Below are 72,089 nucleotides of genomic sequence, written 5' to 3' on the forward strand. Positions count from 1 at the left end.
TAGCAGCCCTGAGCATGTTCATTTCCCGGTCGTCAAAAAAATGTCATAGCTTCTTCACATTACTCAAAAAGAAGAATAATTTTGAACGGACACCAGAGTGCCAGCGGGCTCTGAGGAAACCAAAAGAAGGCGAAACATTGCTAGTCCATCTTGCAGTTTTAGAAGTTGCAGTAAGTGCAATTTTGGTCCGCGAGGATGAAGGTACGCAATTTCCCATTTATTACGTTGGTAAAATTTTAACGGGAGCAGAAACTCGCTGCCCACATTTGGAAAAATTGGCCTTATCTCACGTAGTCGTCGCTCGGAAGCTGACACCCTATTTTCAATGCCACCCAATTGCTGTGGTGACTACTTTCTCTTTGCGGAACATCCTTCATAAACCCGAGCTCTCGGGCAGATTGGACAAATGGGCCGTCAAAATTAGTGGATTCGACATAGAATATAAACCGAGTACTGCAATTTGTCACAAGTCTTGGCTGACTTTATGGTCGATTTTAGTCCGGGACTACTACCTATGGCAACCAAGGAGGCAGTAATGGTGTCGGAATCGACATCAGGGGTTTGGACCTTATTTACGGACGGAGCCTCGAACGTAAAAGGTTTCGGGCTCAAAATAGTTTTAATCATGCCTTCGGGGGAAACCTTAAGTCAAGCCATTAGAACGATACCTTTAACTAAAAATGAAGCAGAGTATGAAGCTTTGATTGCAGGGCTCGAATTGGCCCGGGGACTTTATTCCGAAGTTATTACAATCAAATGTTACTCATAACTGGTGGTAAATCAGGTCTACGGGATCTTTGATACCAAAGACGAACGTATGCAACAATACGTGGTAAAGGTCGGGGCCCTTCTAGCACAATTTCGGGAGTGATCAATCACTCATATCCCGAGAGAGGATAATGCAAAAGTGGATGCAATAGCAAACTTAGGTTCATTGACCGAAATAAAGGGATCGGAGTCTGAAACGGTGGTATAATTGATGAGCTCAATCCTTGATACGGATGGTTATTATGTGGTAAATTCGGCTAGTCTAGTCTGGGACTGGAGAAAAGAAATAATCAACTACCTCGAGCCGAGAAAGTTGCCCGACGATCCCAAAGCATCACGGGCATTACGCACCAAAGTTGCACGTTATAGCTTTAAGAAAGGCCAATTGTATAGAAAATCTTTCCAAAGCCCGTTGGCCCCGTGCTTAGGAGCATCAGAAGCTAATTATGTCATGAGAGAAATCCACGAAGGGATATGCGACAATCACTCAGGCACATATTGTTTGGTGCTGAAGTTGGTATGAGCAGGATATTACTGGCCTCGCATGGAGAAAGACACCAAAGATTTCCTATGAAAATGTGATAAGTGCCAACGCTACACATCACTAGTACATCAACCGGTAGAACCCTTACATACTAGTTTGTCCCTATGGCCGTTCATAAAATGGGGGATGGACATAGTCGGACCACTCCCACCGGCTCCCGAAAAGGTAAGGTTTCTTTTAATTTTAACTGATTATTTTTCTAAATGGGTGGAAGCAGGTTCCTATCAAAAGATCGGAGAATGCGAAGTGGTCAACTTCCTGTGGGAAAATATAATTTGCAAGTTTGGAATACCAAAAGAGATAGCATGCGACAATGGGCCACAGTTTATCGGTGCAAAAGTTACAAAGTTCCTCGAAGATTTGAAAATAAAGAGAATCACATCTTCGCCTTATCATCTGAGCGCAAATGGTCAAGTGGAGTCAACAAACAAAGTGATCATTCAAAACTTCAAGAAAAGGTTGGAAACGGCAAAAGGCAAATGGCCCGAAGAGTTGCCTTTCCATGGGCCTACTGAACAACTGCCAAATCAAGTATATGAGAAACTCCTTTTTTCCTCATGTACGGTGCTGAAGCCCTAATCCCGGTTGAAGTGGGCGAACCCAGTTTGAGATATTCTCATACAAATGAAGAATCAAATAACAAAGCAATGTTAATCAATCTGGAACTGCACGAAGGACGCAGGGACTTGGCGCATGTAAGAATGGCAGCTCAAAAATAGAGGATGGAGCGATATTACAATCGAAGAGCCAACTTTCATTTTTTCAAAGCAGGAGACTTGGTTCTAAGGAACATAACCCAAAATACATGGGAGCTCAACGCGGGTAAGCTAGGTCCAATATGGGAAGGTCCCTACCGGATTTCGGCTGTCACTGGTAAAGGTTCATACGAATTGGAGAACCAGAATGGAGACAAGTTTCCCAATAACTGGAACGTGGCACACCTCAAAAGATATTATTGCTGATGAACAACGCTCAAACGGAAAGTACGTGTTGCACTCTTTTTCCCTTCGTTCAGTTTTTGTCCCAATTGGGTTTTTCGGGCAAGGTTTTTAACGAGGCGGCAACAGAAAGCATACTACGAAGACAACAGCAATAAGACCTTTGATAGCAAGGCGAACGGACAAGCTTCCACTCGGGGACGCTTAGATAATCTTTGGTTCGATAGAAAATTCCCACTGGGAAGTTAAGTTTGCTACCGAACAGGGGTTACCCGACCGTTCACGAGCACAAACCACTAGAGGACTGTTAGGTATTCTTTCACTCGATAGCATAGATTCCTAAGGGGAAGTAAGGTATGTTGCTGAGTGAAGGATTACTTAGCAATTCATTGGTGGAACCTCTGAAGATACAAGACTTCCAGTGTTCTAATTCGCATTCTTCGCATTCGAACACTAGGGGGAACAATATGATGAAGGCAACAATGATTGCCATGTCAACCAGGAACGAAATCCGGAAACAAAATGCATCATCAGGACAAGGAATTGCGCAGCCAGCCCCGTAGAAACAAGTTGTACAAGATAGCCACAAGTAACAACAATTTCTTTTCTATATGTCAAGATGCTTATGTACTTTTTGAAATAGAAGGAATAAAATGAAATCCTTTTGCTTTTATCTTGTTTCTTGTCTAAACGATGAGCTAAATTTTTCATTTGAAAGTTAAACAAGTACTTCAAATGTTAGTGCCGTAATGAACAGGAGACGTCCTCTTCAAGAGCACCGTAAAAATAAGAGGGCCCTCTCTTATTAAAACTCTCACTTAAAGGATGGTTTCGGAAGAATCAATGCCCAGAATCTAAAACGCCATCAGGGAAACATACACCCGAAACCGCATATGAAAAGGACGCAAAAAGCAAACTTGCGCAATGAAACCCTCACATAAAAGGGATAATACTCGGAACCAAAATGCTTCAAAGGAAAAGCATCCGAGACTACACATAGTAAAACACGAGCAGAACAACATGTGTAGAATGCTCAAGTAAATGCAAAATTTAAAGACTTGCATAAATATTTAAATAAAAGTGAGACTCAAACGATACTTGAGCAAAAAAATATGTCTTTATTTACAAGGACGTGCCAAAATGACAAAAGTACACAATGGGAAAAGAAAGGAAAAGCTAAACTGCAGCGCCTCCGGTACCAGGAGGAAGAGAAGTATCCGCATCCCCGGGAGAAGTAGGTGGTTCCACTGATGGCTCAATGTTTTCCCCAATTTGGTCTTCGGCCTCATCGCCTTCTAATCCTTCTTCAGTTTTCGAAAACTCGAAACCGGAATCAGAAGAACTTGGAGCATCAGACTGCGTCGGGAGTCCATTTTTTGCAGCCAACTCAAGCTCTCGGGCCTTAGCAATTTCGGCATCAACGTCAATGATACCAGCTTTGGCCTCTTCCAAGGTTTTTCTCCTCATGATATACATGGAATAAGTTTTTTCAACAACGAGGGAAGCCGCTCGACGCTTAAGTTCTTCTTTGAGTTGGGAAACCACGGCAGAAAGGCTTTTCCGGGCAGATCTAGCGGACTTGAAGCAGACGTCAAGGTCGTGAACAGTTGAACTAAAGAGCTTGTTATGCTTGATAGTTATCCTGTACTTCTCTTCTAGTTGGGTGTGTTTCTCCCCCACATCAACATGCTCTTCAATTTTGGAGTTCAAGGCTGCTTCTAAGTTGGTTACTTTTTCGGTAGCAGCAGCCTCGCGCTCGGTTGCAGCAAGAACGGCGTCCTGGACTTCAGCCCATTTGGCCTTGGCTTCATCAAATCTAACCCTCAGCGGCCCAACTTCTTGGCTAAGGGATACAACTTCTTGCTCGCTTTGCTGCAAACAAGCCTCCAAAACAACGGCCTCAGTAGCTTTGGTTTCCAGTTCTGAGAGGCGGAGAACAGTTTGTTGTCGTCCACCAAAAGATGACTCTATTCAAAAGTAAGTTCTTCCTTTTCACGAATCAACCTTTGAAAGCCCTCAGAAGCAAGAAGTTGGCCTACAAGACAAGAAGAATTAAAACTTAGAATACATCCATACAAAAGTAGAAGAAGTAATGAAGGGAGAAAAGAATGTACCGTTGCGGCGTTGTGCATGGCATTGTTCAAAGAACTCTCCCGAGAGTGCCTGAATCTTTTCCCAGTCCTTTTCTGAAGCCAAAGGTGTCAGATAGTTAGCAAGCTCCACCGGCAGGGATAGCAAGTTGCATTCGGTAGAGACCGAAAGAGTAACGTTCCTCCTCCTTTGCAGATCTTCAGAAGGGGTAGCATAATTTTGCCCTAAATTCCCATGAACTGGGGACTGTGGAAGAGGAACGCCTTCTTCATGGTTAGGTGCGGCCGATGGAGGTGATGTAGCAACTGCCGGTGGAAGAGTGGACGAAGATGGAAGTGATGTAGCAGTTGCTGGTGTTGGTGAAGGTGGAGATGAAGCTGATGGAGTTGAAGAATGAGAGCCAGCTGCATCAAATGCAGTGCCGGTTGTTTGATGCTCACCAACCAAAGACGGCAAGGACCCTGTACTCAACCTCGCAGCACCAATTACAACAATTGGGGCCCGGAAGCGGGAGTTGGCATATTCTACTAAATCGGATTCTCCCCAAAGTGCTGAGACGTCGTCTTCAGTTGGTACAACTATCTCAATAGGTTGAGCATCCTGTTAAGATGATGAGGATCGTTGCCTTCTATGTAAAGAAGCTCCCACATCACTAGCTTCTATATCATCATCAATCATCACAGTGTCTATGACCGGCCCGGAAGGAGGACCACTCATCATCGCCACCGGAGATGATTCGGGGGCATCAATATTTGCCCTTTTGTTCTTTTCCCTAGCCGCGGAGGAACGTCTTCTCTTTGTCTGTTTATCCTCCGGCTGGGGACTCCGTAAAGAAGTATTTGCACCTGAAACAAGCCCGGAGATACCTGTTAGAGTAAGCGTTTCCTGAAGTAGCCTCGCTGTATCAGCAGGATCAGCCAGGACGTCCTCTTCGGGGACAGCAACAGAGCCTATAGATAGACCTAATTCCGTGAACAAGTCAGAAAGGTTCAACCAAGTTCTTCATATACAAAAATGGAAGCAAGGTAAATTAAAGTTACCATGATTTTTGGCCTTCCACCCATATTTAAGGGCCAGTTCTTTCCACGAACGAGTTTCGGGCTTTGTGACGTTCAAGATCTTCTAAACCCACCGGTTCAAACCTTCCACCACTGGTGGGATCCATCGAGTTGCTAAAATATGTGAAGGGTGAAGATACGGCCATAGAAGAATATATAGTAAAAGGAATACTATGCAAGGAACTTACGAGTGCGGTTCTAAGCAACCGGAAAGGATAAAGCCGTTGTCAGAATGATATCGTTGGTGGCAACTGCAACAAACCATTCCATCCACCCACGGTCGTTGTCATCATCCATGCTAGACAACAAAGCATGGTGGCCATGCTTGCAAAGGTTTATCATTCCCCCGCGAAAGATTTTGGGGGAATAGAGATTCATCATATGAGCTAGGGTTAGCTCCCCTCCAGTTTCTTCGCACAAACGTTGGAGGCAGGCGATTGTCCTCCACACTGAAGGACTTACATGTGCCAAACACACCTGGTAGTGAAGGCAAAATTCTGCAATCACGGAATCAAGCTCTCCGCTCAAAGAAAACGCACCCAAAGTAAAGGGATACATGAAAAAGTATGTAAAACCTTCCTTGGGAAGGGTCACTCGCTCCGCTAGATCAGGAGCAATAATTTCCAACTCATTGCAGCGGCAGTCCTCCTTCACAGCAAGAATATTGGAAGGATGAATGGAAGAAGAGTACCTGCTAACAACCCATGTACGAGGGTTAGCAGTAGGAAATTTCTCTTCAAAATACTTCAAAGTACTAAGCCTTCTTGGGATGATGGAACCCACTGTTAGAGGAACGGAATCCACGATTTTGTTCTTGATTTTCATAGAACCAGCACGTTTAGAGGAAGAAGCCATTGGAAAAGAAGAAGGAAAAGATTCTGTGTTTGAAGAAAATTAGAAAAAGGGTGGAAAGCAAGGATGCAAATCAGAAGCTCAAGCAATTGTGAAACGCAAAGGAAAAGAAAATTGTGTATAAGTAAAATTTTGGCGGCTAAATTGATGGCCATGATTACCTCGATAATCGGCAAAAGTCATGTTGAATCATGGGATGACAAGTGGTTGGGGCATTAAATACGGAGAGACGTGCGTCTAATCAACCGTCAGAGACCTTCAGAGGGAAATATAGTAATTCCCGCTAAAAAGGTGTTTCTACCAACTTTCCGGTAACACAAAGTTATGCTACCAGAAAGCAGGGGGACTATCTGTATAGGATAAAATATGATATGACACGTGACTGACTAAAATAAGGACACGTGGAATCCAAGATGGGATGGTTGAGGACCGAACACAGCCACTCTACTAAGGAATATTCTTCAGCATTAAGAGCGACGGTCCTTTACAGAGAATTTGGCATTTATGTTCACCATTACATCTTCATCAATGACCCTCATAATTGACATTAAAGGAGGGCACGATCCTAGGACTTTTTCCCCTAGACATAGCTATAAATAGTGAGCTGAGTTACCATTGTTTGCACACGAATTTTCTGGCTAAACTTACACTCTATTCTATACAAAATTTTATACAATTTTACTTATTGCTTTTTAATCTCATCATCGTTGTGTCCGGAAATCATGTTCACGGAATCACCATCTTTGCTATTTCACCTATCACTACTAGAAATTCGCTAAAAACCGACCAAAAATACCGACAATTACCGACCAAAACGCGACCTTTACGGTGTGGACGGTATTTTGATGGTCGGAACGGCTTACCGACCAAAGTTGGTCGGAAATTACCGACCAGCTTTGGTCGGTATATTAAAACGACCATCTGACAAGTTTAATTACTTACCGACCAACTTTGGTCGGAAACATATTTTATTAATTTAATTTTACCGACCACGGTTTAACTAAATTATATTTTTTTATTAATTATTAAAATTAAAAAAAACCGACCAACTTTGGTCGGTAATTGAAAATATATATTTTTTAAAACTAATTAAAATTAAACATTACCGACCAACTATGGTCGGTAATCTCAACAATGCAAGCAAAATACCGACCAAAGTTGGACGGTAGTCTTGAATTCTGGGAATTCAACGTTCATTAACCGACCTACTTTGGTCGGTATTTTGGAATAATTTTTTTTTTATTAAAAACCGACCAACGTTGGTCGGTTTTTCTGGGATTAATTTTGGCATAAAATGCCTGTTTTGGCAGCTAAACCACCTGACAGCATACCAATACAACAACACAACAACAACAACAAAAACACAACAACAACAACAACACAACAACAACAACAACAACAACACAACAACAATAACAACAACAACAACAAAAACAAAAACACAACAACAACAACAACAACAACAACAACAACAACAACACAACAACAACAACCAAAACATTCAATAAATACTTTAAAACTAACAAATTAAAGTTCAATTGAACATAAAAATCCAAAACCAAGTTAAAACTAATTACAACTAGTTCAAAACTGGTTCTATTTGTCTAGTTCAAAGTATATAAAAGTCAAGGGGTGTTTTGTAGAACATCATCAACACCGTCTGATGAACTTTCATCTACAAGACGATATAGAGAACGGTCTTGTGGAAGACGGGAAGCACGATCACGGGGAGGACGGGAGGAACGATCACGAGCAGGGCAGAAGGAACGATCACGTGGAGGTCGACCCTCTGGAGATGACTCACGAGATCGGGGCAACGGAAAAGCTCCACTAGATAGGAGAGTTCTGATCTGAGCTTGCATGCCAAGGAATTGAGCATCTCTAAGCCTTTCTCTTTCCTTGGCCGCTTCTAGCTCTGATGTGAGCTTTGTCACTGTCTCCCGCATAGCGGAGAGGCTCTCCCTATTAAGTTGCTCGCCATGCGAGGAAGTCCCTATTCCTCGCATTCCACACTTATAGCGATGGAAGTTTTTAGTAGGAAGCCCGTATACATTCCCCCATTTTGGACCGCCAACAGACTCCAACCATATTCTTTCAGCATCCTCGTCCGAAGGTTGGGTTGGCTCACCCAATTCACCAGCTGGATGACTACGGATGAATTCCTCCACGTTACTGTGGTAGCGACCCTATATTATTTTAAATTAAATCAGTATTTCAGGTTGTTTATAAAAGTAAATTATAATACTTAAATAAAATTGAAAGCTTACATATGCAGTCGAGGCCCGGTCCTCGACCCACCTATCTTGATCCCCCTCTTTCTTCTTCTTCTTCACAACATGTGTCTCCTTGAATAGCTCATCATGACTCATTGGACGTCCATACTTCTTTTCCTGAAAACAAATTAATTTAGTTAATAAACATAATAGATATACTTAGAAAAGTAAAATAATTTAAGCAATTACGTACCAATCTTCTTTTTATTGTCCCTAGGCTGATCGCACCTCCAGTGTGCAAGGAGCCTCCATTCTCGGATGCACGAGCTTTCTTTCCTTTTTCGCTCCTCTCTAAGAACTCTGCGGTAAGCCATTGCCTTTGCAAATCATTCCACAAATTCTCAAGTAACCAGCCAGGCCTCTTGTTCTTCTTTCTAGCATCCGAGAAAGCATCCGCCAATCTCTTGCGAGCTTTATGATGAAAATTTGTAGCCACTTCCGCGCTATAGCGGTCTTCCCGTACACACTTGCTCTGTATTTCAAAAGTTAAATATTAGATGGAAACATCATAAGTATAAATTATTAAACTGTTTAAAAGAACATTTATACCTTAAATTGATTGAAAATTTGCTCCTTCAGTGAGAATGGGCAATCAGTCCAAGTCGCATAAGGGCCATCACAAAGCTTTCTGATGGCATTGGTGATTATCCTCGTAGTTTTATTACCCGGCCTGAACCTGCAATTTAACAACAAAAACACATTAATATCTTAGTAAAAATGTTACAAATCAATAGACGCAAAAATAATGAATAACACTTACCCATCACCCTCAGGGACTATGATGATCCTGCCATATCGATCATAATGCACTACCTCGTCATCACCATCCGAAGCATGTGAAGACGGTGTAGGCGGGTCAGAGCTAATGCCTCCCAGGCAAAGGCCTGCAATAGATGGAGTCGATGATGAAGATGGTTGCGATCCCTGTGACTGCGACATAGCTGGATGCGACCCAAGTGGATGTGATACCGATGGCTGTGACCCGAGTGGCTGTGACCTGAGTGGCTGTGACCCGAGTGGCTGTGACATGGGTGGATGCGATCCATGTGGCTGTGATATGTAGGGATGTGATCCATGTGGATGTGATGCAGATGGCTGTGAGGCAGCTGGACTGTATGTCGGACGTATAGTCCTGTGACCCTGTGATGGAAGACTGGGTGTCTGAATGAAGGTGTACGGCTCGTGATGCTGTGGCAGCTCAGTATAGCCGTGTGGTGGAGGATAAGACATAGGCATCTCTGAAAAAGGTGGACAAGAGGGAGTATTATTTTCTACCCTCCTCTTTCCCTTCCTACCCTTTTCTCGACCCCGAGAACTAGTAGGGTCATTGTTACCTTGACCCTTGCCTGCCATCTGCATAATATAATACACATTTAGATTGAAACATATAAGAAACTAGCTATAAAATGAGAGTGCTTTAAAAAACCAACTTTTTAATCCTCATCGACGTATTGTTCCTCGTCCGAGAATTCTTCGTCCTCACTTGTTTGAGCTTCATCAGTTGATTCTTCGTCCTCATTTTCTATAATTGTTACTTCATTTATATCAACTTCTTCCAATATGCGTTCAGGATGTTCCAAATCATTTTCTAACTAATCGTCCACTATTTGGTGAATATTGGAGATATCATTTTGATATGCAACATCTAACACATTCTCGACTTCCACCCTACCTACAGGCTTAGTTTTTATTACAACCCACCAATCGGACTTATTCCGCCGCAATGGATAATGAGCATAATACACTTGCCTAACGTTATGTGCAATTATGAAAGGATCATAGCGATCATACTCCCTCGTATGATTAACCTCAATTATGTTGTATTGGTTGTGTACTCTTGTACCTCTTGTTGGATTTGGGTCAAACCACTTGCATCTAAAGAGTATCAATTTCTTATATGGCCAACCTGTATATTCTAGTTGTAATATTTCTTTGACCACACCATAATAATCAATATCTCCAACTTGATTGCCATCACCACCTAGAACCCACACCCCGCTGTTGTTGCTATTTTTATTTTTAGAGCAATCCTCTGTATGAAACTTATAACCATTCACTACGTACTTAGACATTGTTGTGACCTGAAGCCCAGGTCCCCAAGATATATCTTTCAAAAATTGATTTACACCATTATTTGGATTATTTACCTACATAGAGTTAAAAAAAGTCATAAGTTAGCACAACTTATGAATCAATTTTTATACATTCACTACATATGTATATATATATACACTTACAAACTGTTTGAACCACGTATCAAATCTCGTATATACAGCATCATAGATATATATATATATATATATATAAGTTAGCACAACTTATGAATCAATTTTTATACATTCATACATTCACTACATATGTATATATATATACACACTTACAAACTATTTGAACCACGTATCAAATCTCGTATATACAGCATCATAGCCAAATTGACCCACGAAGTGACTGTGACATATCAAATATTTTTAGTAGTTGCATCAATATGTAGTCACAGTAAATTTTACATTTTGATAACTAATAAATCAATACTTACTTGAGAAATGGTACAACTTCGGGACAATTTAGCAACACATGAAGTGTAGCTGACTTGTACTCCATATCACTCAAACTTATCTTTCTAACATCCTTAGAACATCGGCCTGGTTGATTGAATATGGACATTGGTGAATATAATGGATCATTCACACATTCGACCGTGTGCCTATTGGGCCTATTCCTAGAACATGGTACGTTACTCTCAAAATAATAAGAACAAAAATGTGCAGTTTCCTTTGCAAGATAGGCTTCGCATATAGATCCTTCAATCTTATTCCTCTGCTTAACAAATTGTTTGCATTTGCCAATTGTCCTACATAATCTCATGTTAGCCAATAACATTCAAATAAAATAGAATAGTACATCAAACTTATAATATTACCTCTCAAAGGGATACATCCATCTGCATTGAACAGGCCCTCCAAGTCGTACCTCGTGTACAAGGTGTATTGGAAGGTGTTCCATCACATCAAAGAAACCACATGGGAATATTTTTTCCATCTTACTAGAAATTACAGGGATGTTCTGGTCCATCCGAAGTAGGTTTTCTTCCCTTAATGTGGTAGAACACAAGTCTTTGAAAAACAAACTAATCTCTGTGATGGGTTTCCAGATTCTTTCAGGCAAACCACAAAATGCAATAGGCACTAAGGTCTCCATGAAAACATGGCAGTCATGACTTTTCAAATGGCTCAACTTCCCTACCTCCATATCTACTTTTTTCCAAGATTCGACGCATAACCCTCAGGCATCTTCAATTTCGTAACCCAATCACAAATTTGTCGTCTTTCCTCCAAAGTGAATGTGTAACTTGCTTTGGGATTGAACACCTTACCATTGTTTGCTGTCTGCAAGTATAATTCAGGTCGCCTGCAATATTCTTGTAAGTCCATTCTAGCCTTCGGGTTATCTTTTATCTTACCTTTAACATCCATCACTGTGTTGAACAAATTATCAAAATAATTCTTCTCAATATGCATGACATCAAGGTTGTGTCAAAGAAGATTATCCTTCCAATAAGGCAACTCCAAAAATATACTCTGTTTCGTCCAATTATGATTAACACCATATCCGGGGAATCTATGAAGTGGAGCCTCAGTAACTTTACTGAAGTTCTGGACCCTCTCCCAAATTTGCTCACCTGAAAGTATCGGAGGTGGAGAATCATATTCCACTTTATTCTTTTTGAATGCATTTTTCATCCTTCTAAACTCATGATCATCAGGCAAGAATTGACGGTGACAATCAAACCATGATTGCTTTCGGCCATGTTTCAAAGTGAACGCTTTACTATTTTCCATGCAGTAAGGACAAGCTAGCTTCCCAACAGTCATCCACCCAGACAACATTCCATACGCAGGAAAATCATTAATAGTCCACATTAAATTAGCACGCATATTAAAATTCTGCTTGGTTGATATGTCATATGTTTCAACACCATCATACCACAATTGTTTTAGCTCATCAATCAAAGGTTGCAAATATACATCAATCAAACTTTTCGGATTACTTGGACCGGGGATAATACAATTTAAGAATATATATGGACTAGTCATACACAACTCAGGTGGTAGATTATAAGGTGTAAGAAAGACAGGCCAACATGAATATGGTGTCACAGATATAGAAAAAGGCGTAAATCCATCGGCACACAGACCTAACCGAATGTTCCTTGGTTCACTAGCAAAATCTGGATATGTCCTATCAAAGTGCTTCCAAGCTTCTCCATCTGAAGGATGACACATAACACCAGGTGGTCTTCTATTTTTCAAAATGCCATCTCATATGAGGAGCAGAACTCATCGACGCATATAACCTCTTTAACCTAGGTATAAGAGGTAAATAATGCATTGCCTTGACAACGACCATATTCCCGCTGGAAAGCCTCTTGAAACGAGGCTTTTCGCAAAATTTACAACTGTCTAAAGTTGCATCATCTTTATAATATAACATGCAACCATCTTCACAACAATCAATTCTCATTGACGAAAGTCCTAACTTAGAAACCAATCTCTTCGCCTTATAGAAATCACCAGGTAAGTTGATATTAGGGTCAACTAGTTCACTCATAAGGTCAATGAAACAGTCCATGGCTGCTTGAGAAATATTCCAATTAGATTTGATACTTAGTAATCTAACTGCAACAGACAGCTCAGAGTGCGGACTTCCTTCACGTAGTGGACGACTAGCTTCCTCTAACTGTTCATAAAAACGTTTTGCGTCATCATTAGGAGTTTGTTCAACATTTTCATTGGGCTCACCCCCAAAAGCATCTGCAACCATATCCTGAATTCTAGAATCAAGATTTGTATTCTCCACCGACCTACTACTTTCACCAACAACCATGTTATGAAATATCCCACGGCTACCATCGATCTCTCCATGATTAGTCCACACAAAGTAATTCTCTATAAACCCCTTCCTATAAAGATGAAGCTTAACTTCCTCCGATTTTTTAAACTTCATACAATCACACCTGACACAAGGGCACCTAATTACTCCTTCACTTTGGTATGGTGGAAGTGACATTGCATGTCTAATAAAGTCATCAACCCCTTCTACAAAATCCTCCCGCAATCCCCGCCGATTAGGATAATTTCTATTGTACATCCAAGTACGATGTTCCATCTATACAAATAAAACAAGAATAAATTAATTTATTCTATAATTATAAATTAATTATATCCTTTTTAGTTAATTCAAGATAATTATGTTTTTCTAATTACATCAATTTATATCCTAAAAGTTCAATTCATATCCAAAAGGTCCAATTCATATCTTAAAAGTTCAATTCATATCCTAAAAGTTTAATTCACAAGAACAAATCCTAAAAAACTAAAATTTCAATTCATATCCTATGAGTTTAAACATAAACTAACTAAACTAAAGAAATTCAACCCATACCCTAAAAGTTCGATTCACAACAACAAATTAATTTATTCTACAATTATAAATTAATTAACAAAACTAATTAGTTAATAAAACTAATTAAAACAAGACCTAAACCCTAATCCTCAATAAAATGCAATGTTCAAATAATTGAAACACTAATCAATTGAAACTAATTCATAACTAATTAACAAAACCTAGAAATAATAAATAAATGGGTTGTAATTCAAACCTAGAATTTTTAGGAGATGGAGAAGGAGAGGGGTGGCAGTGGCAGTGGCAGCGGTGACGGCGACGGCGACGGCGCGGCGACGACGAGGGGGAGGGCTGGACGCGAGGGGGAGGGCTGGGAGAAGGAGAGAGGGGAAGAGGGAAGAGGAAGAGGGAAGAGGAAACCTTTCAGAGAAATGGGGGTTTCCCCCGTTTTTGAGTTCTCTAATTTTAGAATTACCGACCAAAGTTGGTCGGTAATTTTGGTCGGTACATTAAGTGCTGACCGTTTGACCAAAAACCGACCAACTTTGGTCGGTTTTTTTATTAAAAAAAAATAAATTCTTTTTTTTTGTGTTTTTTTCGTAAAATATTATAAATTATAAAAAAAATATTAAAAACTACAAGCATTTATTTTATTTAACTATGCAATTATTATAAATAATTATAAACTATAAGCATAATCTTTATAAATAATTATATTAACTATTTAATTTTAATAAATTATAATAGCATCTATCTAAGTAAATTTTCTAAGTTATAATTAAGTATGTGAGTAATTTCTCACACACACACATACACTATATTGCAATTGATGCTAATAACTTCTTTTTTCATTCGTTCATCACTAATAATGCATGACATAGATTAATCGATATATAGGTCGAGACGTTTTGATGAATCATCGATTAATATTCATCAATACATCTAAGTAAGTTATAAGTCGATGAATCAATTTACAAATAGATATATTTGATGATAAAGTATATATACTAATTAGTATCTTCCCAAGTCTATCCCTAAAAGAACCCGACCCTGTGGTCCTAGCGCTTCATGTTCTTATATATATATATATATATATATATGTTCTTATATATATATATATACACATACAAACACACTTCACTGTAATACTTTAACTATATATATAGCTTGTTATAGTATATGTTAGTGTATATATATATAGCTTGTTAAAATTTGACCATGTTTGACCTATTAATTTAACTCGTTTACTTAATACTAATATCTTCTTTCGTTTATTTAATTTGTGATCCATATATATATATATATATATGTGTGTGTGTGTGTGTGTCACAGATGTTTAGTATTAATTCTTTTATTTTTCATTCATTCATCACTAATAATACATAGCATAGCTAGATTAATCGATATAAGTCGAGACGTTTTGTTTTTACTATTAGTCGATATAGGTCAAACGTTTTATTTTTAATATTCATCGATGCATCTAATTAAGTAAGTTATAAGTCGATGAATCAATTTACAAATAGCATGTTATATATAGTATATGTTAGTGTATTAATTATTTGTATTACAAAAGTGTTAGCGAATTACATTTATATTATTTAGATAGTAAATATAAAAGTAATTCGAAAGTTTGATCAATATTGTTGACGTAATAACCGACCAACTTTGGTCGGTTATTTTGCAGAAAATAAAAATTACCGACCAAAGTTGGTCGGTAAATGCTTCCCCTACATTAACCGACCAACGTTGGTCGGTAATTTTAAATATAAATTCTTAAATATTATAAAATATTTTAAATAATAAAATAATTATTAAAATTTAAAAAATTGGATCCAGATTACCGACCAACGTTGGTCGGTAATCCAAAATTTTCTTGTCTGACCAGCTTGGTCAATTCATTGACCAATTTACCGACCAACGTTGGTCGGTATTTAGTTTTAAAAAATGTAAATATTTTTTTTCCCCAGTTTTCGTCCAACCCGGACGGTTTTTGGTCGCATTTTTTGACCGACCAACGTTGGTCGGAAATTGTTGGTCGGTTTTTAGCAGATTTTTAGTAGTGTATATTCTAAGGCTAAGTATTGAATATTTCTTCGATTATTGTATTATTTCAGGATCAAATTAGTTCACTTGTCTAGAAACCATGTATAAATTTAACTGTACCGTTTTACGGGTAAATAATATATATATATACATACATACATACATACATACATACATACTAGGTTAAATCATTCTTATGTCGTTCTCATTCACGTTCAATATGTGTGCAGAGGCGGATTCCATATTTGAAGCTTATGAGTTTCCATATTGGCTCCAAGTAAATTTATAATAATAATTGAGTTCACGGTCAAATATTTATATATATTTAGTGAATTTTTTAATAAATAAAGTCTGAGCAAAAGTTAATGGGTTCTCGTGAACCGTATGTCAAACTCTAGATATGTGTGAACCTTTGATTAATGTTATTACTTACCATCAACAACAGTAAATCTTGTTAAAACCTCAATCAATATGTGCGGTACAATCTTCTATATAAAAAGAGAAGAGAATATGAATCTGATAATTTCTTTCTTTAAACCGAAGATGTCAATCTGATAATTTCTTTTTAAATGTCAGTTCAATTGTCTATGTATGCGAATGAGAAGACTTGTATTTTAACTCACTTTCAACATATCCCAAATTTGACAAAACCGTTTGATTTTTGGACATGACCAAAGTTTCCAATGAGAACTAAACGGTAGCAAGATTGATTTGTCATTACAGGTACCGATTAAGAAAAGGATAAGAAAGTCTTTGCGATACCCATCAGCATCTAAATCAACACTAAGATGTGTGCGTATTATAGCCTCGTCTCTTGAACCATTGAGTTTCTTTGTTGAGTCAATTCAACAACTTAATTTGTACTTGATGTTGATGTATTTTCAACTAGACACAAAGTCATTTTGGTCTGATAATCTTAATTGAAAAATAATGTGGTAGAGTTTGCCTGTCGTTCTCGTTTATTATCCGCAGACTACTACAAGAGAATCTTCTTTAAAATTGACTTGAAGCCCCTTTCCCTTTTGACCGTTCACAGTTCTCCAAGTACAAAACCCCTCAAATGGAAAGGAAAACGTAGGAGAGTACATTAAATGTCAAATTTTCCCCATATTGTGTTTGTATTTTCTTTAATGAAATAGGAGTCAATTTTGACCTGTTGTAGACAATAAAATATTATATAAATGTGTATACATCCGCCGGGGGCGAGTCCGGTACCAAAGTGTGGTCTTTTTGGACTCAAACGACAAAAATAGATGAAAATAATTGAGTATCATTTTACATAACGCGGTTATTCACCGTGCGGTGAATATATCCGCTATATTTGAACGTTCCTGCCCCACCAATAATTTATCTGAACTTTACTGACCCACCAATAATTGAGGGTCCTTCAGGTCTTCCGAAATATTTGTTCGTTAATAACTTATTTTGCATTTAGTCATATTGTCCGAAGAGCGAAAAATTAGGGTTTCATTATATTGGGGGGTGAGGTTGTGAATAACTCAGTACGCTATAGTTGTTCTCCACAGTGTCATGTTAAGTTGCCACTTACAATGCAGTACGATAGATTGGTATCGTTATTATGTAAAAAAAAATGTGTGTGAGGAAACCTTCGGTTAATATTAAAGTAACCGAAAGATATACGTATTTTGTTACTCCGCAAGGGGTTGCTTGTTATGCTGAGTTTAGCATCGAAGACGATGAAACTCTAACAGATTTTTTGAGGACTCCGGATGAACACCGGGAACTTCTTGTGATAAAAATGTTGAAAATATACGTCAAGGCTGAAGACGTTCGCAATATTAAGATTCCACAAAATAGGGATATCCTTCAATCATCGGGTATTTTTTTGGAGCAGTTTTATCAGAACAGGTTCCGGGTAAAAACCTTTGGCCATATCTAAACTTATCTCCACATGCGAATGAGGAGCGAGGACATAATTTCTCCCCAAGTTTACATAATCCACAAGCCGAGTGGTAAACTTCAATTTTTCTTTGTGTTACGATATTTATTTTTATGTATTGTATTTGTATTACCACTCATATATTTCACAGGGGGTACCAGCCATATATGAATTTTACAAGTTATGAACCAACGGACAGTTGAAATATGCCTAATTTTGGTGTGTTGGATCATGGTGGTCCATCCGGGAGTCATCAGCAACAGGATAATGTGCATCATGGGATATCAACAGATTATGATTTGTAAGTTAAGTAATAAAGTTTATATGTAATGTGTGGATGAATTTGAGAAACTCGTTATTTTATTGGTTGTGCAGTAAAAACGAGCAACTTGAAGGTCATGTACTTACTCAATTGCCCGAAGACGACATATTTAATCGGGATCTGGCAGATACGTAGAGTCAGGAAGATGACAGTGATTATGAAAACAATGTTGATGAGTCTAGAGATGGCACACCCTTCCCTAACGAGGGTGATGAGGAGGAGGACGAGAATGATGAACCTGATTTGACGAGGGAGCATGCTTCACCTCCCGTTAGACCGAGAGTGTACGAGTTCCATGTGCCGCTTCATTCAAGGGAGATTCCCTACCTTGATCAGTTGCCAAGTATGACGGATGTGGATACCCTCACAAGGGATCTTGACGAAATTCGGACAGCAATATGGGATGAATCAAGAGCAACAGTGCTGTCAAAGAATATGCTTTTTGTTGATAAAGCGCGCCTAAGCAGGGTGGTGCGAATATACAGCATAAAAGAGTGTCGTGAGATCGTAGTTCATGAGTCATCTCCAGAAGTATACAAGGTTATTTGTCGTAGATGATTTCAAGGTTGTACATGGATGCTGCGTGCGAGAAAGTTGAAAACAAATATGTGGATTGTGGGAAAATACATTAGCACCCACACTTAAGAAATGGACACATTCAGTGGAAATCATTTTAACTTGAATGTTGACTTGATTTTTCTTGTCTTGATTCCACACATCGAAGCATCCATAAGGTACAAAATTATAGAGTGTATAATATTTGTCCACTAGTATAACATCGCAGTTGCAGTAGATGCTATGGAAGTATATTTTCCCTATCATTTGCTATTTGTACCAATGAAAGCCAAGATACGTGGACATTATTTTTGAACCACTTGAAGGAGCACATTATCAGACAGCATTCAGGTATTTGTCTAATATCTTATTGGCATAGCGGTATTTTAAGTTCTGTATAGAATTTGCATGCATGGCAGGAACCGTATGCCTACCACCGTTACCGTGTTAAGCACTTGAAGGCCAACTTTCAGAGAGCTTATCCGAACAAGGACTTACATGATTTAATGTGGATGGCTGCAACAGATCACCAAGAGTGTAAATTCAGGAGGCGAATGAAATTGATTAGGCAGGAAGACCCAAAAGCCTATTGTTGATTGAGGCGACATGAGCTTGACAAGTGGACTTTGCATAAGGATGGTGGTAGAAGATGGGAAATTTTGACTACCAATGTGTCTGAGTCTTTCAACGGGTTATTGAATTCTGCACATGGATTACCTGTCACTGCCATGGTGCGGATGTCATTCAAGCAGATGGCGGAGAGGTTTGTTGAAATATGCAGAGGTGCATCGTCATTGATGGGAAAAGGGTGTTGAATTTATGCCACAACCAATGAAACGATTTGAGAAATATAGGAAGTTATCCAATACTTGCTCATGACTTGTAGAACCCATGAGCTTCTAAGAATAGCGTTTACGAAGCTGAAATGAAGTAAATACATCATCTGTTTAAAAAATACATTAATAGAGTTTTATAGATCTAAGGCTACCATGAACAAGAGGCAGCTACAATCGGGACGCAGGTACATCTTCAATGCCAGCTCCCGTCGATCACAGCAACGTCAGCAGTCAATATCGGCACACAAGGTATATAAGTGTAGTATGAGTACAACCGACCCCATGTACTCAATAAGTAACAAATCTAACCTTAGGTTGAAAGTAGTGACGAGCTGGGACAAGGGTCAGAGTCCAACTCGAATAACCAGTAACAGACATAGCAATAATAATAAAATGGTACATGAAAATAACTCAGAAGTAAGATGCTCAGCTCGTTCACAGTTACGGAAAGATAGGCATGATTTTTAAGTATTACAATAAATCTCAAATCTTCCACCGAAAGCACCAAAAGCATATGAATAAGTTTGAAAACTGTGATTTTTCCCAAAACCTTTTCAACAATAAATAAGATGCTTCATTTTCAGATAGCATGAAAAAAATACATTTCTATGCCTACATCTCAATATACAGGTGAAATCATGAATGTCACCAAAGCCGGGTAGCAGAAGGGAATGCATCTCTATGCATTTATCTCAAGTACGCATGTCAAATGCAGTGCATCTCAATGATGAACTCATGTACTCACCCTCTCAGAGTACTCCATCTCACTGTCTTGTATTCTCACTCATCATGCTCAATACTCAGCACACTCAGTCACTCAGTACTGTACAGGGCATATCCAGCCCACATGCAAATAAAATAAACCAAGGTAGATCCAGCCCAAAGATGCAAATAAACCAGGGCAGCTCCAGCCCTATGAAAATGATTGCTAGCAATTGCGCTCACTGTAGGTGTGCAGACTGCGGAGGGGCCGATCCAGCCCACCGCTATAATAAGCCAAATCCTGGCATGAATCAATAAAGCTTGCTGCGGCGTGCAGTCCGATCCCATAAATATCACTCACAACATGCCATCGGCCTCACTCAGTCATCAATCTCTCCAGTCTCTCGGGCTCACAACACTCATGCTAAGCATTCTAAATCAATGATATGAGATATGGCAATATACAATAACAGAGACTGAGATATGATATGTAATGATGAATACGATTGAGTACATAACTGCAATTAAGCAAATAACTTATCAGCAAAGAACGACCATTGTGGGTCCCAATAGTACCAACATATAGCCTAAACATGATTTCTAGCATGAATTACAGCTCAAGTGCTCTAACACATAGAGTACAGTAAAAATATTTAGATAAAATAGCCACACAATTTCATGGAATCGACTAAATCATAATTTACACAGTGCACACCCACACGCCCATCACTGGCATGCACGTCACCTCAACATCAATCACATAATACTTAATTCGGGGTTTCATACCCTCAGCACCAAGTTTAGAAGTGTTATTTACTTCGATCAAGCCAAATCCAATACCGAGCAAGCCAAGCGATGCTCCAAAAATGCCATCTCGCATGTACCGACCTCTGAACGGCTCGAAACTAGCCAAAAGCAACTCAAATACATCAATTAACGCCAAAGGAAACAAACTCAATCGATAAAGATCGAATCTTTAATCAAAAGCCCAAAATCAACCCAAAAGTCTAACCCGGGCCCGCACCTCAGAACTCAACGAAACTTATAAAATCCGACAACCCATTAAATTACGAGTCCAGCCATCTCTTTACAATTCATAATCCAATTGCCAAAAACGAAGATAGCATCACGAAATATAATCAAAACCAAGTACAAAACACTTACCCCAATCTTTGTGATAAAATCGCCTAAAAAATCGCTTCATTCCGAGCCTCAAATCTCAAAATATGATAAAAGAACCAAAAATCTCAATTTTATAGCTTCTGCGCAGAAATTCCGCATATGCGGTCACACTATCGCATCTGCGACCCCCGTTTCCGCGGTAAAATTCTTCGCTTCTGCGAAATTAGCTAGACCCAGCTCACCTCGCACCTGCGGTAGAAAAATTCCGCTTCTGCACCTGCGCTCCAAATCGTCACTTCTGCGCACACGCAGGTGCGCCTCTTCCTCCGCATCTGCGATGATCTCCAGCCAAGCCTGTTTGCGCTCCTGCGACCAATTGTCCGCATTTGCGGACTCGCATCTACGTCAATTCTTCCGCAGATGCGGAAGCACCAGAACCAGCATACCTTCAGCAATGCAACATGAAACGAAAATGGTATGAATCTCGTCCGAAACTCACCCGGGCCACTCGGACCTACTCGTGGCCTCAAATCACACATAACAACATCGAAACGACGAATCGCACCTCAAATCAAACTTAAATGGACTTTCAACTTCCAAAACTCGCGCCGAAACATATCAAATCAACTCGGAATGAACTCAAATTTTGCACACAAGTCCCAAATGACATAACGAAACTATTCCAATTTCCGAAACCACAATCTGAACCCGATTTCATCAAAGTCAACTCCCGATCAAACTTATGAATTTTGCAAACCTTCAAATTTTTAACTTTCGTCAATTAGTGTCGAATCCTTCTAGAACTATCCAAATGCAAATCTGGGCATACGCCCAAGTCCAGAATCATCATCCGGACCTAACGGAGCCCTCAAAACTTCGTTCCGGGGTCAAATTCACAAAACTCAAACTTGGTCAATTCTTCCAACTTAAAGCTTCAACGATGAAATTCATTCTTCCAAATCAAACTCTAAATCACATGAAAACCAAAACCGACGATACACACCAGTCATAATACATCATACGGAGCTACTCATGCCCCCAAACTACCGAGCGAAGTGCAAATGCTCAAAACGACCGGTCAGGGTCATTACAAATATAGCTTATATATATTATTAGCAGACGCTAATAACATTGTGAAGATTAAAAATGCAAAAATCACTGAAAAGATAAATAACTAATTCGGTACACGAAACTGTCATTGTATAGAGAGAAATCGTAGCCAAAGCATCGTGAAGTAAAGCTTTATTTTAGTTTAGGATAGAGGGAGGGAGTTAGGGAGAGAGGAGGAGAAAGAGTATGAAGAGTATCCTTCCTCTTTTTTTCTTTTTAACTTTTTCACATAGTTTCCACATGTTTCTGGTGGATAAATGACCCCAAACAATTTTCAGAGAGAGGATGAGAGTCCATAACTTACTATAAGTATATAAGGTTGCTTCATCCGTTCATTCATTTAGTGGGTGATATGTATTAAATAGCCATGGCAGGACATTAGTTAACAAATGACCCAATGTGTTTCCGGAGGATGAGAGTCATTCTTTCTTCTTCACGCAATATACAAGTAAATTGCATCGCTTTTCTTCACGTAAAAATGCACATTTCATACACGAACTAAAAATAACAGCTTTGCTTAAACCTAGTCGATTAAGCTCGAAAGTTCAGTTAAAGAATTTTAATGATAATCAGTTAGCAAAAAGCGATGAAGACTGCTAAAAAGAAGGGACGACCAAAATGGGTCCCTTTTGCACATGCAATCTATATGCAAATGTTGATTCTTCCATCTAATATACATACAGAATAAAACATTGTATCTTTTCAAAGACATTTATATCAAATGCATCAATGCCAATATACCATGAACTTTCTCTCATACAAATGTAGCATTAGAACACAAAAACATGCTCACTTTCCACAATTGAACCCATGACAAACTGAGAGAACTATGATGAGGATCAAAGCAATCAGAATACCCAATACTATGAGTTTGACCTTCATGTTTTGCAGCCACATTTTTCTTCTGATTTGTGTCCCCGTATTCCGGAAATCCTGTGCCTGTTTCCAAACCAATCAAGTTCCTAAATTAGTAACTGTGGTGACTATACAGATAACCCAACCTTAGTTTTAAGGGAAAAGACTTGATGAAGAAACAGTCATGCTCCACTCCTGTGCCTCTGGCTCAGAAACTAGAAGTCAGATATTGGTACTAGTTGTAGCCACTTGCAACCAAATCAGAGTAGCTTTAGCTAAGAAATAACCTCAACTACAAAACAACTAACAGCATTTAACAAAGTTTCAAGTTGGTTCCATGACAAGGAAACTGTTTCATTTGACTATTTGAATCTAATTTTTCGTAGTGCTGCCTGAAAACTTTGCAAAAGTACACTGGCATATCCAAAAATTGTAATGTTAAACCCAAGTCAGATCCCAAAGAAGAAAAAGAAAATGATAACATAGAAACAAATGCCAATACATCAATAGCAAAGAACAAAAAGATAAAACATTAAAATAATGAGATTGGGAAACCTGATGGTGAAGGTTCTCTGTCTTATCGACAAGCAGCTCTATCTTTTCTCCACGATCAAGAACCTATATTTTTTTCAATTATTACGTAGAGAATCAGCTGTTGTGAACATCCTTGAATAGTGAGAAAATCGTACCACATAGAAGGAACATTGAGAACAGAGGGAATAGACTCATGAATAAACTTGAACAGAGAGAATGAAATACATAAAAAAGAAGATCAAGATTGAGAAGAGAAAGAATAGTAGTTGAGATCGGTCATTCTTAACATGGTATTATTTATTGTATCGTGAATTATATTCTTCCACCTGCAGAGTTCCTCTTATCCGTTTGACCTATCCTACGTAGAGTAATATCATTATGTGACGGCAAATATATATTCCAATAGAACAGTTTTATCAAAAAATTGATTTTCCAGTAGAACAGTTTTATCAAAAGTTGATTTTCCAATAGACATAAATAACTTAACTTCCCACTACTTTGAAATCTTCCATTTGTTTTTCGGTAGGCAAGTACATTGGACATATCTCTAACTCAAATATAATGAACCTCTCAAACTCATGCTTTCTGACATCCTGGTCATCAATTAGAATAATGTATCTGATTTCCAGGGAGTAAAAACTATTCCTCCATCCCACTTAACTTGATCCAATCTTGCTATATAAAAAATGATTGTCGGTTATTAAATCGGGTTGGAAAGAGATATACGGAAGATAATGGAGATGTGTGAAGAAATAGTAACCAGTTGAAAACATCAAGGAAAGATAGTAGAATAAAAGTTTAATTGTCGTAAATATGCAACTTTAGAAATGATATAGATTGCATGTGGGTATAATTTTTCTGGGAGGGACAAAAAAGGGAGCAAAATAAATATTTATCTGAGGGGAGGGGGAGGGGATTAACTAGACTACATCTTATGAACATTAACCATCAACCATCAACTTGTTGGGCTAAACTGCTCCAAAGACACTCTTAACACGGATTGATGCTATCCGATTTGATCCAAGTTCACCAAGTTTTTCACAATAGGCCTCACATCATTAAGAGTATCCCAATACATTCAACGTAACTTCTTTTTTTTCCTTATCGACTTCTAATGTGAAATTTTATTGGTACACCTAACAATTCACCCTGGAACCAAGTACTATATGGTCCATCACCAACATTCATGGGATTACCTAAACATTCATTGCATGCTACACACAGCATCGCAGTATATTTATCGTTACCAAGGCCAACATGCTTCTCCTTGTGTGTCTCCAGACTATGGATAATGGCAACTAGTCCATAGACGGACACAACAAGTAACTGGCTCTTTCTACGCAATCACTTTGTTGGACTTGTTTCTTTACTCTTCAAGGGCAACAGCATAGGAGAATTCTACCCTTTGTCATCTCCATGTCCAACCGAATCTTCGGCTTTGATACTTGTCTACTAAGAAGAGAAAACACTAAAACAATACTAAGAAAAGGGCACAACAGAATAAACACTCAGTCAAAGTCTTCCCAATCTATTTGAACCAAGAGGAACAAGCAAAACTATATGTCACGGGTTTGAGCAGTGAAAGCAGCCACTAATGCTTGTATTAGGGTAAGTTTGTCTACATCACACCCATTAGGGTGCGGCCCTTTCCTGCGTGAGATGCTTTGTGCACCAGGGTGCCCTTAGGAACAAGCAAAACTCAAACATGTGAACAGCAAGTATAATGAACAACAAAATGAATATGGAAAAGGTACAACAACCTATCGCACGAGAACCAATCGCACGGGACACCAAAAAATATGTGATAAAACTTATAACATCGAAAAGTACAAACCAACAAATCTCCTGTCCATGAAAAGTTCCACTATATCAATAAAGACTTACAAAATACTCCAAGATGGTCGACATCATACTCCAAGATGGTCAACATCAGTGCCAAACAAAAAGAAATAATAGCAATAACAAAACGGACCTCCAAACACAATCGACTGCTCAAAATTAGCAAATACGCTCAAGTGAAGAATGGGAAAAAATCAACAACTGGATCTAAGATACTCCCATCGAATATGTCAGCTTGATCCAACAGTGAATGAATCGAGAAACGCAATTACAAGCAAGTTGATTGCATGGAAATTCTGCAGCAAGAGAAGAAACTATTTTTCTACACTCTTTACTTGATCCAACGGTGAATGAATCGAGAAACGCAATTACAACCAAGCAGGGTTGTGAAAAGCGGTCGCTTCCTCGCTTAAAGCGAGAAGCGAAGTGAGGCGACCCTATGACCGCTTCTGCTATATGAAGCGACTCAGGTAGGTAAAAGCGTGCGTTTCCCACTAAAAAGCGAGAAACGCTGCAGCGAAGCGAGGCGACCGAAGCAAGCGCTCCTCTGTTTTAAACATACGACCAGCAGCAACAGGTATGTGATATCTTCTTCTTCTTCTTCTTTTTCTTTCACTGTTTCAGCATCCAAATAGCATTGAAATGCTGGCGAATTTTTTTTTCTCCTTCGGTTCTTTCTCAGTCTTCTCCTCTTCGTTGAAATGCTGCCCAGTTCTTCTTTCACTATTTTTATGCTGCCTAGTTTTTAACATAATGGTATATTTTAATATTCAAATGGTATATTTATTTATTTTTTATTTTTTTTAAAATTCCGCTTCACTTAAAAAAAGCGAGCGTTTCGCTTCTCGCTTTAAGCGAAATGGGAATTGTCGCTTTTCCTCGCTTCACGCTCTTCACAACACTGCAACCAAGTTGATTGCATGAAAATTCTGCCGCAAGAGAAGAAACTATTTGACTGTGCTCCTCTCAAAACGGCTGATCTTTTCAAATATCTCTCAAGAACAGACCTAAAGTTAGGCCTACGATTTAAAACACTAATGGTCCATAGATCCAAAACAATCTTTTAGACACATAGGAAGGGTAAAACTCAACAATTTTTCCCTCTCGAATATGTGGACGAACCGCCATTTTAATGATCGAATCACATGCTTCAAGCTTAACTTTTGGCAGAGGCATAGTCAACATGTCAAAACCATTGTCATCTGTGTGAATCTTCTAATATTCAAGCAATTTTAAATCCACGACATCTGTAATCCAATGGTATCTCACATTAATATGTTTAGGCCTACAATGAAGTGTAAAGTTCTTGTCAAAATTAATTGCACCTTGAATAAATTTACTTCGACTATCACAATAGAGCATACATCTTCCCCTTAGGCAAATCTTAGCTCCCCAAAAAAATCTCTTCATCAATAGTAATTCTTTGCAAGCCTCAACAACAGCAATAAGCTCTGTTTTTATAACATATATATGGCAATACATTTCTACAACCTTCTTCTAATACCAATTTGCTCGGCCAAATCAACCCAAAGATACTCTTGACATAATGAATTTTGAACTTTTTCTTTCCATGTTAATAAAAATATTGTTTTGGACAAAGACATCTTCTTTATGACCTACGTATGTTTTAAATCACTTTTAAAAGACCTAATTTTAGGTTTGATCTTAAGAGAGATATTTGAAAAGAAGAGCAATCGTTCTTTAGGTAAAAGAGTGGAGAAAGATAGTTTTCTCTTTGCTGCAAAATATTTGCACGACCAGTTCGAAACTGATTTCCAGCTTCATTTTACCATTGAATCGAGCTGAAATTTTTACTAACAACATGTACTTTGATTTGAATGGTGGAGATGGCGTTTTCGATGCCTGTAGTTGCAGATTTTGAGTTGCCAAACAATAGCTCAATTGTAGGTATTTTTTCTCGTTCCTGACTTGTTTTGCTATTGCTTCTCAGTGTTTGACACTGATGACTTATATTCTCCTGCCCTATCTAGTAAGAGCCTCTAAAGCTATGTTTGGCGTAATCAATATAATAGTTGGGCTCGGCTTTACTGAAGAAGAAGGGTGGTATTGTATGACCATTTTGGAGGACTTATATAACTCCTTTCTAATGTGGTAGAGTTTTTAATGGGCTAGAAGTCCTGTTGGTTTTTATTCTTCGCTTGAAGAGGTTTCCACATAAAAAAAATTCTCCTATTGATTGGTTATTTTGCCTTTTCCAAATTAATTGGTTGGTTATTTTGCCTTTCCAAATTTATTGATTGGTTATTTTGCCTATTCAAAATTTATTTCGTAGTTAATTATATTTGCTGCTCGTATCAGTTTTGAATTTGATTCATCCTCTTGAATCTTGATTCAAATAGATTAATAAAATTTTGACTGTGTTTATTCGCGGCAACCTTGTCCTGCATTGTTTTGGTGTTCTCTAACAGTTGTCTCCTGAATTCCAAAAAGAGTACTTGGGTTCTGCCAATAACTAAGAAGTGAAGCATTCCCGCCAAATTGGTATCAAAACTGATGGTTCGACGAGACAAGAATAGAGATGGAAGATAGTAGCTCTCATGTTACTTCCTGTTTAGAGCTAAGAAAAAGCCTACTTGAGTCACTGCATGGAACTGGTCGATTTGCTGCTCTTGCCCATCTGTGGGCCAGATTACTATCTTCGTCGATAGTTTTGAAAAATACAAGGAGAAGCATGTAAAATTTGATGGCCATAATTATACCTGGTTGGTAATTAGACAGGAGTACTTAGTTAAAAAGTGAGATTTTTGGTGTATGACCAAAGTCCTACGTTAGAAATTGATCATTTCTCGGCTAAGCAATAAACACATCTCTTTAGTTTTCACTCCTAAAAGCAAGTTCTTCTTAGCCAGACATCCCTTCTCGCTCATGTAACTTAACCTTCTATGTCATAATTCTGTCATGGGCTGCTTTCCATCATCGACCCATGACCCCTTGGACGCGCCCCGTGGCGTCCCGGCAAGCCTCCCAACGCCTAGCGCCACGGTCGGCCCCGTGGTCTCGGCAGCGCCAAGTGACAAGCGAGCAAGCGCCTCTGTCGCCCCACCGATAATCAATGCCAGCGCCCAGCGGCTGGCCAATGCCATCAGTGCCGCGCGCACCGACAATGCCGCGCGCACCAATCATCATGTTGCCATCAGCGCCGCACACCCAGACTGTGCCCCGCGCGCAGACCCAATGCCAAGCACCAGCGCCCCGCCGCTGGCAGATCCAAATAGTGCCGCGCGCGCGCCCACAGCAATGCGCGCGCAGACCCTGCTGCTCCAGACAAAGTTGCTGCCATCGGACTTGCTTCCATAGAAGACTAAGTCCTTTTCATTGTAATTATAGAGTAGTTTTACTTCATTCATTTTCAGTGTGCTTCTACAGCTTTCTTAGGTCAACTCATGTAACTTTGATTTATTTTTTTAAGCATTATTAAGGGGGACCAAAGCATTCAAACATTCAAGCATTCAAACAATTCTCTGTATTGGTGTCTCTCCCCCCCGACACCGCATAGCATCTTGTAATAGCTTTCATCATCATCATCAATACAATCATCAGCTTTCATCATCAGTTGCTCATTTTCCGCTGCTCAATTGAACACGACATTGGTTTTCCCGTACGGCACTGACAATCTAGTCTAGCGTACGGCGAGGACCTCAGTTGGCGCATAGCAACCGCACTGACATCGGTTGCTTAGCCTTACGTCGCCCTTCCAAAGAACATCAGGAAGGCGCCGCGTAACAGTTGGTATCAGAGCCTAGGCTCGACATCGGACGAGGGAACTCATTGGCATCATCATCACCATTTCTGACCATGGTGAATCATGGGGATCGGCTCACGACCCTAGAAGAGACGGTTGACGCATTACGGCCCATCGTGGATACGTTGCCTGATCTAAAAACCAGCCTAGTGCAAAGGTTGGACGACCTGGACCGCAGAATGCGGCAGGCCGAAAATGACATTGCAAACATCAGTCAAGACTCTGAGGAAGACCGACAAACGGCTGCCGTCGAGGCAACCAACATTCATGGCAAATTCGAGGACCTCCAACAGGAGCGTGCCGAGGATTTAGCCCATCGGGAACTAGAGGCAGACAGACTGACAGTCATGCAGCAAACCATAGACAACTTGACAGGCCAGCTCAATGTTGTCAATGCTGCACTACAAAGCCTGCTCAAAGGGGGCGAAAATCACATCAGGGGTGCCATGAACATTGGCCCCATTCCATAAAAGCTCAAAATTCCGGAGCCCAAGCCATACAACGGAGCCCGGGACGCTAAAGAAGTGGAAAACTTCATCTTCGACATCGAACAATACTTCGATGCCGTTAGACATTTGGAAGAATCCAAAAAGCTAGCAACTGCTGCCATGTATCTTCAAGGCGATGCAAAACTCTGGTGGCGAGTCAAATACGAAGCCATCAGGGCCGGTGAAGATACTCTCCAGACATGGGCAGAACTGAAGGCCGCCATACGCCTGCAGTTCTTCCCCGAAAATGTGGAATACAATGCACGAAGAAAGTTGCGTGAACTCCGCCACACCAGGTCGGTGCGGGACTACGTGCGTGAATTTTCCGCACTCATGCTAAACATACGGGATATGGGGGACAAAGACAAACTGTTCGCATTCATAGAAGGTTTGAAACCTCATGCTCGTATGGAACTGCAAAGACAGCGGGTAGATACCCTACCCAAGGCCATTCAAGCTGCTGAGTGCCTTGGGGATTATCAGTTGGAAACTCAGAAGGATAGGCCCCAGCTGCCTGTCCGAGGGGGATACAACGGGAGCCAACCTAGCAACGGTGGCCCCAACAGAAACGGGGGAGATCGAGGTGCATCCAAATCCAAGACTCCTACCTCAAGCAGTAACACTATTGCATCAGTCAACAACCATCAGGGGAGAAATCCCCCATCAGAATGCCGTCATTGCGGCGGGGAACATTGGAACAATCAATGCCCCAACATACAAGTCAATGCTCAACAAACTGTTGACGATGACGATACAGACACCGACGACCCAGACGGCACCGATCAAGTAGGTGCCTTCAAAGCATTTGTCGGCTCCATTCATGATACCTTGGCGGGAACCAGTACTGGCAACCCCAAGAAGAAGGCATTCCCAATCGACAAGAAAGGGAAAGGAAAGGCGGACGAGAGGCCTCCCACATCACAAAAGAGGACCTTAATGTTCGTTGACATGAAAGTAAATGGCAGACCTATTCGGGCATTGATAGACACGGGTGCTAGCCACAACTACCTGGCCTCAACTCAGGTGCAACGCCTCGGTCTAGCAGTGCAAAAATGCAAGGGTCGTGTCAAGGCTATCAACTCTCCATCTCAGCAAGTGAGTGGAATAGCCAAAGAAGCGCCAATCCAGCTTGGCCCATACAAGGGAATATTCGACCTACGCATAGCTATCATCGATGACTTCGAACTGATAGTAGGATTGGAATTCCTCAGGCAGACCAACACCATCCCGGTACCATATGCCAAACATGCTCCTAATGATGGGAGACAACGGGGCCAAACCCCACACCATACCGTGCATATCCAAGAAGATGGCCGCTGGAAACATCACGGCCATGCAGTTTAAGGAGGGAACCAACAGACCTGAACCCACAGTTCCGGCTGCCCTCAACATCATCAAACAGGCATCACATCATCGGGGCCCAACAGCTCATGGCGCCCCTCATTGTGTGAAGACTGGCCAAGCATTCCCAAAGGCCAAGTCGGATCACCCAGCAAAAGCGGGACTCTTGGAGCCGCTACCAGTCCCACAGAGACCTTGGGAAAGCATTTCCCTGAAGTTCATCACAGGGTTACCCAAGGTCGGAAATCATGCAACCATCATGGTGGTAGTGGATTTGTTTTCCAAGTATGCTACCTTCATCGCAGCCCCACAGAACATGTCGGCAGAAGCAATAGCTCGACTCTTCTTCTCCCATGTTGTCAAACATTGGGGTATGCCCAACAACATCATCAGTGACTGCGACCCACGCTTCACTAGCAAGTTTTGGACCCAACTCTTCAGTTGCCTCGGATCCAAATTGAGTTACAACTCAAACCATCATCATCATCAGCAAACACATGATCAAACAGACCGGTTCAATGACATGCTGGAGGAATATCTCCGCCAATTTGCTACCGGGTCACAAACTCATTGGGTGAAGCTTCTGGATGCTGCTCAGCTGTGTTTCAATTCCCAAAAGTGCGCCCATACAAACAAAAGCGCTTTTGAAATTGTTACCGGACAGCAACTGCTACTCCCACATAATGTGAATGCACCAATCATCCCATCATCTCATCGAGCTGCCAGTTTCTCCACAGAATGGGAACACACTTTGAAGATAGTGCGGAGCTATCTTATCAGGGCCCAAGACAGGGCAACGAGGCATGCCGAACAAAACCTTCACTTTGCCCAACATCAAGCAGGGGACAAAGTGATGGTAAGAACCCCGAGGCGGAACTTGTTTGCAAAGAGGACCCAAGATCCTCGCCTATTGCCAAACCTCATCGGGCCTTTCTCCATTGAAAGGCGCATCGGGAAATCCTCATACCAGCTGAACACACCAGCCTGGTGGAAAATCCATCCAGTCTTCCATGTCATCCGCCTCGAGCCAGTTCAGAAATGCATGGAAGATCATTCAGAAAGACATCTCACAGCACCGAGGGGAACAGACCTCCCAGCCGTCAAGAGCCTGACCAATCATCATCATCCTGCAGGTAAGGCTCCGAGGACGTCGCCAACTCAGGTGGGGGAGAATGTCATGGGCTGCTTTCCATCATCGACCCATGACCCCTTGGACGCGTCCCGTGGCGTCCCGGCAAGCCTCCCAACGCCTAGCGCCACGGTCGGCCCCGTGGTCTCGGCAGCGCCAAGTGACAAGCGAGCAAGCGCCTCTGTCGCCCCACCGATAATCAATGCCAGCGCCCAGCGGCTGGCCAATGCCATCAGTGCCGCACGCACCGACAATGCCGCGCGCACCAATCATCATGTTGCCATCAGCGCCGCACACCCAGACTGTGCCCCGCGCGCAGACCCAATGCCAAGCACCAGCGCCCCGCCGCTGGCAGATCCAAATAGTGCCGCGCGCGCGCCCACAGCAATGCGCGCGCAGACCCTGCTGCTCCAGACAAAGTTGCTGCCATCGGACTTGCTTCCATAGAAGACTAAGTCCTTTTCATTGTAATTATAGAGTAGTTTTACTTCATTCATTTTCAGTGTGCTTCTACAGCTTTCTTAGGTCAACTCATGTAACTTTGATTTATTTTTTTTAAGCATTATTAAGGGGGACCAAAGCATTCAAACATTCAAGCATTCAAACAATTCTCTGTATTGGTGTCTCTCCCCCCGACACCGCATAGCATCTTGTAATAGCTTTCATCATCATCATCAATACAATCATCAGCTTTCATCATCAGTTGCTCATTTTCCGCTGCTCAATTGAACACGACATTGGTTTTCCCGTACGGCACTGACAATCTAGTCTAGCGTACGGCGAGGACCTCAGTTGGCGCATAGCAACCGCACTGACATCGGTTGCTTAGCCTTACGTCGCCCTTCCAAGGAACATCAGGATGGCGCCGCGTAACATCTCTTTAGTTTTCACTCCTAAAAGCAAGTTCTTCTTAGCCAGACATCCCTTCTCGCTCATGTAACTTAACCTTCTATGTCATAATTCTCACGATGCATCACTCTCCAGAACATTCACCAAGCCACTACAAAAAGAACCCTACATCATGTAGGGATTTGACGATTTGTTACCTTAGATCAGAACTAGTAAACCTTTGTTGAATTTTTACTACCACCACATAAAATATTACAACCATCAACGTCAAGCTTTCCTGTCTGGAGCAAGGTTGACATTTTTAAGAACCAGCCTTGAACTATTATTAGTCTCAAAGCAAAATTTGTCGTGCCAATTGCCTTAATTACACCAACATTACCTATTGTCAATACTTCAAAATCACTTGGTGCATAAAGTGAGAAGAATTTCTTCCTCGTCGTGACATGGTACGAAGAACCAGCATCTGCCACCCGATTGGCTTACACCAAACTACATAAATACTCCCTCCGCTTCTAAATGTTTATCTTAATTTGAATTGGCACAAAGTTTAATAAAAGGAGGAAGATTTCTGAAACTCGTGGTCTTAAATATGCCATAACATTTGCGTGGTTATAAAAATTTTGAAACTTATGGTCTTAAACAAGCCATAGCATTTGTGTGGCTATAAAAACTTTCCATTAACGAAATATAGGAATGTGTCAATCTTTTTGAAATGAACTAATAGAAAATAGTGCCAACCTTTTTGGAACAGAGGGAATAATATTTTCATCATATGCAAAACTAAGATCAGCTTTAACAACAGTAGATATACGATTCATCGCCGCCATCTTTTTATTCTTGTTTCATCTTATCTTTTAGCTTTAAAAAGAACTCCTTGATATGCTTTGCCTTTTCTTTTTTCTGATTATATGTAAGATTCTTGTACTCGGACCTCCACATGCTTCTACTTTTATCATTTTGACTTTTGAATTTGCTTCTTCCTCAGTATTCAATAACCAAACGTCTGATTGTTAAAGTAATGAAGATGAGGCCGGAGATTTCTCCTCAATTCCTTTTTTAATGACGGTGGCGTTCCGGGCATTTACGCGCACTTCGACAATTCACACTTGGTACCTTTCACCAACCTAGGTACCAAGTAACTCTCACTACCAAGGCTTAAAAAGATGGGAGAAAATCGCCTAGTGTTTTTTGTCTTTGCTAGGATTTAAACCCTCGTCCACATGGTTTACAACCATTTGCTTAACCACTAGTTCGCACTTTTGGATGCACTTTCTCCTCAGTTCCTTATCTAAATGGTCACCACACCACTGGGCGCTGAATTGGCCAAAGAAACAAGGAAATTTTTTCAAGAATCTAGTAAAGTATTAAGAAGACAAAGTCTCTTATCTCATCATCAAACTTAAACACATTCCATACAATTGATCAAGAGTATCCTACACCTTATATGTAATTCTTTTGTCAACTTCCAACGAGACTTTATTTGGACACCCAACACAAATAATAGATAAATGATGTTAAGAGGCACCATTAATTGTCACAAGACTTCCTCGTCTCTCTCAAAACCAAGGAAATTTACAAACTGGCCAAGAGAAACTATTTCCAAGTGCAATCCAACGTAACTAATCATACCCCATATATTGAGTTGTTAGAGCTATTCAAACAGATGAAAGGGAAGATGTCGAACCTTATCTTTAATATCTTTTCCTCTATTATTATTTTTTTCTATTCCCCTCTCTGTTAATTTGGGGGAAAAAGGTCTTCCCTATAACCTATCTCCCCATTTTTTGCAGGTCAGGTAAATATAAAAATGAAAAACTGTACATAAAAGCTTCAGTAGAGCTAAAAGGTCCACCTCTTGTTCACTATACAGCTCAAAAGCAAGTATTCTCAGGCTGATCCAGTTAAAACTAAAAATTAGGTTTCTTACTCCATCATAGAAGTATACACCTAAAAGGAACCTCAGCAAATACAATGTCCCATTGATTGCATGGATGATTTTTTTGTATTAGTAGGAATAACAAAACAAAAAGAACTGGCAGTCAATGTCAGACTTCTATTTCAGTAAATATCTCAGCTAGGCATTAGAAGACACCCGTACCTTCTCAATGTTTTCCATCATAACACCCTTAACTTCCGAAACCTGGGCTTTCACCTTGGCTAGTTTACTTATCTCCTCAGGATGGTCAGCGCAATAGTGCATATGCTCCTTTAATTTAGGTCTGTGCAAAAAAAAAAAGAAATATCATACCTAACTGAAACTGTCACTATATATCACTAAAGTAAATATTTAAATTCAAAATACCCGAATTCCTTGTTAAGGCTATTAGGAGTAGCAGTTGCAGCCTTCCCACCACCATATTTTGACACAAAGTCATCCTTAACACGCTCCAGAAAGGCAATTGGAACTTGTCTTCCAACAGACTCTTCAGCAACCACACAGTATGCTGTAAGACGAAACATAAACTTACAGAGGTAAGCACACTAATCAGCTAGCTGCTGACATAGGGTATGCTTTAAAAGTGAAAAAGAAAAGCAGAATAATAAGCAACTCTAAAGAATAATACTCAGATTCTTCTTGCAATATATGTTCCAACTTTCAAATGGGAAATAGCAAGATGCAGTAGCTCTTAAAATTGAAATTACATAAACCACGTTCAATCAGCAGAACATTAAAAGGTGAAAGTCATGCTTCTCTTGCAACTTATTTATTCACAAAAAGAAAAAGAGAAAAGGTGAGAAGTCATTTTGATGCATCTCGAAACCTTCTCTCAAATGCACACTTAATTCTTTTACTTTGAAAGTCCTTTTTTCATTTGCTAAGAAGTAAACAAATCTTCATTAGTTCCACATCACCGCCTAAAAGAAGCTAATTAAGATTGTAAACTTTGTCTGAAAATCAGGAAATACAACCACCTTCTGAATTTCCCTCTGACATCATCTCAGAGTGGTAGGAAATAGTATGTGGATGATAGAAAAAGAAACCAATGATATCACGTAGAACTAGATGTATTGGGAGGGTAATGGAAAATTGAAGAAACTTGACAATCACAACTCATCTTTTACTCCATCCAATAACATAAAACAAGATAATTTTGACGGAAACATATTTAAATGGGAAAAGGAAACGCGATCCATTTTAATTTTGTTAGTAGTATTAAACCCAGATAAAAGAAAAAGATTGCGGAAAATTGAAAACAAGTACAGAAATAGTCTAACATGATGAATTATCTAAACATTGAAATTGTTGTGAGATGTCTGTGTGCGCACATGCAACATCAGCAGCAAGGTATAGCCTTAAATGAGCAAGGGAGTTCATCATAACACTACATGAATGAGAGTGAGTTAAAGAAAAAGGGTTCTCACACAATGAATGGGTGTAAATTACTTATTCGATGTAATGCTAGGCCGGAAAGGGTTCCCACAATCATTTGGCATGTGGGAGTAAGCAGTAAGGAAGTTTGCCTAAGAGAGACAAATTCAAACAGATAATTAGAACATGAGCTCACTGATCGAAAAATCAATAGAATTACTCGCTCCGTTTCAACTTATGTGAACCTATTTGACTTGCGCGAGTTTAAGAAACAAAGGAAGACTTTCTAAACTTGTGGCCTTAAAATGTCATTACATTAGTGTGGTTATAAGACTTTTAAAACTTGTGGTCTTAACCATGTCATATCATTAGTGTGGCTATAAAAGCTTATCATTAAGAGTAAAATCCAATTTTTAAGTTATATTGTTTCCAAATTTAGTAAGAGGTTATTCTTTTTTGGACGGATTATAAAGAAAATAAGGTCATATAAACTAGAATAGAGGGAGTAACAGATAATTTAAAGAGAGCATGGGTTGATATTGCCCATCTACAAGAGACATAGTGAATAAGGGAAAAACTAGAGATACTGGCAACATGAGATATATATATTGTGGTAATGTGGAGTAGATAAAAGCAAGAACGGGCAAGACATAGTACTAGTAGATCTAGAATAAGGATAAAATTGTTGAAGTAAAGAGGATTGGTGATAAAATTCTCTCATTAAGACTAGTAATGCAAGAAAGAAGACAATCAACACCATTAATGTCTATAGGCTCTATACGTCACAAATAGGATGAGATAAGAAAATTTAAAACTAAAAATTTTGAAAGGTATAGATACTTTGATCCAGAAGGTCCAAAATGAACAACAAATCTTTGTTGGGAGAAATTTCGAAAGACATTTGGGCAGATGTACTGTTGATCTCGATCAAATACATTGGATATGGTTATAGTACCAGGAATGAAGAAAGAAAGATTATTGTAGTCTGTAGAGTTTTCCTTAACATACAATTTCGTTTTAGCTAACACCTACTCTGGAAAAGGGAATCACACTTGATCCAATTTTTAGCACAAAGACTGACTGGGCAACAGATAAGGAACGGAAGGTCATGACACCGAGAAGATTTAACCTTCCAACATAGGCTAGTGGTCCTCAATGAATGACAGAGTTGAGCCAAAAAGAGAATGGTTAAACCAACAATTCAGTGGTTTAAACTAAAAGGTAAAAACCATAAATAGCATATAGTTATCAGAGAATAGGACTTAGAAGCTATCAAGCTAATGCAGAAAAAACTTTTTGGAAGGAAATAATAAGTTGCATTAACAAAGTAGTACTTGAAGTTTTAGGTGTGTCTAAAAGCTTAGGACATCAACTATAGGAACCGTGGAGGCGAGATAAGGAGGCTTCATGGTGGTGGTATAAGAGGGTGCTACTAGAGAAAAAAGAGAACGACATAAAAAGTTGCCAAAAGCCTTTAAACAGCATAAGAAAATAAAGAGCTAAGCAGGCCATAAACAAGGGCCAAGTGAAGCCTTGAACGGCGTGTATCAAAAGTTAGGCATGTAGACAGAGGAGAAAGACCGGTACATATGCTTGAGAGAGAAGAGAGGTAATACCTAAACCAAGTTAAGAATAATAAAAATGATTCCCAGAAAGTTTTGAAAGAAGAGAGTAGATCAAACATAGATGGATACTTTACAATTAACTGCTCATCAAAATAACGAAGATAACTTTAGAGATCTACAAACATTCATAACATGCTACAATCATAGAATTAAGTTTAACAAAGTAAAGGATGCCACGAAAAACATAAGAATTAGAAATGCTTGTGGTAACGTTGGATTCCTACAGAGGTTTGGAAATGCCTTGGTTAGGTTGGTATGGCTAAGCAAGCTACTGAATGTTATACTAAGGAGCGGAGATGCCAAATGAGTGAAGAGTACATTGCTTCAACTTATAAGAGCAATGCAGATATTCAATGTTATGCGAAATTGAGAACTATTGCAGTATTAAATTTATGAGCCATGTGATAAAACTTTGAGAAAGAGTGATAGAACATAAACTTAGCGACATTAAATTAAGGGAAGAGAATAGAAGCTATTGTAACGACCCGGCCGGTCGTTTTGAGTATTTCAGCCCCGTTTCCCCCATTTGATGCTTTACATATGTGTATTTGTGGTTACGTAACTTGCCGGGATGGTTGGTTTGGTTACGGAGAGGTTTTAGAGTGAATTGGTACACTTAGTCCCAAGGTTGGAGGCTTAAATTGTAAGAGTTGACCAGAGTTTGACTTTTGTGTAGACGACTCCGGAATGGAGTTTTGATGGTTCCAATAGCTTCGTACGGTGATTTTGGACTTAGACGGATGTCCAGATGTGGATTTGGGGGTCCGTAGGTTGATTTAGTGTTTTTTGGTGAAAGTTGGAAAGTTGAAGGTTTGGAACGTTGATAGATTTGACCGAGAGTTAACTTTGATGATATCGGGTTCGGATTTTGGTTCCGGGAGTTGGAATAGGTCCATTATGTCATTTAGGACTTGCATGCAAAATTTGAGGTCATTCTGAGTTGTTTAGGCTTGTTCGGCATAAGTTTTGAATTTGGAAGTTGGATTAGTTCCTTAGACTTTAATTGAGGTGCGATTCGTGGTTTTGATGTTGTTTGGTGTGATTTGATGCCTCAAATAGATCCGTGTTATGTTTTGGGGATTGGTTGGTGTGATTGGACGGGGTCCCGGGGGCCTCGGTTGTGTTTCAGACGGGTTTCGGACCATTTCTTCATGTTTTGGAACTGCTGATTCTGAGTTATGGTTTCCTTCTTCGCGAAGGGTCTTTTGATGGCAGATGAGTTTGTTCTTCGCGTTCACGAAGAGGTGATCACGTTCGCGAAGCTTGGGAAGGTTGTGGCTTCGCGATCGCGTGTTTGGTGTCGCGTTCGCGTATAAGGGAGGCATGTTGGGGCGTCAGGCATTTTAGCCTTCGAGATCGCGGGAGGAGGACCGCGTTCGTGTAGGCTCAGGGCTGTTGTGCATCGCATTCGCGACCGGTGCCTCGCGTTCGCGTAGGCCTAACATCGTTGGTTGTGCTTCACGATCGCGGAGGGTATGCCTGGGCAGACCATAAGTACTCTATTTTCGAGGGTTTTAGTCATTTTTAACATATTTTGAGTTGTGGAGCTCGGATTTGTACGATTTTGGAGGGGATATTTCACTATTTGGATTGGGGTAAGTGTTTTTTACTCGGATTTGTTCATTATTCGTGATTCCAACCTTGATTTTAGCATTTAATTGGTGAATTACAGTGAGGAAATTGGGGATTTTAATAAAAACTTTCCTAAAGTATAAATTGATCATTTGAGGGTCGATTTGAGGTCGGATTTGGATGAAAGACATATAATTAGACTCGTATCGAATGGGTGTTCGGAATTTGTGAGTTTAGTCGGGTTCCGAGGTGCGGGCCCGGGGTTGACTTTTTGGGTTAACTTTTTGATTTTGGTTAAAGATCTTAGCTTTATCATTTGGAATCGTTTTCTATGGCTTTTATTGATGATATTAAGTTATTTTGGCTAGATTCGGACCGTCCGGGGGTTGATTCACACGGGAAGGGCTTATTAGAGGATTGATTTGACTTGCTTGAAGTAAGTATCTTACCTAAACTTGGTTGAGGCTTTAGTTGCCTGAGTTATTTGTGATAGCTACGTGCTATGGGTGGCGCACATGTGTGGGGTTGAGCCCATTTGCGTGCACCGGATTAATTATTCATGCTCGGAGTAGTGTTTAGGCTATGATATGCCTTGAATTGATTGTTAAGCTTCATGCTATGATGGTTCTTATACTTGTACCCCCGTTGTGAACTAATTGTACCATGTTTGAGGTCGCATAGAGGTTAATCTCCTGAATGAACCTGATAATTGCTACTTTTGTGATGTATTACTTGATTTGAGCTATGATCGCACACTTTGCACATGCATACACTTTAGCATGTCACTTATACCAGTCCAGGAGTATGAAATTGGTGTTCATTGATCATGTACATGTATTCTTGTATACCTGCCTTCTTTGTGATATGGCTTGGACTAGTAGCACGTGACCACGCTATGCGGATTGTGTTATTGAGCATGTGACCACTCCGAGCGGATTGTGTTATTGAGCCAAGACCACGCCGGGCGGGTTGTGATATTGAGCATGTGACCACGCCGGGCGGATCCGTGATATTGATCATGTGACCACGCCGGGCGGATTGTGATAATAAGCATGGCCACGACTGGCGATTATGATTATTGCACGTGACTACGCGTGCAGCGTGTGAAAATGGATCCATCCCCCTAGGGTCACCCTCACATGTGCCTTCTTGATGGTGTACACGCGATTTGAGGAAAACTGATCCAGGTGTTGGGCCGAGCCATCAGTAGCTGAGACTTGTTGCGGAATTAGCTTTGGAGATATGAGGTAGAACTGCATCTCGACCACAGTCTTGGCGTCTCTTTTCATTTGGTATTGTTGTCTTTTATTCATACAGTATTGTTATTGGCATTTCAGACTTGTATTCCCGTTTTAGAGCTCACGATTCTGTATTTACCAGTTCTGGGGGATTTATCATATATTGGCGTTGTTATGTTATATTGAGACTCTAGACTTGTATCATTTTTGTCTTTTTTTTATTATGATTCGTTACTGTTATGTTCGGCTTGCCTAGCAAGTTCTTTAGGCTCCATCACGACCGGTTGTCGTGTGACAACTATATTTTTGCTAAAAGGCTGCGAATATTTAAAGTGAGAAAAAAGAAGGATCTCCACGTGATATTCATTTACCTAAAGAAAGAATATCATAAAGAACCAAAAAGAGCACTTCAAATAAGTGCTTAAGATGAATTCATATCAAATATATAAATGCCATAAAGTATTTGTACAAAGCGGCAGTCACAAGTATGAGAATAATGGGAAGAGATACACAGGAGTTTCCAGTGATTGCGGGTTTAGAATCTGCTCATACTTGTGTAGCTTAGTTATGAACAAACTAATTAATAGCATACACGATAGAAATTTGATTATGAATTTTTCAGCCAACAGAAAAATACCCATAGAGAGAAAAGAAAAGAAGCAAGAACGTTATTCCTTTAATCTATCATTTCATCTAACGATCTCAACTCATCACAAAACTTTACAATGACATCAAAAGTAAAATAACGAGTTCATATTAATAAAACTATAAATACAACTTTTAGACAAGAGGAACATGTGGACTGCAAACAATTTACAGACAAAAGCCCGCCTCCCAAGCCACTTCTTCTTTAATATTCTAAATAAATATCACCTAAACACGAAATAAACATTTAAGAAAACAATCAAGGAGATTCTATATCTATCACCACATAAACACATAGAGAAACTGGAAGTTAAACTTAAGTTAAACCCAACAATCAAAATGCGTTTATTAATTTAATAATCTCTTGACATCTCCAATCAGAAGATCATAAACACGAATCAACCGCCAAATCTAATAATTTTTTTTTTAATGACGGTGGTGTCAAGGCTGGCTTGTGCGCCCCTAGACTATTCTCAAAGGCGGATCCAGGATTTTAAATTTATGGGTTCTAGACCACAACAATTTTTGCTTACTAGGTACTGGATAGATTATTATGCATATTAAGTGAATTTTAATACAGATACAGAGTTTGAACTAATGCTACTAGTTTTGTTGAACCTGTAAGTTTAACTATAGATCTGGCCCTGGCCCGGACTATCCTCAGCAAAACAGATATTTCAATTAAAAACAAAAACTGCGACTAGCAAGTACTTTCTTCGATCCATTTAATTTAAACTAAATTCACAGCAAAGATCAATGGAAACTACTGATATTCTACAATAAAAGAAATGTTTAAGAGACTCACTGAAGCCATTATCGACGAGGTAATTGAAGGTATGGCCATCACAGTTATAAGTGAACTTGTTATTGGAAGCAGGAAGTTTCTGTAAGCACTGAAAGGCTATGGAGTTAAAGTTGCCGCTGAAATCAGTATATTCAGCCAATAATACGTTGCCACGTGCCACAAATGCGTAGATCAGCGCCTTCTGCTGCCCCATTTGGATGTTTTCCGATTAGATTTTCAGCGTCGGTGATCTGAATTTGCTGGGGGTTTTTTATAGTGGATTTGCTTTTTTGCTTCGAAACTACATAAAGTTGAATTCAAAAGGAACAGTGTATATTATAATCTTCTTGTATATGGAGAGAGAGAAAGTACAGTACATTTTAGGGAGAGAAGGTTTGAATCTATGGTGACAAAGGATGACTCTTGTTTGTTTCTCCTTCGGTGAAACTTAATAATAATAATAATAACAATAATAATAATAATAAAAATAAAAATAAAAAGCAATATGATCAAAACGTCAAGTTGATAAAAGAGTATCACATCAAAGTTTAAACTTACTTTATGAATTTGAATTCTTAAAACTTGGATAATAAATATGGAAAGGTATAAAACACATTCCGTTTTATTAGGTTAATTAAGATCAGGATATTCCAGGATTACAACTTAGATAATTAATTTTACCTTCTATATTTGATAAGTTATATAAAAAATTTGATATAAAAAATTACTTATTTAAGTTAATACTTTCAACCAAACACAAAATAAATACAATCAACACAACTTTTGTCCTCCTACTACATTTTGTATGATGTTTTATATAACATCCTATTGCGTTAATAATACTATTTTATATAATTTTTACTAACCTTTACTAAATTAATTTAACTGTTAAATTAAATTTTGATTTGAATAAACTTTTAACTTTCTTCCACTACAACTAATATAATACACAAATCAAATTAGCATGTCTAGTCAATCTTTGTTATAAAAAGAAACTGAGTAAGAAATTTCTTTTGGGGTCAATTATAGAAACTTTATTAATTACCGAGTGTAAGTGTACAAACAACGCAAACTTTTGTAAAAAAACTAACAAAGACATAATTGTCATATATATCATCTCCTCCTATGAGTTATTTATAACCATTCTCACAAGGAGCTCACAAACTCAAATAGTTTCCTATTTTGTCTAACTCTAGTGCATATATTCTCTTCAATTCATGCAGCATATCCATCTTTCCTATAGTTCTTCTCTGGTACATCCGGTTATTTCTTTCTATCCATATGTCATAAATAGCAGGCTTAATTAAGTATCACATTTGAGGTTTTCTACTTCTAGCTCTTCCTTGTATCCATCTCCATTCCTGCTCCCAATTCATGACCGTTCTATTGCATTTCAGCCAGTTCAACACACACTGCCAAATTCTCTTTGAAAATCTACAGCCAAACAAGATATGATCTTGAGTTTCAGAACAGGCCTTGCATTGTACACATACACCATCAACATTAATGCCCCATCTTAGTAGCATGTCTTGAGTTCTTAGTCTTTCAAGTAAAGTCATCCATAGGATGAATACACTTTTAGGACAGACAACATTGTGATAAACATGATTCCTCCGAGGAACATTTGTAACTTCTCCTCTTAAAGCCTTATAAGCTGCTTGGATGTGGAACTTAATTTCCACGTCTGATCAGCTGAGGACTATTAGCTAGTGCTAACCAGTGCGTCCTCATGTTTATTTTCTTCCTCACCATCCAAGAAGCTTGCTTTGGAATCTCCATTGTAAGCACATCTTGCTTCTTTATATAGTAGGTATGGATCCAAGTAATCCAAAGTTTTTCCTTCTGTTTACTTAGAGCCCGCAGTAGTTTGCTTATATAGCAGCTTGATTCCATATCTTCATATTAATAATATTTAATCCTCCTGTTCCTTTTGGTAAATAGACCTTGTCTCAAGCCACCAAAGCCCTTCTAGTCACGGTTGCCTCTCATGTCGTCTATAGGTAACTTCTATAGATTGCTTCTATTAGTTCGATGACCTTTTGAGGCAGCAAAAGAAAAAAAGTTGAGACCAGTAAGCTTGCATTCTAAATAGTACAGCCCTGATTAACTGCAATTTTCATGCATATGATAGCCCTCTAGCCATCCATGTTGTTATTCTGGCAGTAATCTTGTTCTTGTCCGCCAATGGTTTGAACTGAGCCACTGTAAGCCTTGATTGATAGAGGAATACCTAAATATTTGAAAGGCAACTCCCAGTCTCATACCCTAGCTAACAACTGTAGTATCTCCTCTTTTGTCTCATTATCCACTCCTCCAAAATATACTTGCATCTTGTTGAGGTTAACTTTACGCCTGCTTCTAAGAACAATTCAAACTTCTCATTTGGCAATCTCACTGATGTAGTATCTCCCCTGGCAAATAGGAGAAGATCATCAGCAAACCACATGTGAGTAATTCCTAATTTTTGGCATCTAGGATGAAAATTATATTTCGGCTCATGCTTTAGTGTTCTCAAGCATCTATTCAAGTACTCCATAAGTAGTACAAAAATTCTATGTGTGTTTTGCAGCCTTCGAGTGGCTCGCTGTTCACCGGCGTTTTTGGTATCAATACTCCGGTGAGTTAAATCGTTCTATCCTGGGAGGATATACCAGCACCTCGGGTACTTGAGGGGAATAATTTTCTTAAGGACACACTGTGTATTCAGTGGAATCGATTTATTCCTATACTGTTTTTTCAGAATTTATTTCGTTAAACAACTGTTACTAACTTTCTGTTTTGTTTATATATTTTAGAAAGTTTAATGATTTAATTGTTTATTACATCAATACAGATTTATAACAATCTTAAGGAAATTACTTTATTATATTCTGTATTATGTTTGTGGAGATTAAAACCTGTGTGATTTTCTACTCCTTCTGAATTTTACTATTCTGATTTGAAGATATAAAAACTTCATCAGAGTATTGAAATTCAGAAAACGATTTGAAGAACATAAAAACTTCATCGTTTTCTGTGAAACAGTATATAAAAACTTCGTTTTTATTTATTATACGTACTGTTTGTTGTTAATAACAGTATTGTTTACTGTTCTGATTTTGCCATTAATTGAACTCTTCTGTTGTTTACAGTGAGAAATGGCAATTGATAACGGAAATTCTTCTGCGAATGTTGCGGCAACGACGATAGCCTCGTCAAGTCGAACTGTTGTTCCACCGGCAGAGAAATCGGGGAATTTTTCTGGAGCCAACTTCAAAGTATGGCAGCAAAGGGTGTTCTTCTGGCTTACCACACTTGGTATGCAGAAATTCACTAGTGAAGAACTTACAGTGCCTGCTGCGGACATGCCGGACAACGAGAAATTCATGATTGTTGAGGCGTGGAAGCAGGCAGATTTTCTTTACAAAGGCTATATCTTAAGCGCTTTAGAGGATGACTTGTACAATGTGTACAGTGCAATGAATACTTCGAAAGAATTATGGGACGCACTCGAGAAGAAGTACAAGACTGAAGATGCATGCTTGAAGAAGTCCGTGGTTGTCAAGTTTCTAGACTATAAATAATAGACAGCAAAACTGTTGGAACCCAAGTTCAGGAGCTTCAACTTATTTTTCATGACCTTATTGCTGAAGGTATGGTCGTGAATGAAGCATTTCAAGTGGCTGCAATGATTGAAAAATTGCCTCCTTCGTAGAGAGATTTCAAGAATTATCTTAAGCACAAGCGCAAAGAAATGAAGTTGGAAGATCGTTGTGATTCGTCTCAAGATTGAGGAAGACAACAAAACAGCCGAGAAGAAGTCTCATGGAAATTTAACGATCATGGGAGCTAATATCGTTGAGGAGACTGCTCCAAAAAGTAAGAAGAGAAAGAGGTCTTCTGGACAGACTAAGGAGCCGAACAAAAAGAAATTCAAGGGCAGCTACTACAATTGTGGAAAAATCGGTCACAAAGCCCCTGATTGTCGTCTCCCGAAAAAGGATAAGAAGAAGGGACATGCCAACATAGTGGAGAAGAATGATGACATTGATGATCTGTGTGCAATGCTTTCGGAATGCAACCTAGCTGGAAATCCGAAGGAGTGGTGGATTAACTCTGGAGCCACTCGACATGTTTATGCTGTCAAGAAAGCATTTGCGACTTACTCTACTGCTGGTCCAGAAGAAGAGCTTTCCATGGGAAATACTGCAACAGCCAAGATTGAAGGTTATGGGAAGATATTCCTGAAGATGACTTCCGGCAAGGTGTTAACGCTCAACAACGTTCTTCATGTTCCTACTATTAGGAAGAATTTAGTTTCTACTTCTTTACTTGTTAAGAATGGATTCAAATGTGTATTTGTTTCTGATAAAGTTGTTGTAAGTAAGAATAAAATGTATGTTGGAAAGAGCTACCTCATAGAGGGCCTCTTCAAACTAAATGTAATGATTGTTGACAGTATGAATAAAATTTCAGCTTCTTCTTATTTATTGGAGTCATATGATTTATGGCATATTCTTTTAGGACATGTCAATTACAAAACCTTGCGAAAGTTAATTAATTTAAAAGTATTGCCTAAATTCGAGTGTAATAAATCAAAATGTCAAATATATGTTGAGTCTAAGTTTGTAAAACATCCTTATAAGTCTATTGAAAGAAATTCAAATCCTTTAGACTTAATTCATACTCACATTTGTGATATGAAGTCGACACCATCTCGAGGTGGGAAAAAGTATTTTATAACTTTTATTGACGATTGCACTCGATATTGTTATGTTTATTTGCTTAATAGTAAGGATGAAGCAATTGAAGTATTTAAGCAATACAAGAATGAAGTGGAGAATCAATTGAATAAAAAAATCAAAATGATTAGAAGTGATAGGGGTGGAGAATATGAATCTCCGTTTGCAGAAGTATGTTCGGAATATGGAATTATCCATCAAACTACTGGACCTTACACACCTCAATCCAATGAAATTGCGGAAAGGAAAAATTGGACATTAAAGGAAATAATGAATTCTTTATTAATAAGTTCTGGATTACCGTCGAGTGTGTGGGGAAAAGCTATCCTTACAGCTAACTGAATACTCAATAGAGTACCCCACAGCAAAACGCAATCTATTCCATATGAAAAATGGAAAGGAAGAAAACCCAACTTGAAATATTTCAAAGTGTGGGGGTGTCTAGCAAAGGTATAAGTTCCTTTACCTAAAAGGATTAAAATCAAACCAAAAACTGTAGATTGCGTTTTCATTGGATATGCTACAAACAGTAAAGCATGTCGGTTTTTGGTTCATAAATTCGATAATCCTGAAATTCACGTTAATACGGTAATGGAATCAGATAATGCTGGATTCTTTGAAAGCATCTATCCGTATAAAACTGAATGTGAGTCGTTAAGTGAAAGACCTAAACGACCTCGGGAAGAACCAAAGGAAAATACTCCAAGTATAGAAGATCCAAGGCGTAGCAAACGTCAAAGAACATCTACTTCCTTTGGACCAGATTTTGTGACATTCTTGCTTGAAAATGAGCCTCAAACTTTTAAAGCAACTATGTCATCTTCTGATTCAGCACTTTGGAAAGAGGCAGTCAATAGTGAGATTAAATCAATTTTGGATAACCATACATGGGAATTGGTTGATCTTCCTCCGGGAAATAAGCCTTTAGGTTCGAAATGGATCTTTAAACGGAAAGTGAAAGTTGATGGCACTATTGACAAATATAAGGCAAGACTTGTTGTCAAAGGTTATAGACAAAAGGAAGGCCTTGATTACTTTGACACTTACTCACCAGTAATGAGGATAACATCTGTTAAGGTGTTAGTGGCACTAGCGGCCGTGTGTGGTCTTGAAATCCATCAAATGGATGTTAAAACAACTTTCTTAAATGGAGAATTGGAGGAAGAGATTTACATGGAACAAGCTGAGGGTTTTCTGGTTACTGGTAAAGAAAAGAAAGTGTGCAAACTTGTTAAGTCGCTTTATGGACTTAAACAAGCACCCAAACAATGGCATACAAATTTTGACCAAATAATGTTGGCAAGTGGGTTTAAAATCAACGAGTGCGACAAATGTGTTTATATTAAAAACACTCCAGATCATGAAGTCATTGTTTGTTTATATGTTGATGACATGTTGATAATGAGCAAAAACATGGCAGATATAAATGCTACTAAGCGCATGTTGGCTAGCAAATTCGATATGAAAGACTTAGGAGTTGCTGATGTGATCTTAGTAATCAGAATTCACAAGACTCCACAATGTCTAGCATTATCAAAGTCTCACTACATTGAAAAGGTACTTGACAAGTTCAAGTATTTGGATTTCAAAATTGCCAAGACTCCACGTGAGTTATGCACTTCAAAAGAATGAAAGTGAAAGTGACTCACAACTGGACTATGCAAGAGTATTGGATAGTTTGATGTATATCATGGATTGTACGCGACCAGATATAGCATGTGCTATTAGTAAACTGAGTCGATTTACAAGTAATCCCAATCACATACATTGGATGGCAATGAAACGAGTGTTGGGGTATCTCAAACATACCCAAAATTACGCTTTGCATTATAACAAATATCCATCCGTGATCGAAGGATATAGTGATGCAAATTGGATCACTGGATCATCTGAAGTTAAATCCACAAGTGGATATGTTTTCACAATTAGGGGTGGAGCAGTGTCTTGGAAATCATCCAAACAAACGTGCATCGCCTGTTCTACAATGGAATATGAATTTATAGCTTTAGATAAGGTTGGTGAAGAAGCTGAATGCTCCGGAATTTCTTGGAAGATATTCCATTTTGGCCCAAATCTTTGGCACCTATTTGTATACATTGTGATAGTCAAGCGGCAATAGGCAGGGCAGGGAGCGTTATGTATAACAGAAAATCTCGTCATACACGACGAAGATACAATACCGTTAGACAACTACTCTCTAGTGGTGTTATCACAATTGACTACGTAAAGTCAAGAAATAACGTGTCGGATCCACTTACAAAAGGCCTATCTAGAGAGGCAGTTAAAAGATCATCAAAGGGAATGAGATTAAGGTCTAGGACAAGTCATCATGGCGGTAACTCTACCTAGCAGACTGGAGATCCCACGAGCAGGTTCAAAGAGATAAAAAAAAGTAATGAATGACGGTTCAACATTGTCAAATAACTCAACCCATTCTCGTGATGAAGACAATGTTCAGAAATCGAGGTAAAGTATTAAGGCTTTTTGATGAGTCAACAAAGCTTAAAGGTTTTTTAATGATTTGCTAAGTCTGGAAGGATATGACCAGATAGTGTGTCTATAGGATTACACGTTTAGAAATCACCTATGTGAGTGTGAAGTGTAAGCCGCTTCAAGGGGAATGAAAGTAAAGGCCCATTCTCTAAGCACTCATGAAACCAGGCGGTGTTCATGGCTGAAACGAACACAACCGTGAGAACCATAGATGGTTAAGGATTGATTGTGTGACTTATGTTGTCTAGGTATACAACAAAGCTCGATGGTTCAAAGATATCAAATCTACCGATTGACCGAGTATATCTGATATAAGTTCACTACGGAAAGTTCAAAGGGAAACCTACTTATCCAGATGCAATTAATTCTTGCATGTAAAACACACACGCGTCTGTGCATTCCTTTATTTTATAGTCATTCCCCATTCATGTGGGGGATTGTTGGAATTTTAAGCTTGTGTAGCTTAAAGAGGGTAAATGAGAAATGGAAGAAAAATAAAATATTTGAGTTTCCCTCCTTGGCAAAGGGACATTGTCCCATATTGGAGGAAGAAAAGCCTTTTGATGGGTATATATATAATTTCTCTTCTTCTAGCTCTTAAAGAGTTAAGAAGAAGGCAAGCCTAGCACCGTCGTCGTCGCTCACTCGCTCGGCTCGGCTCGGCTTCGGCTTTGGCTTCGGATTTGGATTTGGATTTGGTCAAAGATCGATTGATTGATTAATCTTTTTGTACAAAATTCCTTTCAATTATTTAATTAATTAATTAAATAATTAACGAAAAATTCAATCCGGAATAACCCATGACCCACGACCCGATCCGGTCAGGGCCGTTTTCTTTCCCGAATTATTTTAAATCCATTTTTCCGCAATATTTCAAATAGCCTGTTCCAACAGCCATGGCTGCTTCTGAAAGGTTGCAAACCTTTTCAGAAACAGTGCCAGCAACTATATAAATATACTTTGAATCCCAGAATCTTTTCTTACGAATTTTTCTGATCTTCTTCTGCAGAAAAATTCCAGTGTGTTTTACAGCCTTCGAGTGGCTCGCTGTTCATCGGCATTTTTGGTACCAACACTCTGGTGAGTTAAATTGTTTTATCCTGAAAGGATATATTCCAGCACCTCGGGTACTTGAAGGGAATAATTTCTTTAAGGACACACTGTGTATTCAGTGGACTCGATTTATTCCTATACTGTTTTTTCAGAATTTATTTCGTTAAATACTGTTACTAACTTTCTGTTTTGTTTATATATTTTAGACAGTTTAATGGTTTAATTGTTTATTACAGCAATACAGATTTATAACATTTACTAGGAAATCCCAGTTCATGTAATACTTATTCAATGAATACCCATTCAACCGAGCCATACGCTTTCGGTAGATCCACCTTAATCATGCATCTGGGTGATATATACTTTCTTGTATATCCCTTAACTAGTTCATGGCGAAGGAGTATGTTGTCAGCAATTTCTCCTTGGTACAAAAGCAAACTGCACTTCTCCGCTAAACTATCTATCACCTTATTTATTCTTAATGAAATAATCTTTGAGATGATCTTGTACATTATTGAGAAACATGCAATTGGTCTGAAATCCTTAATAGTTTATGGATGTGAAGACTTATGTATCATAGTGACTACTGTATTGTTCATAGCTTTAAGCATTTTAATCTTGTGAAAAATTCCTGAATGGCCCTATAAACATCATCTTTAACAACCTCCCATGTTTTCTTGAAGAAATTAGAATTTAAACCATCAATATCTACTGCCTTGTTATCATCAATTGAAAATAAAGCCTTTTTTTATCTCCATCTGATTAACCTCATCACACAAGTCCTGATGTTTTTGTATAGTCAAGCATCAGAGGCAGATCCAAGATTTAAATCCTATGGGTTCAATTTTAAGATTTTTAACATTGAACCCATTATATTTTTAAAGTTATGGGTTCATATCTACTATTTTTGCAATTTTAATGAATTTTTATATACAAATTTTTACTTTGCGTCGAAAGTTATGGGTTCAGTTGAACCCGTAGCCAGTATGCTACATCCGCTTCTAGTCAAGCTAGGACCTTGCCTTATAATATATATGTCAATACATGGCATTATGTTAGCAGAGACCCCAACAGACCTTTGTAGAATCTAAGAATTTCCTCCTCTATTTTATCATGCTTCAGTAATGTTCTCCCTTGTGCATCCTTCATCATAGAGATATTATTAGCATTAGCTCTAGCTTTCATGCAAGCAAAGAATTATTTATTATTTCCACCCCCGATCATCATCCAATGAGCCTTAGATTTCTACCTCAATATCTTCTCCTGAATGTCAGACCATTAGTTAGTTCTGCTAGTAGTTCCTTCTCCTTGTTCATCAAGCTATCTTCTCTTGTTGTAGTTATTTGAGCTTCTATATCCTGTAGTTTTTCTCTAATTTCCTGCAACCTTTTATCTATACTACCCACCTCTCTGTTCAGTAAAACTTTGATCGGTCTTTACACATCTTTAATTTCTACCAAACTCTACACATACACGTACCTTGCATCACTTGCTTCCATACTGTATTAATTAGTTCCAAGAACTTTTCATCTTCAGTCAAAACAATCAGAAACCTATAAGGTCTCCTAGATTTTCCAGAATCAGTTATGTATTCAATATGGATAAGTGCATGATCTGAAAAACTGTTCTCCCTAATTGAGCAGTAAGAACCCTATATTTCAAATTCCATGGAATATTACATAATGCTCTATCAATCTTGCTTCACACATGCCCGTTAGTCTAAGTCTATACTCTTCCTCATGCCTTCATATCTGAAAGATTAAGGGACTCTATCACTTGTTATAAGTCTCTAGTTTCATGTTCAGTTACAGGTTGTCCACCTTGTCACAACTCAAAATTTCATCTTAGGCTGTGATGGAGCGTAGTCGTACTTGCTAAGCAAGCCAACTCACAATCAATAAAATATAGTCCAGATTCCTTTAATTAACAGAGTTATATCATAAATAAAAAATAAATAATCTCAAATCAGTAAAATATCTCATACAGTCACAACATGGTCCGAACACGACCAAAATAGTATAACCCCCAAGAACTAGGTGGCACAAGTACACGAGCAACTAGTAAATAAGTACAGGTCTGAATACAAGATCAAAACTATTTGAGATACCCCAAATACCTTAAACACATAGCAATCAAGTCAATCCTAGGGTATTTCCCTCCTAACAAGGTTAGCCAAGAGACTTACCTCTTCCCAGGCTAGCTTCAATCTCAAATCGCGTCAAAACCTCGTTCTAGCCCTCCAATCACGCAAATCCAAGCCCCCACATCATCCAAAAAAGTCAAACAATGTTATAGGAAGCGATCCTAATCCATAAAGTTTCGATCTTTGATGAATTTCCAAAAGGTAAACAAAAGTCAACCGGGGCCCACATGCACGAAATCCGAAACCAATACCAAAATCCGATGAACCATAACCTGTCGAGTCCAAATATATCATCATTTTCCAAAATCGAGTCTAAAGCAGTATTCAAATACCCAAAATACCATCTTAAAGTGTAGACAAAAATTCAAAATTTCATGTTTTAGGAGTAGAAATCCATGGGGAATAAATATATAAAATCAATCTAAGTGAAAAATCCTTACATTCGATGTAATAGTGAAATTTCAGTTCAAAATCTTCTCCTCTCAAAATCTAAGGCTCAAAATATAAAAGAATGAGTAAAATCCCAAAAATGACAACTTATATACTCTACCAAACAGTACACATCGCGAACGCGACCTCAGACCCACGTTCACGAAGCACCAAACCAGTGCCCAAAGTACCTTCATCGCGAACGCAACGTGAACCATGTGAGCGCACTGACCAACCACCAGCCTTCCGCGAACGCGAGCTACCCATTGCGAATGCGAAGGCCTAGATCCTCCAGCCGGCTACTTCCTCTTCACGAACACGTCCCCTCTCTCTCGCGAACACGATTCATCTGCCCTCAACTATATGCGAATGCGACTACCTGCTGGCGAATACGAAGCATAAGATTCCAGCTACCAAAATCACACTATGTGACCGCGAACCACTGACCGCAAACACGAAGCACATCAGGGCACCAGAAGATCATCTATGCAAATTAAAGGAAAATAGTCCGGAACTACCTTGAAACACACTTGAGTCCAACCATACTAACAAGTCCATATACCTATTCCAAACTTATCCAAGGGCTCGAACACCGCAAATAGCATCAAAACCAAGAATCGAAGATCAAAATCATTCTCTTAACTGTCAAACATTCTAACTTCGCTCAACTCGTTCGAATCACACTTAGATATTTCGGATTACAACCAAACTTTGCACACAAGTTTCAATCAACTAAATAGTCCTATACAAGGTCTCAAAACCATAATAAGAATCTGATAGCACCGAATTCAACTTCCGCTCAAACCTTATGAACTCTCCAATTCTTCAAATTGCCAACTTTCGGCAAATAGAGCCAAAACCTTCTAGAAACATCCAAATTCAAACCCGAACACATGCCAAGTCAAAAAATCACCATATGAGCGTATTGAAACAATCAAATCTCGATTCTGAGGTCGTTTACTCAAAAGTCAAACCTTGGTCAACTCTTACGAATCAATTTTGAACCTCTCAAACATCGAAACCAACCATACACGCAAGTCATAATACATCATATGAAGCTACTCAAGGTCTAAAACCGTCGAAGGGGATGCTAAAGCTCAAAATGACCAGTTGGGTCATCATGTTCTCCCCCACTTAAATATACGTTCGTCCTCAAAATCAGCTTTTATACCTTCACACGGTAGGGGTAAGATCTGCGTACACACTATCCTTCCTAGACCCCACTTGTGAGATTATACTGGGTATATTGTTGTTGTTGTTGCCTTGAACATGCCAAGAGTCATTCCAAAGCCGTCAAATAATTACATAAGCTCATCATACACACAACCATAAGCGATCCCATGTCACTTGAATCTCTATAGGTCGATTAACACACTCCAACTAAAGACTTCCTTCAACCTTAGTTTACAATCCTTAGAACCAAATTCCAACATCTGAAACTCCATCTTAGATCTGTTTCTTGTATATATACTATATCGATCTCGACAAGTTGTATTACCTATAAATGTACTCCCAAGATTTAACCACACAATATCCCGCATAACTCGTATACTCATAGCAACATCTTCCTACCATAATAGCTACTTATTGCTAAACTCGGTACCTGTAATTTACCTTATATCAAATAGAACCTTGTTCCAAACCTTCTCAACACTGTTAATGATGAAAGAAATCTGTAGAAACTAATAACCACCCATCAAATTAACAAGTGGTGAAATTCTCTCGCCCGACAAGAACTGTTGCCAAATTCTGAGCTGACTAATGATATTCTTCTTCCAAACACTCCTTATCCAAATCTGGTTGCACTAATTCCAGATCCAATAACATCGTCTTAACCTGTACAAGTTGTTCAACCGACATGTCACACCAATGCCATTTGGAACCACATATGACGCATTCCGTGCACCAAACAAGCTACAACTCGAATGTAACCAATAATGGAAAGGGAACCAAATGAGAGAATTGTCCAACAAGCCTGACCAATATAATCACAAAATCACAATACTATGAATCCATCCCATAAGGGAGCAACAAAACACACGGAGTACGCACTAGGGATCATATCCAAACATAACACAGTTAAGGCGTGCAACCCAGTCCACTATCATATCGTTGCAGCATGCAACCCGATCCAAACATATCAATCTACATGGAGATACCTATTGAGCCATAATTCTCATATATGCCAAACACAGGCGTGGCAAACAACATGCATGTAAGGTGCATAAAACATAACTATGGGAGACAAATAGCATAGCACGCTACAGAAACGTTAAGCATAACTGAGGTGCCATAAGTAAACCAACATCTCAAGAGTCATCTCACTCACATAACGCCATAAGGCCTGAACAGAACCACAATATGCGTGTAAATAGTCAAGTAGCCTCACAACCCATCATGGCATAAGGGAATAACACAAGAAAAGGCCAGGACAAGAATATGATCCATTCTACCTGATGACACATCCATAGCAAAAGCTGCAACGAGTAAACAAATTCAATCCTGTGTAGAATACACATCCACAGTAGAGTTGCCAATAGGCTCTCAAACCGATCCCAACCATTTCAAAATAGGTAATAGCTTTCCAAAAGTCCACAATGTCCCTAACCATGACATATACAATCAGCGGTCTAACCCTTAACACATCTTCATAGTCCGCAACCAAAAGAATAGTCTACCTCTGAGAACATCCAGTCTCTAAACCTCAAGCATACCGGAATCTCCATACTTGATCTCTCACTATCCCTCTTAAACTGATGCATCGCACATGCACAATCACCTCTTGAGAAACACTTTCATAACTCTCCCGCGTCGGTAGCAAACTTGTACATCCACGATTACCATCGACATGATCTCTGTAGTACTAGTCAAGCAACCACAAATCAAAACACGGTGCGCCTTCCATAATGCATACCCTACTAAGGCGATACAAGATAGTGATAGAATTCTCTTAAATATCTGAAATCCCCCATGTTGTCTAAAAATCATGACATTCTTTTCAAAACTAAACTGCATCCTTGTCCATTAAATCTCAGTTCCACCCAGCTTACCGCATTTATCATGCTACTATGCGAAAATACGAGAATCCCGTTATCAACTCTGAATCACGAATATGATACACACTCTGTCGACCAGAAACCTTCCACTTATCGTAATTCAGGATAAAATCACAACACACAATAAACTTCCCATTCCTGTAGAAGACACCAACCGCAAGTCAAGGTCAAAATCAACACAAACTCTTCATAATCCATTTGCACATATCCAATCTATCATAACTGAACCTCTTTAGATCAACCAAGACACAAACTACCAAACCAAAAAATATCGCCACTAAAACTCATGCAAGGCTCAACTATACCGAAGGAAGCGATCATTACTATTACCATGTTGATCCAAGTCACAACTGTACTGACCCAACCTCTTCCTGTTACCCTTGACCTGCCTTCGAGATAATAATTTCTCTTTCCCGGTGCTCTAGTGACCTTAATCATAATTGATCCCAAGTGATTCCAGCATGAAACCTCGTTGTCTTAAGACCCATAAGCCACTTTATTCCTCCTTATGCACCCGATAGTACCTCAGGCCAAAATACCTACTCTAAAGAGACCTTTTATGAATCCAAAGTTATTTCTTTCGCCTCTCAAACATCACATTGTAAAACTGATAACAATACAGAAATAACCCAAGCCTCTCTCATAATCCAATGTCAACCTCAACTCTTTAGCCATACAATAAATCCGAAAATCCTTAGATACCACATCTTGAATATTGAACTAGCCAGAACCATTATCATGAGTCACCCACTCTAACACAGTCCTGAATACATAGTCAATCATGTCGAACGACTAGTGCTCCGATAGCATATGAATACTTCAAAAAGAAACAACCGAGCAAATCCTTTCCCTTACACACTACATCCATAAAGGACTATCCAACCTGAGCCATTCCACAACTTCCATATAACAACCAGGTGAAATATAACACGCCTCCAGCAAGTTTATTGCCCGAGTCAATCTCAAAGTCATTCTCTTCAAGCTATAACTAATCTATAAGTGCACCGAAGTCCGGGGCTACAACAACATATGACCAGGTAACCCAATCGCTAATGGTAGACTCCCCCACTTGGCTTTAAGCCATAATCACACAACCCAATAACTCATAATGACTGCTCCTCCTTAACTGCCATGATTCTGACTGTTACTCAGCTAAATTTCTCATAATCTCATGTTGCACTAACCATAATATATCCTGAATTATCAACCCACATGCTCACCCAACCTCATGACTATCGTGCCATCTACCTCAAGCGATCCCGACGCATATCATAGTACATACATTCCATTGGATAGAAGGTAAAACTCTTCGTAGAGACTTCATAAGAAATCGTACAACCTTTAACCTTCTCATAGGAGATAGCCCACCTATGTAGCCTCAAATCTTTCTATGACCTTGCCATGCGCACCATCACTATGTAACCAATTGATTCTCCCAAGTCTACAGTCATACACAGGCTGCAAGGATATATTTTATTCCATCAATGAACAACCTAAAGATCCATCAATACATCCAAAACTCTAGACTGTATTGCATACCAAGATGATAATTAAGCATCCATAGCCCCTCTATAGCTCAAGCAACCCTTTTTTCTAAAATTCAAACTCTCCAAAATGTAAGTCATCACTAGAATAGATTTAGTCAATTATCCACAATGTTCCAAATGGTATCAAACTTCCTTAAAATCTGTGGCAACCCTACCACCAAATTCCAAAATGATACGCTCCCACTTCCCCTCTAGTATAGCAATCTCCGGAAGTAAACCACTCGGTCTCTAACACTCGTACTTGGCCTACTGACGATTCAAACACCATGAGACATGTCTAACTATGTCCTTCATCCTCCTTCGCCACAAATAATGCCGTTCCAAATCACGACACACCTTGTAGCACTCAAATGCATAAAATACAATATATTATGAGCCTCCTCAAGGATCAACTCCCTCAAATCATCAACACTAGAAACACAATTCTGACCCTGAAGTTGCAATACACCGTTATCACCAAAGACCACCTTCTTAGATCCACTTGGCAACACCGCATCCCTAAGGACAAGCAAATGAAGATCATCACACTTACAAGCTCTAATGCGCTCAAACAAAGACAACTGTGCAAACAAAAAAGCAAGAAATCCACTAAACTTAGAGATATCTAATCTCAGAAATCTATAAGCGAAGGTCTGAACTTTCATAGCCAAATGCTTTCCCTTCACCAGAACAAATGCCAAATCCTAAATCATAACCAGATAGTTCTTCTCGCGGGGCTTCAACTACCGTGACATGTAAGCAATCACCCTACCACTCTGCACTAACACCGGCCCAAACTAACATCTGAAAAATCGTAATACGCTGTGTAAGGCCCCGAACCCATGGGCAACACCATTATTAAGGCGGCTATAGAGGGAAACCCCTGCACAAAACAATGATAATAGTTAGCCCTCAACATAGGAAAACATCGCACACCACAGGAGCAACATCATCACCAATCGTCGTTGTTCAACTAATAATGAGTACTCAACATCACATATGAATGAATAGGAAGGAGCTGAAAACATAAGATTCAAGGTGAAATAAAGTGGCACGATAAAGAATCAAGAAAGAGAAGTTTCCTAACATCCAGTAGCCTCTCGGAGATAAATACAGACGTCTCCATATTTGTCATGCCCCGATCTCGGGGAGCGCGACCAGCGCTCAATCGAGTGAACCCGGTCAAGCAAGCATGTTAGATACTTTCTACCCACATCACTTATGAATACAGAGATTTCATATTCTCGTTAATTATACGATAAGGAGACCATGTATACAATACCAAATCGGTACCATTAGTTACTTCATTTTAAAGTCTCAAATTACACACACATTTTTCATAGTCTGAAGTAGAATAAGTAATTCAAAAACAACTTAACTAGTTTGACTTCCCCAACACCAATATACAACCCACACTATGTCTACGGAGCCTCTAATAGATACATAAGAGTTGTATGATAGTGCCGGCAATAATGTAACACCCCAGAAAATTTCGAAGTACTTGAGTGTAAAGTCCGATAAATTTTTACAAAGAAAATAATGATTCATGGTGTCGGACTAGGCTTACGTGTTTGAGGAGGCTCGAACTTTTTGGGTTGAACAATGCACCAGAAAGTAAAGGAAAAATTTTGGCAGAAAAGTGCATTTATGCGGTCCATTATGCGACCGCATAATCACTCTGCGGTCCCCATAATGGCCGCATAAGTGAGTAGGAGAGGGCCATTTTGGAAGCAGCTATGCGGTCGCATATTGCGACCGCATAACTGTTATGCGGTGCATTATGCGACCGCATACACAGACAGATTTTTGATCATTTTTGTCAGCAATTGTGCGACCGATATGTGGTCCGCATATCCATTATGCGGTCGCATATGCGACCGCAGAACCGTTCCGGAGTTCCATTTTTTGGATTTTAAAACCCGACCCTACTTCGTTAAATACACGTAAAGGGTCATTTTTGAGCAAATATTCTGATGTTTTAGAGAGAAGGGAGAGTGTTTTAGAGAGAGAGAAAACACTAGGATAATTATTCATCAAGTCTTGCTCAAATCTTGGAAGATTAACAAGGAAAACTCACAAGTTCTTCATCTAAGAGATTGGGATTGCTTGAATTTCCGGAACGTTGTAGTAATTTAAGGAAAGCTCAATTGAGGTATGTTGGCTAAACTTTCTCTCTTGGAATGAATTCCATAATGTTTCCGTGAGTTTCAAAGTATGGGTTGCGTATTAAAATATTGTGGCTTTGAATCATATTTCAAATGAAAGCTAGTATGCCAAATTGTGTGAGAAAATCTCAATATTCTTGAGACTCTTAATTGCTCATATGTGTACCTAAAGTCTTGATTGGAAATGTCTTATTGTTGATAACCTATAAATATGGTTGGAAGTAAAATCAGTAAATTGGGAATATAAAGTGTGGCCGACGTGCCAAAGTGAAAGTTATACTTGTGACCAATGGTGCCAATGAAATAAAATAATGTGAGAAAGATTATGAAATGAGCTTTGACTCAACTATTCCAAAATTGACTTCGACAATATAATCGGCTAAAAGTTTATGAACTCAAGTGATGCCCATATGTGGCTGTTTTAGCTAATGCTATGCTTTGTAAGTAATTTTCAATGTGTTTTGCGTTCTTACATATTCGTGAGTGGAAATTCTGTATGATTTTAATTTGTGCTTCGATTGCCAATCATTTTACTCTATTTATTGGGAAGAAAGTTTAAAGCCTTCATTACTAATGAACTTAAAGTTGTGATTTTCGGGATACTCTACTTGTTAATTAATTATGATGATGATCTATGAAAGGGAAGAAATGAAAGTGTGGAATATGAAATACGGCTATTACGCCATGAATAAAGAATCATATGTATGGCCAAGAGAGCCAATGAAATAATAATGTTGTAAGTGGTTAAAAGTACGGATTAGGTGATATGTGGTGTGAAAGGTTATGAGATGTACGTATTTGTACTTTTGTTTCCAATGTGTTATGAAACCCTATGGACGGTCTATGAAATGCATAGGTACATTGTGATATGAAATCCTGTGGACACTCTATGAAATGCATAGGTACATTGTGATATGAAATCCTGTGGACGGTCTATGAAACGCATAGGTGTATTGTGATATGAAATCCCGTGGACGGTCTATGTAACGCATAAGTACATTGTGTTATGAAATCCATTGTGATATGAAATACTGTGGACGGTTTATGAAACGCATAGGTGCATTGTGATATGAAATCTTGTCGACGGTCTATATCTGTCACGACCCAAACTAACCTTTGTCGTGATGGAGACTATTGTGGAGCTAGGCAAGCCGACTCATTTTCAAAACAAACCGATATTTTTATTTCAAAGAAAATTTTAAGGTTATTTAACATAAAACCTCCATTTAAAGAGTTCAAATTAAAGAAAAATAGAAGTGCGAAAAAGAAAATCCCGACATCGGAGTGTCACTAGTCATGAGCATCTACTACAATTTGCCTAACAATATCAAGGCTAACTCAGCCTGGAAAATAGCTAAATACAACTAGAGGAAGATAAGAGGGAGAAGAGCAGGGGCTGCGATCGCCAAATAGCTACCTTGCTATCTCCAAGAAAATCTGCAACCAGAACACTCAATAACCACTACCGTGTCCAGCTACACCTGAATCTGCACACAAGGTGCAGGGAGTAACGTGAGTACGCCAACTCAGTAAGTAACAATAATAAATAAAGACTGAGCAGTAGTGACGAGTAATAAAGCATATAACGTTCATATCAGGAAATCTTAGTAAAATACCACATGCTCTTAAAAATCAGGATTTGAATCAAATTATCTAGTTTAAATCCAGTTCCAGTAAAAAAATAATTTAAAGACATTTTTCCAATAGTTTTTCAAACAAAGGCTCAATGCAAAGGTGAGCAAAAATGATGAAATCATAAACAGCCCCTTGGGCAAAACATCACTCATATACAGCTCCTTGGGCAAACCTCACAGTCACTCGTGCCACTCGGGCATACCTCACAATCACTCTTGCCACTCGGGCATACCTCACAATCGCTCATGCCTCCCAGTTACTCAGCACTCGGCACTCGACACTCGTACTCAGTAGGTACATGCGCTCACTAGGGGTGTGTACAGTCTTCGGAGGGGCTCCTTCAGCCCTAGAACTATAATCTGCACGGACAAGTCACGTGCCAAAATAATAAAGTATGCTACAGGCGGGCAGCCCCGATCCACACTCATCCTCACAAATCAGGCCCTCGGCCTCACTCAATCATAAATATGCTGCAGGCGGGCAGCCCCGATCCACACCCATCCTCACAAATCCGGCCCTCGACCTCACTCAGTCATAAACCTCTCAAGCCTCTCGGGCATTTCAATAAAACAGGGCATTCGGCCCAAATCATTTATATGCATCAAAATAGAGTCATAAAATTGAGTTATGCGGTAAACAAGTATAAACATGATTGAGTATAGATTTTCAATCGAAAATAATGAGAGGATGGTAAGAAAGAACCCCTAAGGGTCCAAATAGCTTTGGCGCAAGGCCAAACATGGCATTCAACCCAATTTAAAGAAATTCTTTCTAAAACATATAAGTATAATATGGTTTCAACAAAGTATGCAACTTTACAGTTGCTATGGGATGGACCAAGTCACAAATCTCCAACAGTGCATGCCCACACGCCCATCACTTCAAAATAGTAGAATGATACGAAATCCAGGGTTTCATACCCTGAGGACTAGATTTACAATCATTACTTACCTCAAAACGTGAAACTTTTCACTCTGCTATGCCTTTGCCTCGCAAATCGGCCTCCGAATGCCTCGAATCTAGTCACAAATAATTCGTTTCAGTCAATAAAATTTATTGGAATTAATTCCATAAGAAAATACTAATTTTTCATAAAATCTGAAATTTAGCTCAAAAATTGCCTGTGGGGCCCACATCTCGGAACCCGACAAAAGTTACAAAATCCGAAAGCCCATTCAACCACGAGTCTACCCATACCAATTTTACCAAAATCTGAGCTCAACTCGACCCTCAAATCTACAAATCTTATTTCCAAATTTCTAAGTTCCAATCTACGATTTACACCTCAAAATCATGTAATCTAGTCGGATTATTTGATGATAATTCAATATTGTAGAGTAGAAATGATCACAAGGGACTTACCTCAAGTTTTCCTTGAAAATATATCAAAAATTACCTCTCCTCAATCTTGGCCTTCGATCGAGGTCCTCGATCATGGACCTCGATCCTGGTTCTCGATCCTAGGCCTTCGATCATGTCTTCGACCCGGCCTTCGACCGCGACCCTCGACCCTGGGCTCGATCATGGCTTCGATCGTGGCCCTCGACTCTGGGCTCGATCATGGCTTCGATCGTGTCCCTCGACTCTGGGCTCGATCATGGCTTTGATCATGGCCCTCGACTCTAGGCTCGATCATGGCTTCGATCATGGCCCTCGACTCTAGGCTCGATCTGGGCTCGAATCTGGCAGAAGAAATTTCCAACAGAAGGAAATTGCAGCAGCTGTTGTAGTTCAATTTATGATCCGTTAACCATCCGAAACTCACCCGAGGCCCTCGGGACCTCAACCAAATATACCAACAAGTCCTAAAGCATCATACGAACTTAGTCGAATCCTCAAATCATCTCAAACAATGCTAAAACCATGAATTACGCCCCAATTCAAGCCTAATGAACTTTGAAATTTCTAATTTCTACAAACAACTCCAGAACATATCAAATCACGTCCGATTGACCTCAAATTTTCACACAAGTCCTAAATGACATAACAGAGGTATTCCAATTTTCAGAATCGGACTCCGACCCCGATATCAAAAAGTCACCCCCGGTCAAACTTATTCAAAAATAAAACTTTCGGCATTTCAAACCTAATTCCTCTACGGACTATAAAATAATATTCCGGACACGCTCCTAAGCCCAAAATCACCATACATAGCTATTAGAATCATCAAAATTCAAATCCAAGGTCATTTACACATAGGTCCATATCCGGTCCACTTTTCTAACTTAAAATTTTCAATTATGAGACTAAGTGTCTCATTTCACTCCGAGTTCCTTCCGGACTCGAACCAACTAATCTGATATAACATAATATAGCCGAATAATACAAAACAAAGTAGGAATTGGGAAAATGGGGTTATAACTCTCGAAACGACCGGCCGAGTCGTTACATCCTCCCCCTCTTAAACATCCGTTCATCCTCGAACAGGTCTAGAAACATACCTGGAGTCTCGAATAGGCGTGGATATCTGCTCCGCATCTCCCGCTCAGTCTCCCATGTGGCCTCCTCCACAGGCTGACCTCTCTATTGCACCTTCACTGAAGCTATATCCTTTGACCTCAACCTTTGAACCTGCCGATCCAAAATAGCCACCGGCTCCACATCATAAGTCATATCACTCTCCAACTGAACCGTGCTGAAATCCAAAACATGGGACGGATCTCCAATATACTTCCGGAGCATGGAAACATAAAACACTGGATGCATACTCGACAAGCTGGGTGGCAAGGCAAGCTTATAAGCCACCTCCCCTATTCTCTGAAGCACCTCAAAAGGCCCAATGAACCGGGGGCTCAACTTGCCCCTCTTCCCAAACCTCATAACACCCTTCATGGGTGATACCTTCAGCAAAACCTTCTCCCCAACCATAAAAGACACATCACGGACCTTCCTATCCGCGTAGCTCTTCTGCCTAGACTGCGCCGTGCGAAGCCGCTCCTGAATCAATTTCACCTTATCTAATGTTTCCTGGACCAAGTCTGTACCTAAGAGCCTAGCCTCACCCGGCTCAAACCATCCAACCGGAGATCTACACCTCCTCCCATACAAAGCCTCGTACGGAGCCATCTAAATACTCGACTAATAACTGTTGTTATATGCAAACTCCGCGAGTGGCAGAAACTGGTCCCATGAACCCCTAAAGTTAATGACACAAGCACGCAACATGTCCTCCAATATCTGAATAGTGCGCTCGGACTGCCCGTCCGTCTGAGGGTGAAAAGTTATGCTTAACTCAACCTAAGTACCCAACTCTTGCTGCACAACCCTCCAAAACTGCGATGTGAACTGAGTACCCCTATCTGAAATGATGGAAACTGGGACACCATGCAGGCGAACGATCTCTCGGATGTAAATTTCAGCCAACCGCTCTGAAGAGTAAGTAGTACCAACTGGAATGAAGTGCGCGGACTTGGTCAGCTGATCCACAATAACCCAAATAGCGTCGAACTTCCTCGAAGTCTGTGGGAGCCCAACTACAAAGTACATGGTGATCCGCTCCCACTTCCACTCTGGGATCTCTAACCTATGAAGCAAGCCACCCGGTCTCTGATGCTCATACTTAACCTGCTGACAGTTTAGACACCGAGCCACAAACCCAACTATATCCTTCTTTATCCGCCTCCACCAATAGTGCTACCTCAAATCCTGGTACATCTTCGCGGCACTCGGATGGATGGAATACCCCGAGCTGTGGGCCTCCTCAAGAATCAACTCTCGAAGCCCATCTACATTAGGCACACATATCATGCCCTACATTTTCAGCACGTCGTCATCACCAATAGTCACATCCCTAGTATCACCTCTCTGAACCCTATCCTGAAGAACGAGCAAGTGAGGGTCATCATACTAACGCTCCCTGATACGGTCATAAATAGAAGACCTGGAGACCACACAAGACAATACCTGACTAGGCTCCGAAATATCCAATCTGACAAGCTGGCCTGCTAAGGTCTGAACATCTAATGCCAAAGGTCTCTCTACTACTGGAAGATATGCTAAACTCCCCAAACTCTCTGCCCGGCGACTCAAAGCATCGGCCACCTTCCCCGAATGGTACAAAATAGTGATATCATAGTCCTTAAGAAGCTCCAACCATCTCCGCTGACGCAAATGAAGATCCTTCTGCTTTAATAGATACTGCAGACTCCGGTGATCAGTATAGATCTCATAATGAACCCCATACAAATAATGATGCCAAATCTTCAAGGCATGAACAATGGCTGCTAACTCAAGATCATGGACATGATAGTTCTTCTCATGGGTCTTCAACTGGCGCGAGGCATAGGCGATCACCCTACCTTCCTGCATCAAAACACAACCAATGCGTATCCTCCAGGCATCACAATACACGGTGTAAGAACCTGAAGCTGATGGCAGAACCAATACTGGAGTTGTGGTCAAAGCAGTCTTGAGCTTCTGAAAGCTCTCCTCACACTCATCCGACCACCTGAATGAAGCACCCTTTTGGGTCAATTTGGTCAAGGGAGATGCAATAAATGAAAATCCCTCCACAAAGTGACGATAATAACCCGCTAAACCAAGAAAGCTCCCAATCTCCGTGGCTGAGGATGGTCTGGGCCAACTCTGCACTGCCTCTATCTTCTTCGGATCCACCCGAATGCCCTCACTGGACACCACGTGCCCCAAGAATGCTACTGAACTGAGCCAAAACTCACATTTGGAGAACTTTGCATAAAGCTTCTCCTCACTCAATCTCTGCAATACAACCCTCAAATGCTGAGCGTGCTCCTCCTAGCTATGAGAGTACATCAGGATGTCGTCAATGAATACAACGACGAATGAGTCCAAATAGGGCTGGAATATACTGTTCATTAAATGCATGAACGCTGCTGGGGCATTGGTTAGCCCAAAAGACATCACCAAGAACTCATAATGGCCATATCGGGTCCTGAAAGCTGTTTTAAGAATATCTGAATCCCGAATCTTCAACTGGTGATAACCAGACCTCAAATCAATCTTGGAGAACACCCTCGCTCCCTGAAGCTGGTCGAATAAATCATCAATGCGAGGCAAAGGATACTTATTCTTGACTGTGACCTTGTTCAACTGCCTGTAATCAATACACATTCTCATGGAACCATCCTTCTTCTTCACAAATAGAACTAGTGCACCCCAAGGTGACACACTAGGCCGAATAAACCCCTTATCAAGGAGTTCCTGAAGTTGTTCTTTCAATTCCTTCAACTCCGCCGGTGCCATACGATATGGTGGAATAGAAATGGGCTGAGTGCCCAGCACCAAATCAATACCAAAGTCAATATCCCTGTAAGGCGGCATGCCCAGTAGGTCTGCAGGAAACACATCCGGAAAATCACGTACCACCGGAACAGAATAAATGACAGGAGTCTCTGCACTAACATCCCTCACAAAAGCCAAATAAGATAGGCAACCCTTGTCAACTATGCGTTGAGCCTTCAAATATGAAATCACCCTACTTGGTATATAATCTACAGAACCGCTCCACTCAACCCTCGAAATTCCCGGCATAGCCAACGTCACTTTCTTAGCGTGACAATCTAGAACAACATGTCATAGAGATAACCAATCTATACCCAATATCACATCAAAGTCAACCATACTGAGCAACAATAGATCTACTCGGGTCTCCAGAACCCCAATAGTCACCACACATGATCGATATACGCGATCCATAATAATAGTATCGCCCATAGGAGTAGATACATGTACAAATGAAACTAAGGACTCACGGGGCATATCTAGAAAATGGGTGAAATACGAGGAAACATATGAATACATGGAACCAGGGTCAAATAATACTGAGGCATCTCTGTGGCAAACTGAGACAATACCTGTAATCACAGTATCCGAAGCAATAGTATCTGGTCTGGAAGGGAGAGCATAGAAACGGGCCTGACCACCCCCTGATCTGCCTCCCCCTCTAGGGCGACCCCTAGCTGACTGACCTCCACCCGAGCTGACCGGGCGGCTGGTGAGGTAGCTGGTGCTGTAGTCAGAGGCTGACTCCTCTGCTGAGATAGACCTCCATGATGACGAGGACACTGCCTCCATATATGCCCAAGCTCCCCACACTCAAAACAACTCCCTAGTGCTGGCAGTGGAAACTGAAGGGAACCCCTAGCACCGGGATGACTGGTAGAAGAACCTGGCATGGAAGAGCCCTGAACAGGTGGAGCACGGGACGAACTCTGAACTTGAAGGGCACTAAGTGATGAGTGGCCCTGATGAGAACTGTGAGAACCATGGCCAGATGATGCACCCCGATGAAATGGCCGAGCTGACTGAGCTTGTCTGAAATGACGACCTCTACCATGCTGGAACTGACCCCTAAAAGGAGCACTACTGAATCCACCCTGACCACAAGGCCTCTTGGCCTCCCGCTCAACCCTCTCTTTACCGCGAACCATCTCAATCTACCGAGCAATGTTGACAACCTCATCAAAGGTAGCACCCGAAACCCACTCCCTGGTCTTGAGCAACTGTAGCTGATAAGTGAGGCCATCAATAAACCTCATGATCCTCTCTCTATCCGTGGGAACCAACCAGATAGCATGACGGGCCAACTAGGAGAACCGCATCTCATACTGCGTCACATATATATCAACCTGGCCGAGTCGCTACGCAGCTCCTCTCTGCGGGATCGAGGCACAAACTTCTCCAAAATGACCACGGAGAACTGCTGCCAAGTAAGGGGTGCTGCGCTAACAGGCCTACGCCTCTCGTAAGTCTCCCACCATATGAGTGTAGCCCCAGAAAACTGAAAGGTAGTGAATGAGACCCCACAAGTCTCCAAAATACCAGCAGTACGGAGTATCCTCTGACACTTGTCCAAAAAGTCTTGAGCATCCTCTCTCTCTGTGCCACCGAAAGGTGGTGGCTGAAGTCTCCCAAACCTCTCCAACCTGCGCTGATCATCCTCAGGCATAGCAGGAACCACATAATCCTGAGCAACAATAACCGGTTGGGCTGGTGGTAGCTCTTGTGTCTGAAGTCCCTGAATAACCTGCTCGGGTGTGCAAGTGACGGGAGTCTGATGCCTCCCCTGGCCTGAGAAGTGGTTGCGGCCATCGAAATAGAGACCGCCTGAGAAAGGCCAGTACACGCTGTCAGAATCTGAGCTAGGGCCTCCTGAAGGCCTGGAATCATAATAGGCACAGGTGGTGCCTGAACTGGTGCATCAACAACTGGAACCTGGTCCTGATCTGGGACAACCGGTGGATCTGCAGGTACTGCCCCAGCTGCTATACGGGCTGCACCTCTGCCCTTACCACGGCCTCTACCGCGGCCTCGGCCTCTCGCGACCCTGGCTGATGGTACTAGTGCCTGGCCTTCCTGACCGGTAGTACGAGTCCTCACCATCTGTGAGAGAATGAAACAACAAATGCTTAGTTACTAGAATCAACAGATTCACACGACAAGAATTCAAGAATGTGGAGTTTCCTAAAGGTTCTACAGCCTCCTGAAGATAAGTACAGACGTCTCCGTACCGATCCGCAAGACTCTACTAAACCCGCTCATGACTCGTGAGACCTATATAACCTAGGCGCTGATACCAATCTATCACGACCCACACTAACCTCTGTCATGATGGCGCCTATTGTGGAGCTCGGCAAGCCGACTCATTTCCAAAACAAACTGATATTTTCATTTCAAAGATAATTTCAAGGTTATTTAACGTAAAACCTCCATTTAAAGAGTTCAAATTAAAGATAAACAGAAGTGCGGAAAAGAAAAGCCCGACATCGAGGTGTCATTAGTCATGAGCATCTACTACAATCTGTCTAACAATATCAAGGCTAACTCAGCCTGGGAAATAGCTAAATACAACTAGAGGAAGATAAGAGGGAGAAGAGCAGGGGCTGCGATCGCCAAACAGCTACCTTGCTATCTTCAAGAAAATCTGCAACCAAAACACTCAATAACCGCTACCATGTCCAGCTACACCTGAATCTGCACACAAGGTGTAGGGAGTAACGTGAGTACGCCAACTCAGTAAGTAACAACAATAAATAAAGACTGAGCAGTAGTGACGAGCAATAAAGCATATAACGTTCATATTAGGAAATCTTAGTAAAATACCACATGCTTTTAAAAATCAGGATTTGAATCAAATTATCTAGTTTAAACCCAGTTCCAGTAAAAAAATCATTTAAAGACATTTTTCCAATAGTTTTTCAAATAAAGGCTCAATGCAAAGGTGAGCAAAAATGATGAAATCATAAACAGCCCCTCAGGCATACCTCACAATCACTATTGCCACTTGGACATACCTCACAATCGCTCATGCCTCCCAGTCACTCAGCACTCGGCACTCGCACTCAGTAGGTACCTGCGCTCACTGGGGGTGTGTACAGACTCCGGAGGGGCTCCTTCAGCCCAAGCGCTATAATCTGCACGGACAACTCACGTGCGATAATAATAAAGTATGATGCAGGCCGGCAGCCCCGTTCCACACTCATCCTCACAAATCAGGCCCTCGGCCTCACTCAATCATAAATATGCTGCAGGCGGGCAGCCCCGATCCACACTCATCCTCACAAATCAGGCCCTCGGCCTCACTCAGTCATAAACCTCTCAAGCCTCTCGGGCATTTCAATAAAACAGGGCATTCGGCCCAAAACATTTATATGCATCAAAATAGAGTCATAAAACTGAGTTATTCGGTAAACAATTATAAACATGACTGAGTATAGATTTTCAATCGAAAACAATGAGAGGATGGTAAGAAACAGCCCCTAAGGGTCCAAACAGCTTTGGCGCAAGGCCCAAACATGGCATTCAACCCAATTTACAGAAATTCTTTCTAAAACATATAAGTATCATATGGTTTCAACAAAGTATGCAACTTTACAGTTGCTATGGGACGGACCAAGTCACAAATCCCCAACAGTGCTCGCCCACACGCCCGTCACCTAGCATGTGTGTCACTTCAAAATAGTAGAATGATACGAACTCCGGGATTTCATACCCTCAGGACTAGATTTACATTCGTTACTTACCTCAAAACGTGAAACTTTTTACTCTGCTATGCCTTTGCCTCGCAAATCGGCCTCCGAATACCTCGAATCTAGTCACAAATAATTCGTTTCAGTCAATAAAATTTATTGGAATTAATTCCATAAGAAAATACTAAATTTTCATAAAAATCCAAAATTTAGCTCAAAAATTGCTTGTGGGGCCCACATCTCGGTACCCGACAAAAGTTACAAAATCCGAAAGCCCATTCAACCACGAGTCTACCCATACCAATTTTACCAAAATCTGAGCTCAACTCGACCCTCAAATCTACAAATCTTATTTCCAAATTTTTAAGTTCCAATCTCCGATTTACACCTCAAAATCATATAATCTAGTTGGATTATTCGATGATAATTCAATTTTATGGAGTAGAAATGATCACAAGTGATAGCATCCTAGGAAGCTCAACTCTATTCAAGGACAAGGATGAAGCTTTGGAATCTCAAAGATGGCCTTTAACAATATGTCAAGCTAAAGAGTTGCAAAATAAGGCCATTAGACTTCAAGTGCAATTAAAGAAGCTTTTAATTGTGGAGGACGAGCTTTTAAAGGGCACCCAGAAGAGCCCAAAATGAGCTTAAAAGAGGTCCAAATGGGGGTGTTTGAAATGGAGCCCAATTGGAGTCCAAACCAATGACCAAAACTAGTAGTTTTAGGGCCCAAATCTGCCCCAAAGGGATTTGGCCACCCCCTACCTAATTTTGTGACTTTTCTTATTTCTTAGCAACCACCCTACCAAATTTTGATGACTTTGTTACCCCTTAGCAGCCCCCTACCTAATTGTAATGACTTTTTATGCCTTAGTACTCCTATAAATAAGGAGTTCTTCTCATTCATTGAGACACTTCATTATTGATTAAGTATATCATACTTTGAGAGTTCTTTTGAACCTTTGTTACTTGTGCTTTGAGATTTATCTTTCAACCTTTACTAGTTCATAGTTCAAGGTAGTAAGATTACTTCTCTATTGTGATATCTTTGATTCCTTTGTGGTATTCTTAGAAGGCGATTAATACTAGTTATTAATTGTTGTCTCAAGTTACTCGTAAAGCGGTCAAGATCCGAATCTATTATTTTGATTTGCTTTTAAGTAAAGGCTTTGATTTCTTCAATAAATCAAGACGTTGTTGCTTTGATCTTGTCAAGGCTATAGAACTTGCATTCTTGGAATTCTTTCCTTGAATTTTCCCATATCCTTTATTTTCTGCCATTTAGTTCTAGTTGCTCAATTCCTTATTGTTATTGCTTCCGCATTTACTTTTCAAATTCTTACTCTAGTTTGGATTCCCGACCTTGTCGTTATCAAGTGGTATCAGAGCGGAAATTAAGGTTTCGTTCTTGATAATTCTGGGGATTTCTTG

The 72,089-nt window shown here is 39.9% G+C and overlaps 1 protein-coding gene across 1 annotated transcript; it reads right to left on the bottom strand.

Moving 5' to 3' along the window:
* Positions 1 to 23,114: 23,114 nt before the first annotated feature.
* LOC107768986 (vesicle-associated membrane protein 721) lies at positions 23,115 to 42,912 on the bottom strand. The gene is made up of 5 exons (XM_016588159.2): positions 42,511 to 42,912; positions 35,618 to 35,759; positions 35,414 to 35,534; positions 23,928 to 23,990; positions 23,115 to 23,456 (listed from the first exon to the last, which is right to left on the bottom strand). The coding sequence occupies exons 1-5, from the start codon at positions 42,701 to 42,703 to the stop codon at positions 23,307 to 23,309; spliced, it is 669 nt and encodes a 222-aa protein (XP_016443645.2). The 5' UTR covers positions 42,704 to 42,912; the 3' UTR covers positions 23,115 to 23,306.
* Positions 42,913 to 72,089: the final 29,177 nt, after the last annotated feature.

The sequence above is a fragment of the Nicotiana tabacum genome, chromosome 17 (assembly GCF_000715075.1).
Source record: "Nicotiana tabacum cultivar K326 chromosome 17, ASM71507v2, whole genome shotgun sequence".
In the NCBI taxonomy this organism is placed as follows: domain Eukaryota; kingdom Viridiplantae; phylum Streptophyta; class Magnoliopsida; order Solanales; family Solanaceae; genus Nicotiana; species Nicotiana tabacum.

Coding starts and splice junctions, on each gene's coding strand:
- LOC107768986 (XM_016588159.2), bottom strand. CDS start 42,703: ATGGGGCAGCAGAAGGCGCTGATCTACGCATTTGTGGCACGTGGCAAC. Junction 35,760..42,510: donor CCTCGTCGATAATGGCTTCA/GTGAGTCTCTTA, acceptor TTCGTCTTACAG/CATACTGTGTGGTTGCTGAA. Junction 23,457..23,927: donor CAGAGAACCTTCACCATCAG/GTTTCCCAATCT, acceptor GTTTGGAAACAG/GCACAGGATTTCCGGAATAC.